The sequence below is a fragment of the Ochotona curzoniae genome, unplaced genomic scaffold (assembly GCF_017591425.1).
Source record: "Ochotona curzoniae isolate NIBS_2020 unplaced genomic scaffold, NIBS_Ocur_1.0 scaffold_1037, whole genome shotgun sequence".
Lineage (NCBI taxonomy): Eukaryota > Metazoa > Chordata > Mammalia > Lagomorpha > Ochotonidae > Ochotona > Ochotona curzoniae.
Genome location: NW_024467083.1, coordinates 31120689 through 31192777, shown reverse-complemented (window position 1 = coordinate 31192777; position 72089 = coordinate 31120689). Strand labels below are relative to the sequence as shown.

Here is a 72089-nt window from a genome sequence, read left to right as displayed (position 1 = left end):
CTCATCTGATTAAAGATACAGACAGCCAAGCACAGACAGACAAGAATGTCTACATGTTACATACTAGACATGACCAGGAAAGATCTTCATTGTGATATAGTCAAATCCTGCAAAGTACAATGCAAAGATTGAAGTCTAAAATCTGCGAGAGAAAATTACCAGACCATTTAAGGGAACTCCCTTCAAAATCACAGATTTTTCGAATGAAACCTTACATGCCAGGAAAGAATGGAATGATATATTCACTTATGACAGAAAACATGCGCCAACCAATATTTTAGCTATTGAGGTTATTAATCATACACGAAGGAGAAATAAAAGCTTTCTAAGACAGGTAAAAGCTGAGGACATCTTAGAAAAGATGCTTAAGGGTTTTTAATGTACAGAGCAAAAGAAAGATTATCAACTATCATGAAAACATTTGAGATATAAAACCACAAGAACCATAAAATGGATATCCAAAATAGAAAAACAAATTTTAATACATGACTTAGTCATGACTTACAAATACTAACATTGAGCACTAATGAACTAAATCACCCAATTAAAAAATGAAAATTGGATTAAAAAACAGGATCCAAATATATGCTACCTACAAGAATCTCACTTCACCAGTAAAAATACATGCAGACTGAAAATAAAAGGATGAAAAAAGATATCCTACCCACAAAGAATCCAAAAGTGAGCAAAAGTGGCTACATTTGTATCATAGAAAATAGAATATAAGACAAAAACTATAAAGAAGAAAAAGAAGAGACAGTAAGGACAGTATATAATGATAAAGGCATCAATTCAATGTGAAAATATGATTAACAGTAAATATATATGCAGCTAATACCAGCACACCCAATACCCAATTCTATAAAACAAACATTATGAGATGTCCAGGGAGAGACAGCTTCTAATATAGCAATAATACGGACAGCACTACACTTTTTTCCATGTCCAATAATTTAGAGAAAGGAAAAAAATTAACACAGGAAAGGGGGCAGGTGGTTAAGATGCCTGAATTTTATATTGTTAAGTATCTGCATTCAATTCTCAGCTCTGGCTGGATTCCAGCTTCCCACTAATGTAGATGCTGAGAGGCAGCACTGATGGCACAAATAATGGCTTTCTGCCACCCGTATGGGAGACCTGAATTACATTCTCAATTCCCAGTCACTATGGGCATTTAGAAAATGAATTATCTAATAGAAACTCGCTCTCTCTTTCTCTCTCTTCTTTTTTCCCTCTCTCTCCCTCCCTGCATCTAGTATTACAGATGAAATAGAATTTACTTTGGTTCCTGACTATCCTTTGTGCCAAAAATCAATAAAAAGTTTCCCTAGGGCATAATTTCATTCCATTCTCACTCAGATCATAAGTTTGTGAGCACTGCTGAAATAGATGCCATCATTTCCCATTCTAAGACCGCTAGCACAGATGAAAATAAAAAGCTCCAGAACCAGACAAGCAGGCCCACTCTCATCACTGTTATTTACTGTCATCCTGGAAGCTATAGCCAGAGACATCAGGCAGCAAAAGGTATCAAAGGGATACAAACTGAAAACCGGAAACTCAAACTATCCCTGTTTGCAAATGACATGATCTTCTAAATAGAGGAAACAAGATGCTACTAAGAGAATATTGTTCTGAAGGACACAAAATCAGCACATAAAAATCAACACCTTTTGTATACACAAGCAGTTCCACGGCTGAGAAAAAAACTTTGAATTCAGTCTCAACCACAATACTTTCAAAAAAAACGTCAAAACCTTGGAATAAATTTAACCAAGAATGTGAGAGATCTCTACAATAAAAATTAGAAACATTAAAGAAAGAAAAAGACACCAAAACATGAGAAATCTTTCCATGCTCATGGATTGGTAAAATTAATATCATCAAAAGCTCCACAGCACCAAAAGCAATTTACAAATTTAAAATCAAAATTCAAAGCTGAATTTTACCATTTCTAGTCCAACTGATTTTAAAATAGACAGCTGTTCTCCAACAAGTCAACAATATTTTAAACATAAACTATAAAGGTATACATAAAGGCAGGAGGAATACACAAATAAGAGTCAAGATGAAAATTAGTGAAGAAATCAGTATGGGAAGTCAAACATTTATTTGAATATTTCTCACATAAAACGCATCATACAACACTATTACATTTTCCAACAAACAAAGCTTGCAACAGTCCATAAAAACACAATCACACATGCAAACTATATTTTTTGGTTTTTTTTCCAAAGGATTTAAGACAAAGTTATAAAGCACAGTAATAATTTCATGTGATAATACATCTTATGTCTATTATTGGGTCTGGATCTAGAATAAATGGCATTAAAGTTCATATGGAAACACAAGAGACTCCATATAGTTAGGGAAAAAAGTTAAATCACAAAAACAAAATAATAACCCACTTCAAGACATACTATAGGAAACTGTGATCAAAATAGCCTGGTACCAGCAATAAAATAGACATGTAAATCAAAGGAACAGAATAAAAATCCCAGAAAGGAACTCATACATCTACAGCCAATTAATTTTTGGCAAGCAAATGGAAATCAATATAGGGAAAAAGGACAACCTCTTTCAAATGGTTGTGGGAAAGTTAGATCTACTCTTGCAGACGTATGAAGCAAGACTCCTACCTTACATTCTATACAAAAATCAACTCCAAATGGACCGAAGGTCTAAATCTATGAGCTGATAGCATTAGAGAATCTCTGTAAGACACAGGTGTAGGCAAAGACTTCTTGGAAAAGACCCCATCAGGCAGACAATTAAAAAAAAAGAATACACAAAAAGGATTCTATCAAGCTAAGAAGCTTTCGCATTGCAAAGAAAACTGTCAACAAAATGAAGACGCAGCCAACAGAATGGGAGAAAATACTTGCAAACTATGCAACTGATAGAGGGTTAATATCCAGCATCCACAAAGATCTCAAAAAAGTCAACAGCAATACAATAAACAATCCAGTTAAGATATGGGCAAAGGACATGAACAAAGATGAAACTGAAATAGCCAACAAATCTTTAAAAATGCTCAGGTTCACTAGCCATCAGAGAATCGTAAATATAAACCACAAGGAAGTTTCACCTCAACCCTGTGAGAATGGCTATGATGCAAAAACCAGAAAACAATAAATACTGGCAATGATATGGAGGAAAAGGTGGGAATATAAACTAGGGCAACCTTTACAGAACTCAGAAGGAGATTCTTCAGAAATCTCCAAATATATGACCCAGACATCCCACTTCTGGGAATTTATTCAAATGAAATTTAATCAGTATATTAGAGAGTTATTCTGGTGTTTATAGCAGCCAATTCAAACTAGCCAAAGGATGGAATCAACTCATATTTCCATCTGATGGCTAGATAAAGAAAACATAGTAAATATATACAGTTCGGAATACCAGTCAAAAAATAATGAAATTTTTCTTTTGCTACTAAATGGATGCAATTGGAAACCATGATGCTTAGGAAAATATGCCATTCCCAAAAGGATAAACATCATATATGCTTTTCCTGATCTCTGAGAACCAATACACAGAGTACAAAAATGCAATTCATGTAAGTGATATTTATGTTCTGGGGCATGATTATTATTTACAGCCTTTGTCTATACTGCTGAGGAATAGCAAGGGCTTTTTCAGTCACTTATTTTCTACTTATAGTGTTTTGAAATTGCCACCTAAAGCAGCATTAAGCCTGAGATAATAAACTGAAACGAAAGTATGCCATTGTAAAAACTAGAAAAAAGAAAGGAAGGAGAAAGGAGAGTAGGTGGGAAATGTGGGAAGAAGGTAAGGCTGTGTGAGAAATATCACAATGCTCCTAAATCTGTATTGTGAAATATATGACATTTGTTCACTTTATATAAATAAATAGGCTTTTTCGAAGCAAACAAAACACACCCAATGAATAACATTATTAAGGAAGCTAATCCTACCACCTCGTCTGGTAAAGTCATCCTCTGAGGAGAGTTGACCCAACACAGACACAGTACCAAGGAATGACTGAGATCATGAAGGAGGGGGATATGAGGGTGAGGCTCATCCATGTGGCATAGTTGTGGTGGCCAACAAAGACAACTGCCTGTAAGAAGGGGTGAGTGTCAAGTTGCACGTAACACCGCTCCTGACATCACCCACTTGTTTACATCCACAGAGAACTATATGAAGAAATGGGTTCAGCTTCATTAACAATAAAATAGAACATAGCAAAAAGCATCTTTTAAAAGACTGGTTTTTTTTTTATTTGAAAGGCAGAGTTACAGAAAAAAAAAAAGGAAACATAGACACAGAGATCTTGTACTTGCTGGTTCACATCTCCAAAAACTACAATGGCCACAGTTGAATTGGTCTTTAGCCAGGAACCAGGAGTTACTTCTAGCCAGGAGCCAGTGGCCCTGGTATTTGAGCCATCTTCCACTGCTTTTCCAGGCACTCCAGCAGGAAACTAGTTCAGAGGTAGAATATCCAAGACTCAAACCGGCACCCACATGAGATACTGGTGCTGCAGATAGTGGCTTTACTTACGACACCACAGTCCCAGCCTTGGCAGTGATTCTTAATCAACAAACTGCCAAGTGCAGCACGTGCTATGCCTACAGAGTCTGCCAAGGCCACTGCAACTCCTTGATCTGATTGCTTAGTCAATCATTAGAAGATTATCACCATGGATAATGCTAGTGCTCTGACGTAATGGTTCATCAGTCAAGGGAACCAGGTACCTCAAACATATTTGGGGAAGAAAAATATGCCAATCTGGTGTCATTGAATAACCACAAATGTAAGCACAATAATCCACTATGGGAAGATTCTGGTGAAGGGCTTGAGAATGTGTTGTCTGACCTGTATTTTTAAAATGGTGAGAGCAATAAAAAATTTATTCTATTGGCTATTTTGGAATAAACATTATTATAAGCTTTGGTCACTACACAATGGAAAAGATTACTTAAACATATGCTTTTAGTGTAACTGAAACTTTGTACCTTTTTGATGAACATCAGCCTTTTCACCCTTACTCCAACTGCCTCTATATTCAATGGTAATCAAGTTTCTATTCTGAAAGATTGGCTTTTTAAAAGTCCCCAGGAACAGGCACTGTGGCATACTGAATGACACTGCTGTCAGTGACACCCACATCCCATATGTGTATAGCTCGTATCCCAGGTACTTCACTCACGCTCCGTACTAATGGCCTATTCAGGAAAACCTGAATGATGCCCCCGGCTCCCGGCTTTGGCCTGGTCTAGCAATGGCCTTTACGGTTGTGTAAGGAGTAAGCCAGTGGATGGAAGATCTCCCTCTCTCTCTTTCTCCCTATCACTCCCCGCCCACATCTCTCTCCCTCTCTCCCTCTCTGTCTCTGGAATCCAAGCTCTATAATTATTCCAAAATTAAATACTTCTTTTTTTAAAATTTTCACACAAAATGAGATTCTTCAGAATCAAATTTCTATGCCCGGATTATTTTACATATCATAATGCCCTACAGTTCCATGTTGTTATGAATCTTTATAAAACGTAGAGTATTTCATGATCTACTTACCCTATATTTTCTTTTTTCACTCCTCCATTGATGAACAGATAAAGTTGCTCCCATATCTTGGCTATTGCAAAGTGCACAGGAAAATATAGATATATATTCAAAACCCTTATATCAACATATTCCTTTGAATGTATTAGATTTCCTTTGAATATATTAGATTTCTGGACATAAACTATCTTTAGTTGCTTGACAAACCTGAATACCATATTTCAAACTGACCATAATAATGCAGTCATCTTATATGCTACATTTTCTTATTTAGTCACATGTTCATTCTTCTGGGTTTTTTTTTTTTTATACAGGACTTTCTTCATTTTTAGCTGAATAATCCACACACACTCCATTTTATTATACCTAGCTTTGCAGTATGTTTGATATCTAATTTGAACACTTTGTTGACACTTCTTTTGTAACCTAGTAAGTAGCCAACTTTTGCTTATCTTGTATGCATTATGAAAAAGAATGTGGGGTCCAGTGCAATGGATTTAGGGGTTAAATCCTCACCGTGCAAGTGTCAGGATTCCACATGGGTGCCAGTTTGTGTCTCAGTTGTTCCACATCAAATCCAGCTCCCTGCTTGTGGCCTAGGAAAGCAGTAGAAGATGGCCCAAAGCCGTGGGACCCTGCACCTACCTGAGAGACTCAGAAGAAGCTCCTGGCTCCTGGCTTTGGATAGGCTCAGCTCCAGCCACAGCGGCTATTTGGGGGATGAATCAAGTGGATGGAAGACCTCTTTCTCTGTATCTCCTTCTCTGTAAATCTGCTTTTCCAATAAAAATAAATAAATCTTTTAAAAAGAATGTGTATTCCCTGTTAAGCAGCAGTGATATATATTTATTTATACTTTTTTGCTGTATTATCACTTAAAATTTTACTTGTCAAAGTGCTGTTATTATAGGTTTGCCCTCTTTTCCTTTGTTTCTATTAATTCTTCTATTAATTCTTCATTAATATCAAGATAAACATGAAGTGATGCAAGTTATTCACAGATAATTATTTGCAAGTTCTTCCTTTAACCAATGATATGACCTTAATTACAAGTATTGCTTGAGCTTTAATTTTATTGGTAGGTATTAAGTAATACCTTCATGGCAAAAAGTTCTAAATCTAAAAAAGAACACAGGACATCCAAGTTAATGCAGAGACACTTCACTTCTTAGTTTGAATGAGTTAATGTTTTTTGTTTTTAAGATTTATTTATTTATTTTTCATGGAAAAATATCTCAAAATATTTTTGTCAAATTGTTTTATAGAATTTTTTATGGAAGAACAAAGATGATAAGTAAGTCAACATTTCAAGGAAAAGGCAGGAGGGAGACTTGTCCTACTTGGTCTTAAAACTTACTACACAAAGTAATTAACAATTGATATTGTTACATTAAAAATAAAAAAAGAGCTATGAAATATACCCATGTCTACACGGTTACATCTAACCAAATCTATATACATGGCATATTATTCAGTAACATGGGCACCACGTATCAATGGAAAAATGGACAGATGGCTTAGCAGAGTCACACACCTAGCTTACAGCACAGATTAAAACAATATTGCATCTTTACCTAAAACCTTATGCAAAGATAGATTCCAAACAGAATAGCCACCTAAATGTGAAGCTTAAAATAACAAAGTAAAAAGAGAAAAATATCTTAGCTATCTTAGGCCAAGAGCATTGAAGACAGAACTTCATATATAAACATAAGAGAAAAATAATGATGATTTTTATTACATCATAATTAATTTTTTGTTCAGGGCCAGGCACCATAAAGAAAGTTAACAGTCAGAAGACAGATTGGGGAAAATTATTTGTGGTGTCTAAAACCAATAACGTACTAATATCTAGAACACACATGGAACAACCAATTTTCAGAGCGGGTAATCAGAGTGACTTAAAATATGTATAAAATGTCAAACTCATTAATCAGGAAGCACAAATTGAAATAGCAGTGAAACAGACTAAACAAAAATAGGAAACTAGATAACTGCTGGTATTTACAGAGATGTGAGTTTAGGAAGCATCATACACACTTTTCAGGAAAGTAAAGTGATTCTGGAAGATGATCTGTTAGCATCTAGATCTTCTATATTCAGATCTCAAGGCGTGAGAGGCCAGAAGTGGGTGTTGGAGGAAATACAGGCAAGCAATACTGTCTTTTTTTTTTAAAGATTTATTTTTATTATTTTTGTATTGGAAAGGCGGATATACAGAGAGGAGAGACAGAGAGGAAGATCTTCCGTCCAATGATTCACTCCCCAAGTGAGCACAACGGCCGATGCAATGCCGATCCAAAGCCAGGAGACTCTTCCGGGTCTCCCACGTGGGTGCAGGGTCCCAGGCGGGGAGCTGGAAGGGAAGCGGGGCTACCGGGATAGAACCGGCGCCCATATGGGATCCCGGGTGTGCAAGGCGAGGACCTTAACCACTGCGCCACCGCGCCGGCCCCAATACTGTCTTTTTATAGATGGTTTCCACAAGAGTCCTGAGGTCCACTCCTCCTTCAACATCATGGGTCACATGCCCACTGATATCCAGACAACATTCTTCACCCTCAGAATCCAAAATACCTCCTCATCCTACCCTAAACACATACAGTCACAATGAGCAACAGGTGGGTTTCCCCATGAAAAGTGGGAACATCTTCTAGAATAAAGTGGACTGTACAATGGGGTCAACATTAGCATAATTACCAATAACACATAACACTAGTTGTATTATTCTTGTAAAGATTCTTTCATGTAGGCATATGAAAAACTTCCTATCTTCCAGGGTTAGTAAAAGAATCCAACAAATCATACTATCACTCAAAAGGCCTTCAAATGCTTTCATAATCTTAAAGGGAATCAACTCTTTCAACAGTCCTTTAAAAGATTCTCATGTTTCTTGCTTTCCTATCTTGATGGGAACACACACATATATGCCAAAAAAACATTCAAAATATAATGTCTCATCCTAGGTTTACCAATTCTGTAAGACCTCATAGTTATGCAATAGTAATAATTACCATTTACTGAACACCTGCTACAATGCCAGGCAAAGTGCCAGGCCACTGACATACAATTCATTTAACACACTCAAGAACCATGCAAAGTAGGTATTATTATCCTCACTTTAAAGATGAGGAAACAGAATTAGGGAGGTGAAGAAACCCGTCCAAAGTTACTGGTAATTGGAGAAGCCAGTAGCTATAGACAGGTCCAGTAGGCTCACGAGATGGGTTGTCAATTCGATTCCATTTAGGGCTTTTTAAAAATATATTATATATATTTATTTATTTGAAAGGTGGCAGGGAAATAGAACTGAGAGACAGAAGGAGAGATTCTCCCTCTGCTAGTCCTCTCCCCAAATGGCCATAATTACCAAGACTAGGAGTCTGAAAGCGACACCCGGGTCTCCCACATGAGGGGCAGGATCCCAAGTACTTGAGCCTTCTTCCACTGCTTTTCCTTGTGCATTAGCAGTTAGCTGGATCAGAATCTGAGCATCTGGGACTTGAAGCAGCACTCTGATATGGGATTGCAAACATCAGTTTATCTCCCAGTACCACAATGCTGTCACCCTACCCCTAAGGAGATATTTTTTATCTTGACACTAATTAGGGGGCTAATATTGTGAGCACAGTGTTTTCTGCATTCAAATATTCCATGTTCCTCATCTAAAAAAATTCAGTATAGCAAGGAGTTTCATGAGAAAGATAAAACAGATGTTGAGGACTATTAAACCTATATTGTGAAAAGAAATACAAACGGTTTCTATCCATGACTTTGAGCATAAATATACATGAATACTATCAGTGTATACTTTTCCAAGAGTAACTAACCAATGGACGGGTTAGAAAAATGATAGAATGAGTTAAAGCATATTTTGAGACACATTTAACAATTTATTTAAATTATTGAACAAATTGAGGACAAGAATGACCTCAAACGTTCAAGTCCTGCCAAAAAAACAGCAGAAAAGTCATCTTGGAAAACGTCACACAATATTCACGGGCTCCAAATTAGTACACTGGTTTGATAAGCCATCCTACACAGTATATCTCCAGATTTTATCTAGTCCTAGGAGGGAGCGAGGGGAGGGGTCCTTGTCCTAAGTTGCCTGAATGTCCTAAAACAAGATAAATGCTTTGAAATAAATATTCCAAAAGATGAGGGAAATCATACCTTAGGAAAAATTAACAAAATGAGAATTATTGATTCAATGAATCCATTTGTATCAACACTGATGTGAGAATCTGTGAGGTTAATCAAAAGGGCATCAATGGTTTCATGAAGTCCCACTTCAAGGACTTTGGAGTCTTGAGTCTCAGTGTTTCTTCTGAACATATGGTATACTGGAGTCCTAAATGACTTTTTGAATTTTGCTATAAGCAGAAACTGCAAACAATGTGCCAAAGTAACTCCAGAGTGGTCCAGACATTCACCTTCTGAACCTGTCCAGTTCCCAGACCAACAGACTACGCAATCCTTCTGGCCCCACAGGTAAGCCACGTGCACTATTCTGTGACCTTCCCTGACTACACCTGGGTGAGAGGGGTGTGGTTCAGTCAGAGTCGACTGCTGAGCTATGGCAATAATCATACAGAATATCAATCAAAAATCTGCCTCATCTACAGGGTGTAGGTGGTCAATTATGATGGGTGAGTAACCAGGAGACTGACAAAGGGGGAATAATAAAGTCCAGCTTGACAACAAAAGTAGTTAAGAGCTGAACAGAGAGAGAAGTCATTGGGTATTAAAGTTGAATGAAGGTGTCTACAATCTAAAACCAGGTAGTGACCTACAGCAGGAGAAATTTAAAAACACAAGTTTACTAAAACTTAGAATTATCATCAGAGCACCTAAACCACTAACATGACTTTGATCCCCCTCAGTTATAGTACTAAAATCTGTCTGGTTCCTTATAATTGAGTAAATCGTCATGAGCACTCTTCTTTATTATTCAATTTTCTCTACATGCAAAATCAGAGTCCTGGGACCAACATTGTGGCATAGTAACCTAAGCCTCTACCTGTGGCGCCAGAATCTCATATGGGTGCGAACTCATGTCCTGGCTAACTCCATTTCTGATCCGGCTCCTTTGTTATGCCCTGGGAAAGCAGCTAAGGATGGACCAATGCTTGGACCTCTGTATCCATGTGGAGGATGTGGAAGTAGCTTCTGGCCCATAGCTTCAGCTATGATTGTTCCAGCCATTTAAGGAATGAGCCAGTCGATAAAAGTGCACTCTCTCTCTCTCTCTCTCTCTCTCTCTGTATGTGTTTCAAATAAAAATAAAATAAATCTTTAAAAGATTAAAGCCTTGGTCTGAAAGATTAGTGCTAGTCATGCTCCCCACTGATGCGATGTTGTTAATACCAACTTCCCATTAGTTTCCCATCCAAAATCTCCTGTTCTCCCCATCAATTGCTCATTCAAATCTCTGTCACTTTCTGTTCCACTTCTTTATTGGGTTGTCCCCCTAACTTGTGTAACACCAGGTCCTTCACAGGACTAACCATTAGCAAGTCCTATTTCTCCAAATATTTCTTCCTTTCAATGCCAATGCTAATACCTTAGATTGAATCTTTACTATCCCCTCTCTTTCATGTAAATTGCCAATATTCAACTCAATCCACTTTTCATACCCCTAGTAGCTATTCTTTTTAAAATAAAAACCTGACTGAGTCACTCTTTCAATTAAAACCTCTGAGAATGAGTTGCTTCTTTATCTGTTTTATAACTTACAAATACCTTCCTTATCATACATAGTGCATTGCTTGCATATCTGCTTTCCTCATTAGATTATGTGTTCTCTGAGGACTGGCAGCATGCCTTCTTCATTTATAGCCCTATTACAAGCATGGTGACTAGGAGGTAGTCAGCTAACAACAATTTTTGTTGAATGGATGAATGATCCCTGCATACTGAGATTTGTCTCTTAATTTGCATTTCTCCCAGTCACCTGCAGAATTTTCCCCTCCAGAATGTATTTTTTCTATCTATAATATCTCCATATATAAAGGGAAACGGTGAGAAACGAAAGTAGGAACTTATTCCGCCTCTCCTGATCTTCCACATTCTCCTGTAATCACTGGCGTAGGCTGCCCCATCTCTGAACACATAACATCAGTAGAGTCTTTGGTCAGCCTTTGGATAGTTATGTTTCCATCCTGTCTTATGCCTGAATTTTGTTTTTTATTTTTTCCAGTTTTCTATGCTGCCATCACTTCTTCAACAATTCTCACTGCTGCTCCAGTCAGATATGAAATGGTAAAATGCCCATCCCTTTCTGCTATCAGTTGTTACAGCTGGTATGGCTCACAATCTCGCAATTAAAACCACTCAAGAGTCAAATCACAAGGCTTTCCCCTCAACTAAGTAGATAATGTCGTTTATTATTTTTTTTATGTTCTTACTCCTGTCCTCAAACATTAGACAAAACATTCATACATGCATCTTTCTGCACACTCTCCAGCCATTCCTGCAATTGTGCTTGAGATTGAGAGGTTTATTAGATCATAATGATTCTTGGGGGGAAAAAAAACCTCATATTGATACAAACACTTCCTAGAGAATATTTCCCTAATTACTTAAAAATACTTAGATCAGCTTTCTCTACATGTATCTCTACCACACACATTCTCTCTGTGTGTGTCCCTATCTCCAATGACTTTCTAAGCTTTAGTGGCTGAAATAATAAAATCTGTGTGTGTCTCTCATCTATATATACCTTTCTGACACACATTTCCTCCAATCTGATCACTAATGCTCAGCTTTTATAGCCATTCTGTTTTTCTCTTCTTAATACCTCATTCAGACTGTTTGTGAAAACCTGAAGATAAATATGTTGAGCACATTAAAAAACTGAGAGAAAAATCCATATTGGTATTATATCCAGCCTCGTCCCCACACTCTCTTTCACTCTTTATATAAACAAAAGAGGAGGGAGAGGAACAGAGGAAGAGAGACAGAGAAAGAAGCAAAAGAAAGGTTAGAGGACAGTGACAGCAACTTGAAAATTTTGCTTATAATCACCATTATTTTCCTTTTCCATTGTTCTTACAAATGCAAGTTTTACATATAGGTGTTTCTGTCAATGCTATTCCACCACTGTATGGATAAGCAGCTTCAACTATGCTAAGAAATCAAGAGAATATTCAACCTGGAAAAGTTCCAACAACAAAACAGCACCTCCCAAGAGATGACTACAACTCTCGTAGGAAATCATTCAACCACAAATTCCAACTCCCCTTCACTCCTACAGCCTCAGTCACACATCTCAAAGGGCTGATCCCTTGAATCGTGACAACCTGACCCACATCAGTAGCCCAGAGGCCATATGGCAACACAATGCTTTTCCATCCCACTGGTTTGGAAAAGGGAGGGACAACCAATTGAATGATCATCATTGAAATCCCACAATTTGTGATTTGTCAATAACTCGTGCCTTTGGGGGTAGTCCCCGACCCTTAACAAATCCTAAGAGCCACAATATGTAAGTACAGAAACCCAAAACACCTTTGAAACTATTGTGCTAATAATAAGATGAAGAATAAGGTCCATTTAGGGTAGGAAAGAAATCTCCTATCACAAAGTTCACTATTCCAAGTTCAAAATTTTTAAAGGCTTGAGAGGAAAAGTTTTTGAATTTTGAGGGTAAAGTGTTAGTATGTAAGTGCAATCAGCTATACTGCCAGAAAGTATGACATGGAGAAGCATGTAGTATCCTCCTGTTCATTCCATAAAGTGGAATCAATAGTCCTGTAGTTACTAAGCTCCATCAAATAGTGGTCTAAATTGACCAAAGAAATTTACTTGAATCATAGAATAATAATGGAGAGAAAATACCTGGGTCCTGACTTTTAGTTTGCTAGCTATGCAACATGACCTCCTGGTCTACAACTACATTGTGACAGTATACTAATTGATTGTATTAGTACACAAATTCACAAAAGCAATAAGGAAATTGACTATCTCCAAAGGCAACTATGTTCATATTTGGAGAAACTTGACTATCAAAATATTATTCATTACACAGAGCCCAATATGCTTTCATTAATGTATCTGTTTCAACCCACTTTGGGATTATACAATCTCAGCATAGTCCTTCTCTATATAAATTTTTCATATAACTGAAGAGAAGTATTGTATCTCTCATCCATTTCCCATCTATTCATCTCTCCTGATTCCATTTACCTTCATCTAGCCAATCATTCTATTTACTTTACTCAGAATACAAGTAATCCATATACTGTTTTAAATGTGGTTATCAGAACTGAACAAACAGATGCAGAAACAATTTGATCAATGTCAAGTGAAAAACACTAGTCCTTATATGCTTCTTTTAGAATGGCCTGGAATATGACTACCATTTGGTTATGACATCACTCTACTACCACCATAAAACTATCTCTTTTACTCATGTTTCTTCTTTGTGAAATTTAATAAAGTTCAAGTCAGAATTTTATTTTTGTTTCAGCAAAGTTAATTTTATTAGAGTTGAGTCCTGATGTGGCATACAAAAATTCCCTTGTATCCCCAGTATACTTACAAAATATGACATTTGTCCATATACTCACATAAATTAATGATAAATATAATGATAATATGGTCAAGAATACAGTTCAAACATCCAAACCTTCATATTGACATAATTTGCAAAGTCTTGGGTGGGTCTTCCATCTATTAACAGGTTACAGTGTCCTCTTCTCTAGCCATTCCCTAGATTTAATCTTCCTCAGCTTGCTCTTAATCCACATTCTAATATTTTGTTCTGCTCCTGCAATTATGACCACATTTAAACTCACTCAGTACTTGGAGCACTTTGAGAAAAGCCAATATGTAAGACATTAAAACATAAACTAAGCTATTTTAAGAAAAGGGATAAAAAGTTGATAGCAACAGGCTATAGCAGAAATAATGTAAGAATTAAGAGTCTAAATGAACTGGAATTAAATCTTTGTTCTGTAACTTATTTGCTAAATGGCATTGGGCAACTTGCCAATATAAGTTCCTGTATCTATAAAATATAAATAACAATAATGACCTCACAGAGTAGTCCTAAGGATTAGTTCAAAATCTTGGCACATAATTGCTACACAATACAGATGACCATCATTATCACAGCACAGTAAGAGACAGAAACACTTCTGTAACTTCTGGAACACAAACTCAAGAAGGTAAGGGGATATAAAGTGATATTTCACCAATTTTTTAAGTTAATTGCTTAATAAGATTAGAAATGAGAACAATAAATGAAGTTTTCTAACCTCAGGCATATTTGTAATTCTTTGAATCTAATCAACAAGATCAACAATCCTCTTTCATTTCTTGTTTTGTCATGTCCCAGATATTGTTATAGGGCCCAAGGATACTAATTCAGATGCAGTCAACAGAGTGAGAATAAACACAAGATTGAGGGGCAGGGGACAAACACAGAAACAAATATCATCAATTATATAAAAAAAAGAGATACAGAGTATATTGGGGAATAGCAATCCATCTGAAGATCTTGGACAAAGCTTTACACAGGTGGAGATAATTGCACAGGGTGTTAAAGGATAAACAGGAGTTAAGGCTAAGAAGTTAAGGGACTCTCTAGGTAGTGCAGGTGGCATGGTAAGATTCTGAATAGTGGCTGATCATCATGGGAGTATCTAAGAAACAGCAATCAGTCTGTCTGCAGTGACATTACCATCAAATGAAGCTAGTGAACAAGAACGTTGGGAAAATACAGATTCAAATCGACTGGAGAAGGGAATAAAGGAATTTGGAATTCTCCATGAAAGGAGGAATTAGCAAGGAAATGACATGACAAGACTGGAAAATGAATCCAGCAACTTAATACTAGAAAGAAAGCCTAGTTATGACACTTTTCACAAATATCCAATTGAAAGATGGTGATGTGTAATTAAAATTTTACCACTGGAGACTGACAGTAGGTTCTAGAATTACAAATCTAAGTAGAATTGACATGACATGATATGACACAACATGATATGAATGTGAGGAATAAAGAAGAGGGAGAAATGAAAAATGTTGGTGGAGACTATTTGTGAATAGAAATGTCATTAATCAATATATGGACTTCCAAAGAATGGTACATTTTGGGAAGGAGTATGATAATAAGTTCAGTTTTGAACAGTATGGGCTGAGGTATCTAAAACACATCTATGTGGAGGTGCACTCTGTTAACTTGAACAAACAAAATACAAAAACAGAACGCATATGGGAGTCTTCTATGTATTTGGCGGGAATAAATGAGAACATCCATAGTTTAAGAACAGTCGATAGAACATGCCTTTGATGCTAAAATGTAATAACCATGAAAACAAATGAATGATTCTTGCCTTAAAAACCCCTTCAGCTAGTGATCATTATTTCTCACTCAAGAGCTCGCATTCTTGCTCTGGTTTAAAAAGCTACCATTAAATTAGCCTGTCTTCTTTTTGTTCCTCTTAACTCCTCTTTTTAAAGATCTATTTGTTTTATTTGAAAACCAGAGTTACAGGCAGAGAGGGGAACAGAGAGAGAAATCTTCCATCTGCTGGTTCACTCCCCCAAATGGCCACAATAGCCAGAGACAGGAGCCACATGATTACAGGGTCCCAAGCATGAGGTCCACCTGCCACTGCTTTCCCAGGCCACAAGCAGGGAGCTGGATGGGAAGTGGAACAGTCGACACTCTTATCAGCACCCATATGAGATGTCAGCATAGCTGTTAGAGGATTTCCTTGCAATACCACCAGTCTGGCCCGTATTCACCCTAATTTCTAGAAAATCAAGATTTACTTCAACAAAAACTCCTTCCATCACAGATGAAATGCATAGAAAAAAAAGGACATGAAGTAGGTGATTTGTGATTTTTTTATAGCACAAATCAAATTATAGTTTCTTAAAAATGTGTATTCTGCCGTTCTAGATAGAAGGATCAGAAAGCAAATTTATTGATAAATATTTATTGAGTACTTACCAAGTTAAAGTGGGAGGTATAAAAAAATGTGTGCAGGCATGATTATAAAGGATCTGTAATAGCCAAAGGAAGTTTTCTGTAAGATCCCCAATATATTGGATTTATGTAAACCCCAAGTTTGGAACTTGCTAAAGCAAGTCTAGATGAGTACGTGAGGAATTGGGGGAAGTAAACACATGTGGTTAGAGAAATACAGGTGGAGATACGGGTGGATCTGGATTTGGTTAGGAATGAATCAGAGCATCCTCCGAGATGGCTCCACCCAATTGGACGATATATAAAGGCCATCAACTGAAGCTTCAGTACCCAGCAAGCTCCTTCAGCCTGCATTCTCCTTGCTCTTCTGGTGAACAAGGTAAGAGAGAACACATATAAGGTTGTCTGTTTAACATTAAGCAAGAAAGACATCTAGATGAATGTGTACTCTAAGGCAAAGAGTTCTGGCTGCTTAATGATTTTCGTCTTTATTTTTAGTGGCACTATTACCAAAAGTTTATTTCAATATAGCAAGAAAATAAGTATACATTTGTTTGCCATGAAGACACTCAGAATTCTCTTTCATTTTCACAATATACATTTATTTATTCATTTGGCATATCTGTATTAACCACCTTCTATTTGTTAAGTGCTGTTCTTAGCTTTGATTTTGTAGTACTGAACTAAAACTCTCTACCCTTGGAAAGTGACATTTAGTATGGCAAGATACTCAATACCAATCATTTCAAATGGTCATCAGAATTTAGAGGAGTAGAGTATGTTAGATGTAAAATGACCAGAGAAGACTGGTCTAAGGATTTATTCTTTTTTCAACTGACACATAACAATTATGCATATTTGTAAGGCATAGTGTGGTACTGTCACACATGTTTACAATGTGTAATGATCGAGTAAGGGTATTTAGCATATGCACACCTCGAACATTCAGAATTTCTTTGTGGTGGAAGCATTCAAAATCCTTTCATCAACCTGCTATTGCGACCTACAGGTATTCCACTATGCTGCAAAATGTACTTGTTCTGTTTAGACTTGATAACCAGCCTCTCCCCATCCACTTCTACCCACTATTCTTCCCACTCTCTGATAACTACAACTCTTTCCTCCTACTTTTATAATACTAGTTTACTTCCCACTTAATAAGTGAGAACATCCGTGCTTGTCTTTTTGTGTCTGGCTTATTTCAGTTAGCATAATGCCCTCCAGGCTTGTCCACATTGCCATAAATTATAGTGTTTCGTTCTTTATTATGGCTGAGTAAATATTCCACTGTGTGTCACATTTTATTGTCTAGTCTCTCACTGATAGACTCCTAGTTTAATTTTGGCCATTGTGAATAGCGCTGAAATAAACCTCTATCTCTTCAACATACTGACTTCTTTTCTTTGAATATACATGAGTAGCATCACTGCTGAATCATATAATTCTATCTATACTTTTTTGAGGCTCCTCTATACAGCTTCCCATAATGGTTGTACAAATTTATGTTCCCAAGAACAATGGATAGGAATTCCCCCTTCTCTGCATCCTTACTGGTATTTGTTCTTTTTTAACTGAGAATATTCATTTTAACTGATGAGGATATCTCATTGAGCTGAGATTAAATAACAAAAGGAATTAGCCAAGGCAAAGGACAGAACTGTAAAGCAGGAGCAAAGTTGGTTCAAACAATAACAAGAAATGATTGTGCCTAGAGCAAATTTAGAAAGACATACAGTGGTGTATGGTGATGCCGGGGATCTTGTACAGAGGGGACACAGTAGTCTCTATCCATTATTTTAAATACACAAGCAATCACTGGAGGGTATTAGGCAGTGAATGTTGTTAACAGACACTCTGAACTACTATGCAGACAACAGATTATGGGAAGGCAGGCACAGGGAGACAGACAGCAGGTTAGGTGAGACATAACATAAAGGGGAAGAAATAGCTGTGCTGCCCAAGCCAAATCTAGAAGCTGTACCAACTCATATCCATGTTCAATCAACGCAGCTTACAAAACACCCAAAACCATCCACTTGTCTCCCTCTCCACTGTTATCATCCTGATCCAGGGTCCACTCATTGCCCACCTTTCACTCTGTCATTTTATGAAAATATCAAACTTATTTTCTGTTTTCTTATGGCTAGACTTTTGGGGTGTTTCCATCAGAGGAGGGTTATGAGCATTTTCACATAGGATTTTCAGCTATATATTTATATGCATAAATATGTATGTGTTTCCATTGAAAGTAATTCTGAAAGTCAGTAGCTGGGTCTTAGATCCAGCCAAAGGATCAGCTTATCTGCTAATTCAGCAAAATCAAATAACAGTTCATCCATCAAAGTGATTAAGGCAAAACGAAAACAGAAATTTGACAATATGAAATATTTTTTCTTTCTTAGTTTCTATTAACATATATATTTCTAATTGTCACTTTTCCTGTAAAATGGTGTAGAATGATAAAACTTTTCTTTTAGTGGATATCCAAAAACTTATTAAATTCCTTTTCCCTCTTATCAAATAATCCTGTTCTATCTGCTGTAGTTCCAACTACTATAGCAACATTTTCATGTTATTTTTCCCAATAGTATTTTAGTCTCACTTGATTTTATCAGTCATAAAGTGCTCATTAACTTTATTTTATATAATAAATGCTTGTTTAAATGTGATGATATGCTTATTAACAACTCAGTTTACAATAAGGTAAACTAGAAAATCTGCTAAAGGCAAAATGAAAGCCAATTGTCTTCACCCCCCTCCAAAAAAAAAAGCCACTAAAAAAAATAAGAAGCTATAAATTGTAACTATCCAATTAAAAATGGCACAATATGAATTTTTTAAAAAGAAGATTTAGTGAAGAATTGTTCAGACTTTTGCCATTTGGCAAACTGGTTTTCAAATATCTGAGCAAAGCAATCATTTATAAGATTAGTTTTTTGATAACTGATTTTCAGCACATTCATAGGGGCAAAATTCCCTGCTTCTGCAATTGTTGATCGGAATGGCTTCATCAGGCTTTTGCTTACTTAAATACACAAGAGTCTGAAAGAAAACTTAAATCCTACTATAAATGGATGTGGCCAAGAAACAGCCAATTTCAGGATGTCAATTCAACACTGGGGTCGACACTGTACCATTTTCACCAGGTAGATGGTAAAGAAGATTTTGCTGCCTGTCTTCCATTTTCAATATGGATTACTTAGGAGGGGAAATAGGTTCAAACTGTGGAAATTCATTACAATAATGAGTATTATCTAAAACAATGAGAAAGTCACAGGTAAATTTTTATTTCTTTTTTGTTAGGTTCACATATATTGCCAAAAGATGTCTACTCTCCTGGAAAACATCACTGCCATCATTGAACTTTTCCATCAATATTCACAAAAAGATAAAGACACCGACACACTAAGCAAACAAGAGCTGAAGGAACTGCTGGAGACGGAGTTTCGGACAATTCTAAAGGTAGGACTAGTTTCACTAAAAGTGGGAGGGTTTCTTTGTCAATAATTTGGCCAAAAACAACTCCATACATCTTGAATAATGTATGGAATAGAAACTCAGTCTCTTCCACAAGAGGAAGAATTTGAGTTCATACTTAACCGCTTTGTGTATATATATATACTAGCTTTAAAAAACAAATATTAACTATTAATATGTAATGACAAACAAAAGAACACGAGCTAGACAATTCTTCATCATATTCTTCTCAATATAAAGTTTAAGAGAATATATTTAAAAGGTTACCAAATTGTGGATCCTATTAACGTTTTGTTTCAAACAAATGCAGCTAACAAAAAAGGCATAACATGGGATCAAAACTGTAGAATCATAGTGGGAAAGAAGTAGCAAAAGAGACCGCAAAAAAAAAAAATGATTCTTTTTGGCAACAATGTTGACAAACCAGAGTTAACGCTAAGCTAATGCATGATGAAGTAGGTGCATCTGATTCAATCTCTATTTGTGCAGAACCCAGATGACCCAGATACCGCTGATGTATTCATGGAAATCCTGGACATAGACCACAATGAAAAAATAGATTTCACAGAGTTTTTACTGATGATATTCAAGTTGGCGCAAGCTTATTACCAGTCCACCAAGAGACAGAACTTCCACACATCAGGGCGAAAGCACAGAAAGCACAGTCAGAGAAGTGAAGGAAAAGGGCATGAGACGGAGGAAGAAGAACAGAAGAGATCCACAAAGGATCACGGAAGAGTTGGGGGGAAAAAGAAGAGGGAAAGATCCAACACCTCAACAGAAAGTGGAAAAAAGAGACATGGCTCAACCTCAAGAGGACGAGAGAAAGGAAATGACACGACGAAACATTGGGAAGAGGAAGGAAACAGAAAAAAGCATCATGATGAAATAGAAAAGCAAAAACAGCCACCTACATCCACAGAAAATAAGGGAAAGAAACACAAAACAAACACAAAAGTACATAAAAAACGAGAAACAGCAGAAGATGAAATCTACTTGGACCGAGAAATAGAATATTATTCAAATTGCCAGGAAAATCAGTATTATAATAGATACTATGCAATGGAAAACAATGAACCCTCAGTAACACGAGGAGAAAAAAGCAGCAAAAGACATCAAAATCACCACGACGAGTCAGCAGATGAAGTTACACATTCAGGAAAGAGGGAACATCAATCTGAAAGAGAAAGAGAGAGACACCAGAGACCCAGCTCTGGTCAGGCCAGCGACAGCGAGGGCCATTCTGAAGACTCGGCCAGGCACACCACAGCCACCCAGGGCCGCCCTGCGTCCGGCTCCCGCAGCCAGCAGGGCCAGGGGCACGGCCACTCGGCTGACAGCTCCCGGCACCAGGGGCACCAGGGGCAGCAGGGGCAGCAGCAGCACCAGCAGCACCAGCAGCAGGGACAGGAGTCCAGACACAGGCAGACCGACGCAGCCCACGGACAGGAAGGGTCCAGCAGGAGCCAAAGGCACCAGCAGTCGGCAGACAGCTCCCGGCACTCAGCCACTGCACAAAGGCAACCCACTAGGCAGCCCAGTGCACACAGGCAGCGCGACTCCAGTGTCAGCCAGGCCAGCGACAGAGAGGGCCAGTCCGTAGACTCGGGCAGCGAGGCAGGCTCGGCCCACGCACAAGGCCACTCTTCCTCTGCACACAGGGAGCAGCAAGGACAGGCACAGCGAGCCGGAGGCTCCCGCTACTACCACCTCTACCAGGTCTCCCAGCACCAGCAGCCCGAGGCAGCCCACGAGCGCCAGCGATCCGGCACCAGGACCGATCAGGGAGCCCACCACCAACAGCAACAGCAGGGCTCCCGGCACACGCAGACCCACGAGGCTCAGGATTCTGCTCGTGGACAGCACGAGACCAGCCAGGGGCGCTCCGGCTCCAGAGGAAGACAGGGCACCCGCCACCAGCAGGCCCAGGACAGCGCCAGGCACTCCGAGTCCCCCGAGGCCCACACCTCCTCTCAGGGACACTCAGCAGCCAGCAGAGGAGGCAGGCAGGGCCAGCGCCACGAGCAGTCACCAGACACCTCTGCTCGCTCCGGGTCTCACCAACGGGAAGGCTCCAGCCACACCCGGTCCCAGTCCCAGTCGGCCCATGGCCACTCTGATGCCGCAGGCCGCGGCAGACAAGGGTCCAGCCACGGACAGCACACAGACAGCTCCAGACACTCAGGCTCGCGTCGTGCCCAGCCTGAAGCCTCCCACGGGCAGTCAAGACACAGCCAGAGGGGAAGGCACGAGCAGTCTCCCGACAGCGCCACACACTCGGACGCCGAACACGGACACTCCACCTCCAGGACACAGAGACACCAGAGACCCAGCTCTGGTCAGGCCAACGACAGCGAGGGCCATTCTGAAGACTCGGCCAGGCACACCGCAGCCACCCAGGGCCGCCCTGCGTCCGGCTCCCGCAGCCAGCAGGGCCAGGGGCATGGCCACTCGGCTGACAGCTCCCGGCACCAGGGGCACCAGGGGCAGCAGGGGCGGCAGCAGCACCAGCAGCACCAGCAGCAGGGACAGGAGTCCAGACACAGGCAGACCGACGCAGCCCACGGACAGGAAGGGTCCAGCAGGAGCCAAAGGCACCAGCAGTCGGCAGACAGCTCCCGGCACTCAGCCACCGCACAAAGGCAACCCACTAGGCAGCCCAGTGCACACAGGCAGCGCGACTCCAGTGTCAGCCAGGCCAGCGACAGCGAGGGCCAGTCCGTAGACTCGGGCAGCGAGGCAGGCTCGGCCCACGCACAAGGCCACTCTTCCTCTGCACACAGGGAGCAGCAAGGACAGGCACAGCGAGCCGGAGGCTCCCGCTACTACCACCTCTACCAGGTCTCCCAGCACCAGCAGCCCGAGGCAGCCCACGAGCGCCAGCGATCCGGCACCAGGACCGATCAGGGAGCCCACCACCAACAGCAACAGCAGGGCTCCCGGCACACGCAGACCCACGAGGCTCAGGATTCTGCTCGTGGACAGCACGAGACCAGCCAGGGGCGCTCCGGCTCCAGAGGAAGACAGGGCACCCGCCACCAGCAGGCCCAGGACAGCGCCAGGCACTCCGAGTCCCCCGAGGCCCACACCTCCTCTCAGGGACACTCAGCAGCCAGCAGAGGAGGCAGGCAGGGCCAGCGCCACGAGCAGTCACCAGACACCTCTGCTCGCTCCGGGTCTCACCAACGGGAAGGCTCCAGCCACACCCGGTCCCAGTCCCAGTCGGCCCATGGCCACTCTGATGCCGCAGGCCGCGGCAGACAAGGGTCCAGCCACGGACAGCACACAGACAGCTCCAGACACTCAGGCTCGCGTCGTGCCCAGCCTGAAGCCTCCCACGGGCAGTCAAGACACAGCCAGAGGGGAAGGCACGAGCAGTCTCCCGACAGCGCCACACACTCGGACGCCGAACACGGACACTCCACCTCCAGGACACAGAGACACCAGAGACCCAGCTCTGGTCAGGCCAGCGACAGCGAGGGCCATTCTGAAGACTCGACCAGGCACACCGCAGCCACCCAGGGCCGCCCTGCGTCCGGCTCCCGCAGCCAGCAGGGCCAGGGGCACGGCCACTCGGCTGACAGCTCCCGGCACCAGGGGCACCAGGGGCAGCAGGGGCAGCAGCAGCACCAGCAGCAGGGACAGGAGTCCAGACACAGGCAGACCGACGCAGCCCACGGACAGGAAGGGTCCAGCAGGAGCCAAAGGCACCAGCAGTCGGCAGACAGCTCCCGGCACTCAGCCACCGCACAAAGGCAACCCACTAGGCAGCCCAGTGCACACAGGCAGCGCGACTCCAGTGTCAGCCAGGCCAGCGACAGCGAGGGCCAGTCCGTAGACTCGGGCAGCGAGGCAGGCTCGGCCCACGCACAAGGCCACTCTTCCTCTGCACACAGGGAGCAGCAAGGACAGGCACAGCGAGCCGGAGGCTCCCGCTACTACTACCTCTACCAGGTCTCCCAGCACCAGCAGCCCGAGGCAGCCCACGAGCGCCAGCGATCCGGCACCAGGACCGATCAGGGAGCCCACCACCAACAGCAACAGCAGGGCTCCCGGCACACGCAGACCCACGAGGCTCAGGATTCTGCTCGTGGACAGCACGAGACCAGCCAGGGGCGCTCCGGCTCCAGAGGAAGACAGGGCACCCGCCACCAGCAGGCCCAGGACAGCGCCAGGCACTCCGAGTCCCCCGAGGCCCACACCTCCTCTCAGGGACACTCAGCAGCCAGCAGAGGAGGCAGGCAGGGCCAGCGCCACGAGCAGTCACCAGACACCTCTGCTCGCTCCGGGTCTCACCAACGGGAAGGCTCCAGCCACACCCGGTCCCAGTCCCAGTCGGCCCATGGCCACTCTGATGCCGCAGGCCGCGGCAGACAAGGGTCCAGCCACGGACAGCACACAGACAGCTCCAGACACTCAGGCTCGCGTCGTGCCCAGCCTGAAGCCTCCCACGGGCAGTCAAGACACAGCCAGAGGGGAAGGCACGAGCAGTCTCCCGACAGCGCCACACACTCGGACGCCGAACACGGACACTCCACCTCCAGGACACAGAGACACCAGAGACCCAGCTCTGGTCAGGCCAGCGACAGCGAGGGCCATTCTGAAGACTCGGCCAGGCACACCGCAGCCACCCAGGGCCGCCCTGCGTCCGGCTCCCGCAGCCAGCAGGGCCAGGGGCACGGCCACTCGGCTGACAGCTCCCGGCACCAGGGGCACCAGGGGCAGCAGGGGCAGCAGCAGCACCAGCAGCACCAGCAGCAGGGACAGGAGTCCAGACACAGGCAGACCGACGCAGCCCACGGACAGGAAGGGTCCAGCAGGAGCCAAAGGCACCAGCAGTCGGCAGACAGCTCCCGGCACTCAGCCACCGCACAAAGGCAACCCACTAGGCAGCCCAGTGCACACAGGCAGCGCGACTCCAGTGTCAGCCAGGCCAGCGACAGCGAGGGCCAGTCCGTAGACTCGGGCAGCGAGGCAGGCTCGGCCCACGCACAAGGCCACTCTTCCTCTGCACACAGGGAGCAGCAAGGACAGGCACAGCGAGCCGGAGGCTCCTGCTACTACTACCTCTACCAGGTCTCCCAGCACCAGCAGCCCGAGGCAGCCCACGAGCGCCAGCGATCCGGCACCAGGACCGATCAGGGAGCCCACCACCAACAGCAACAGCAGGGCTCCCGGCACACGCAGACCCACGAGGCTCAGGATTCTGCTCGTGGACAGCACGAGACCAGCCAGGGGCGCTCCGGCTCCAGAGGAAGACAGGGCACCCGCCACCAGCAGGCCCAGGACAGCGCCAGGCACTCCGAGTCCCCCGAGGCCCACACCTCCTCTCAGGGACACTCAGCAGCCAGCAGAGGAGGCAGGCAGGGCCAGCGCCACGAGCAGTCACCAGACACCTCTGCTCGCTCCGGGTCTCACCAACGGGAAGGCTCCAGCCACACCCGGTCCCAGTCCCAGTCGGCCCATGGCCACTCTGATGCCGCAGGCCGCGGCAGACAAGGGTCCAGCCACGGACAGCACACAGACAGCTCCAGACACTCAGGCTCGCGTCGTGCCCAGCCTGAAGCCTCCCACGGGCAGTCAAGACACAGCCAGAGGGGAAGGCACGAGCAGTCTCCCGACAGCGCCACACACTCGGACGCCGAACACGGACACTCCACCTCCAGGACACAGAGACACCAGAGACCCAGCTCTGGTCAGGCCAGCGACAGCGAGGGCCATTCTGAAGACTCGGCCAGGCACACCGCAGCCACCCAGGGCCGCCCTGCGTCCGGCTCCCGCAGCCAGCAGGGCCAGGGGCACGGCCACTCGGCTGACAGCTCCCGGCACCAGGGGCACCAGGGGCAGCAGGGGCGGCAGCAGCACCAGCAGCACCAGCAGCAGGGACAGGAGTCCAGACACAGGCAGACCGACGCAGCCCACGGACAGGAAGGGTCCAGCAGGAGCCAAAGGCACCAGCAGTCGGCAGACAGCTCCCGGCACTCAGCCACTGCACAAAGGCAACCCACTAGGCAGCCCAGTGCACACAGGCAGCGCGACTCCAGTGTCAGCCAGGCCAGCGACAGCGAGGGCCAGTCCGTAGACTCGGGCAGCGAGGCAGGCTCGGCCCACGCACAAGGCCACTCTTCCTCTGCACACAGGGAGCAGCAAGGACAGGCACAGCGAGCCGGAGGCTCCTGCTACTACTACCTCTACCAGGTCTCCCAGCACCAGCAGCCCGAGGCAGCCCACGAGCGCCAGCGATCCGGCACCAGGACCGATCAGGGAGCCCACCACCAACAGCAACAGCAGGGCTCCCGGCACACGCAGACCCACGAGGCTCAGGATTCTGCTCGTGGACAGCACGAGACCAGCCAGGGGCACTCCGGCTCCAGAGGAAGACAGGGCACCCGCCACCAGCAGGCCCAGGACAGCGCCAGGCACTCCGAGTCCCCCGAGGCCCACACCTCCTCTCAGGGACACTCAGCAGCCAGCAGAGGAGGCAGGCAGGGCCAGCGCCACGAGCAGTCACCAGACACCTCTGCTCGCTCCGGGTCTCACCAACGGGAAGGCTCCAGCCACACCCGGTCCCAGTCCCAGTCGGCCCATGGCCACTCTGATGCCGCAGGCCGCGGCAGACAAGGGTCCAGCCACGGACAGCACACAGACAGCTCCAGACACTCAGGCTCGCGTCGTGCCCAGCCTGAAGCCTCCCACGGGCAGTCAAGACACAGCCAGAGGGGAAGGCACGAGCAGTCTCCCGACAGCGCCACACACTCGGACGCCGAACACGGACACTCCACCTCCAGGACACAGAGACACCAGAGACCCAGCTCTGGTCAGGCCAGCGACAGCGAGGGCCATTCTGAAGACTCGGCCAGGCACACCGCAGCCACCCAGGGCCGCCCTGCGTCCGGCTCCCGCAGCCAGCAGGGCCAGGGGCACGGCCACTCGGCTGACAGCTCCCGGCACCAGGGGCACCAGGGGCAGCAGGGGCAGCAGCAGCACCAGCAGCACCAGCAGCAGGGACAGGAGTCCAGACACAGGCAGACCGACGCAGCCCACGGACAGGAAGGGTCCAGCAGGAGCCAAAGGCACCAGCAGTCGGCAGACAGCTCCCGGCACTCAGCCACCGCACAAAGGCAACCCACTAGGCAGCCCAGTGCACACAGGCAGCGCGACTCCAGTGTCAGCCAGGCCAGCGACAGCGAGGGCCAGTCCGTAGACTCGGGCAGCGAGGCAGGCTCGGCCCACGCACAAGGCCACTCTTCCTCTGCACACAGGGAGCAGCAAGGACAGGCACAGCAAGCCGGAGGCTCCCGCTACTACCACCTCTACCAGGTCTCCCAGCACCAGCAGCCCGAGGCAGCCCACGAGCGCCAGCGATCCGGCACCAGGACCGATCAGGGAGCCCACCACCAACAGCAACAGCAGGGCTCCCGGCACACGCAGACCCACGAGGCTCAGGATTCTGCTCGTGGACAGCACGAGACCAGCCAGGGGCGCTCCGGCTCCAGAGGAAGACAGGGCACCCGCCACCAGCAGGCCCAGGACAGCGCCAGGCACTCCGAGTCCCCCGAGGCCCACACCTCCTCTCAGGGACACTCAGCAGCCAGCAGAGGAGGCAGGCAGGGCCAGCGCCACGAGCAGTCACCAGACACCTCTGCTCGCTCCGGGTCTCACCAACGGGAAGGCTCCAGCCACACCCGGTCCCAGTCCCAGTCGGCCCATGGCCACTCTGATGCCGCAGGCCGCGGCAGACAAGGGTCCAGCCACGGACAGCACACAGACAGCTCCAGACACTCAGGCTCGCGTCGTGCCCAGCCTGAAGCCTCCCACGGGCAGTCAAGACACAGCCAGAGGGGAAGGCACGAGCAGTCTCCCGACAGCGCCACACACTCGGACGCCGAACACGGACACTCCACCTCCAGGACACAGAGACACCAGAGACCCAGCTCTGGTCAGGCCAGCGACAGCGAGGGCCATTCTGAAGACTCGACCAGGCACACCGCAGCCACCCAGGGCCGCCCTGCGTCCGGCTCCCGCAGCCAGCAGGGCCAGGGGCACGGCCACTCGGCTGACAGCTCCCGGCACCAGGGGCACCAGGGGCAGCAGGGGCAGCAGCAGCACCAGCAGCACCAGCAGCAGGGACAGGAGTCCAGACACAGGCAGACCGACGCAGCCCACGGACAGGAAGGGTCCAGCAGGAGCCAAAGGCACCAGCAGTCGGCAGACAGCTCCCGGCACTCAGCCACCGCACAAAGGCAACCCACTAGGCAGCCCAGTGCACACAGGCAGCGCGACTCCAGTGTCAGCCAGGCCAGCGACAGCGAGGGCCAGTCCGTAGACTCGGGCAGCGAGGCAGGCTCGGCCCACGCACAAGGCCACTCTTCCTCTGCACACAGGGAGCAGCAAGGACAGGCACAGCGAGCCGGAGGCTCCTGCTACTACTACCTCTACCATGTCTCCCAGCACCAGCAGCCCGAGGCAGCCCACGAGCGCCAGCGATCCGGCACCAGGACCGATCAGGGAGCCCACCACCAACAGCAACAGCAGGGCTCCCGGCACACGCAGACCCACGAGGCTCAGGATTCTGCTCGTGGACAGCACGAGACCAGCCAGGGGCGCTCCGGCTCCAGAGGAAGACAGGGCACCCGCCACCAGCAGGCCCAGGACAGCGCCAGGCACTCCGAGTCCCCCGAGGCCCACACCTCCTCTCAGGGACACTCAGCAGCCAGCAGAGGAGGCAGGCAGGGCCAGCGCCACGAGCAGTCACCAGACACCTCTGCTCGCTCTGGATCCCGTCAACCTCATACATCTCCCCATGGAAGCTCAGATTCTGCCCACCACAGGTCAGAATCCAGAGGTGAGCACACTCCTGGTTATCATCTATCCCGTTCAGGAAATGACCCTAGGCAGTCAGGAGCTCGTCACCCACCAAAACCCACCGGTACTGACAGTTCTAGTCTGTCACAATCTCATTCACGGGGACATTCCTCCGCAACCAGCGGGAACAGACAGCAAGGATCTAGCGTGCATCAAGACAGCGAGAGTGAGGCACACTTAGAAGGCTCAGGGAGACATTCCAGGCCCACTTCCCTGGATAAGCACGCACCTACTCCTGATTCCGCAAGTGATGCCTCAGGAAACTCCAGTTCTCGTCATGGTGACGTGGCTCATCACACACAGCCTGACTCCCATTCTGGTAGCCGTCATCCCCATGAGGGTTCTCATTCTCCTCTTCGTGATTCTAAATATTCCTCCAGTGTCCAGTCATCCAGAAATCACCAATCTTCCGGTGTTAACACTTTTCATTCTGTGATTTCTGAAAGGCCCATGTATGGATCCAGTCTTGGTTGGAGACATGGAAGCTATGGGAGTGCGGATTATGAATATGGTCAGTCATGGTTAGGTCATTCTCCACACGGAAGTGTCATTCAGAATGCCAGGCCAGTGGCAATTAGTACTAGGTCTGCGCATAGAGTAGCATCTGGATTTGCAGGAGAGTGTGGGAGATACAATAACATTAGCAGTAATAGGCACTCAGGAATATATGGTCAATCTGGGAACATACCAAAACAGTTAGGGTTTGGGGAGTCACAAAGATACTATTACTAGCAGTGAGAAACTAATGGGAAAAAAAATTAATCCAAGGAGCAGCTGAACTAATCAAGAATACAGCTTTAAGTGCTCACAGTCTGCATAGTTCTTTTTGGAAGGTTGCCTCTATCACTTAATTATAATCTTTCATTGGTTTGGTGTTAGTTTCTTTTTTCTTTCTCTTGTGATCTTTGAACTTTATTCTGGAAACATTAAAGGGAAGTAAGAAATCTCATTAACGTCTAAATTTGGAATGCTCTGAGAGATTGGGGTTCGTATTAGGATTTTCTTTTTCAGGGTTTAAATTTTAGATCTATTGTGAAAGATGTTATTGGAGTCAAAAAAGATAAGATCATTCTTCTGTAGGACACATCTGCTGTATTAAGCATATCTGCCTCTTTTATCTTGGCACTAAATCTGTATTATTCTGAATTCATTAATAATCACTTTGGGCATTCAAATTTGAAAAATGCATACTGTATGAAAAATTTAAAATAAACAACTCATCATATAACATAGTTTGTCTCTTCTCTACTTATTTCTCATAGACTCTAAGACTATTTTCTCAATTGCCAGAATTAAACCTTTTTTGTGCACCAGTGGAATGATACTGATTATATAGAAATGTGTCACATTTAAATGTAATAAATGATAAGTGAAAAAAAATTAGCCAAATCCTATATATTTATCCAAAACAATCTCTGTCCCACATACTCACCTTTAGCAGTTAAAGGTCTTTTTTCATTCATATATGTCACCATCATTATTGTAATGTTAAAAATACCAACCTCACTGGCTATTAGCCATATGAAGTCAAAATCAGGTAGCAAAACTTTACCTCTGCTAAAGACATGAGGAGATGCCTTCCAACAGAGAATAAGGAAATGGGAAAGTTGTTTGAAATACGCTGCCAGAGGAAAAGCCTTAATGAAAAATGCCCTTGTTCCCTGAAAGAAAAATATATGTACCCTTATGCTTTTGGTAAGTACATAAAGGGCAGAGGTCATGCAAATAGTAAGAATATCAGCATAGTTCTTCCATTAAAAGGAATACCCTTCTGTGAGAATCATACCCAATGCTTCCTCTCCTAAGTATTTTCATTTTCAGATGGGTCTATCATAAAAAGAATACAGCCTAAAACTGCAATTAGCTTTCAGTTCTCCAAACTCTGAACAGTTTGATGGTTTTATAAAAGCTGCCTTTGTTGAACTTTCTCTTATTTTTAAGCTAACATGAAATTGATTGCCAAAATTTAAAAGATTCCCCCATAGAAACAGTGAGTGAAAAGATACAGGCAAGCTTATCTGTCTAATTATCCCAAACAACATAATGTGTACACATGTGCTCTATTCAAGTCACTTGAGAGGGATACTTTCCTCCAATCTCCCCTCCTTCTCAAAGTAATTCTCAAAGCACTATCTCCAAAAACCCCTACCAAGCTTCTAACTCCATCAGGTTCCAGACCTGCATCTCGCTGAACTACTGAAGACAATCACATGAGAAGGCCTCTGTCCACTTCCGTGACAAGCTTCGCCACCGTGTCCCTAGTCTCATAATCTGCTCATGTCATTCACTATCACTGCTTGTCTCTAAAGGAGCTGGATCATACTAACAGGATAAAGAGTAAGAATCCATAATGAAGAAATAGTACACTTGAGAAATAGAGATAGTGACAGAAAAATATTGACAGACATTACAATAGAGGTAGCCAGAAATGTGTACTCTATAACTGGTGGAAAATTATGAGTAGAAGCGTAAATGACTAAAATTGTTTTCTCTTGTGTTCCTGCTTGCTCAAGGGCAGAATTATCAGACACTCTTTTTTATTAGTTGACAATAAATTGGTTTACCCAAAAAAGATACAAACAAGACTTATGGTAACATATCTTTTTCTCTGTTCATTCCTACACACACACACACACACACACACACACACACACACACACAAATTGTTTTTGTTCCCAATTCAAACAACACTCCTGAAAGGAAATCAACAATTTTAAAATATAATAAATAATTATTTCTAAGTTTATCCTTAGCTGGAGCACAACTAAGGGATAGATTCTGTCACTCCTTCTCTCCCTTCATTACACACAAGTGTTCTCCAACATGTACCAGCCCATATCAACTTCAGTGGGAAAGGAATATACGACAGTGGGCTAGAGAGATGAGGAAGATCAGCTCAAGTGCGTCATTCACAACCAGGCTGTGCCCACATCTTTGTAGTCTCCTGTGGCATAGCTTCTGTTAGTCCACAGCCATTTGCATAGCTGATCTGCAAACTTTTATCACTAGTGCATGCACAGCAACATAAACACAGACATTAAGGGTAAGGATTTAGAAACATTTTACCACGATTTGGCACTGATACAATATCCAAATGTGTGATAATTTTTCAAAACTGTATAAAAGTGATCATTCTGACGGACTGGAAACTTACACCCTTTACTTACCGCAAACAAATATGCAAAACACTTTTCTATGGCTCTCACTACCACTAGTGGTTTATATTTTGTACAGCCATGTAAACAGAGAGTCCCTCAACCAAACGTCAACCTTAAGTAGTCCAAACTTGTCTAGAGAAAGCAGATGTGATGACCAACTTGTAAGAAGGCAGTAGTTCAAAGGAAAGATAAAATGAGAATTGGAAGTATGTCAGTGGAAGTGAAATACTTAATATGACAAGGTCAATTTAACTTGGTAACTGATAAAAATTTAAAGAGTAATAAAAAAGAAAGAACCCAGAATTATTTCTATCTTAGGGAAATGAGTAAGGTATGAGATAAAGAAGATTATAAGATAAAAAATATTACAAGATCAGTTTTGAACATCATGAGCTTGAGAGTCCCAAGAGAGACTAAGGTAGGCAGACCCATGAACAGAAACAAATATATCAAAAATACATGAGAACATGAGACATCAGTATACGGGTAGTTTAAAGAGCTTTTGTAAGTACAGACTCCAGAGCCAGATTCTGTCTAGACAGAATGTCAGCTCTTCTGTTGATTTACTATGTGCATTAAGAAACTCTATGTTCCAGCTTAAAGACCAAACCTACTTAGAGTGGTTCCTAGCATATACTAATCACTCAATAAATGTTTGCCATTATGGATGAAACTATAGGTACACCTGAAATGAGAAGGTGCAGAATGGGAGCTAGGAAGAAACTCCACCACTGCAAGTTCAGACACAAAACAAATAGGAACAAAAGCTGAAATCTGATACAGTCTGCCAAGTTCACGCTTTGTCACTGAAAAGAAGGGAATGCTGACAAAGTCCAAGTATCCCAGAATAGTCAAGTAAAGAAACATGAAATGTGTTCACTGGTTTGGTAGCCTGGCCTTTGTTATCTGGTAAACAGTCATTGCTGTGGAGAGGGGGTGATGGAAAAGAACTGTTGGAAAGCTGGGATGCTCATATGAATTTTTTAAGAAACAGGATACAATAAAGACAAATGACTACCATGAGATGGCAAAAATCACTTTCTAACAAAGCTCTTTTGATTTTTCTGACCCTTAAGTACTCTGGAGTGTGTGGAATTCTGAGGTTGAGATCGTGAACAGTTTCCAGGAGATAATTAAACAGAGACCAAATCATGTACCATCTTGGGAGCCACAGTAAGGAAGCTAGACTTTTTCCCTCAGTTGATTAAGGAATGCCTGGCAAAAACTGCATATGTTCAAAGTACATAGTGTGATTTTTTTAAAAGATTTATTTTGGGCCTCAGCATGAGAGCCTAGTGGCTTAATGCTTGCTTTGCATGTGCCAGAATCCCATTTGGGTACTGGTTCATGTCCTCACTACCCCACTTCCCAATCAGCTCCCTGCTTGTGGTCTGGGAAAGGAGTCGAGGATGGCTCAAAGCCTTGGGACCCTGCATCCATGTGGGAGACCTGGAAGAAGTTCCTGGCTCCTGACTTTGGATGGACTCAGCTCAAGTCTCTGTGGCCAATTGGGGAGTTAATCAGTGCACAAAAGCTCTTTATCTATATCTCCTTCTCTCTGTAGATCTGACTTTGCAGTAAAAATAAACTTTTATAAAAGATTTATTTTTGTATTTGAAAAGCAGAATTACAGACACAAGGCAAGACAGAGAGAGGGATATCTTCCATCTGACTGATTCACTCCCCTATTAGCTGCAACAACTAGAACTGAGTTGATCCAAAGCCAGGAGCTTATTCTGGATCTCCCATGTGGGTACAGGGGTCCAAGGACTTGATCCATCCTCAATTGCTCTCCCAGACCATAAGCAGCCGCCTGGATCAGATGTGGAGCAGCCAGGACATGAATTAGTACCATATAGGATGGGTTTGTAGCTTCTGGTTAGTATCTCTCCTTTCCCAATCCCTAATCCTCTGACAAGCTTAACTCCAAGCTCTGCTTTAATAAAATTTTCAGATCCCAAACATAAATGAGATCATGAAGCATTTATCTTTACTTGTCTGGCTTATTTCATTTAGCATCAAGTGGCAGGATTTCTTTATTTTTAAAGACTAAATAATACTCCCTCAATACTCCCTTATGTGTATGTTTGCACACACACATTTCTTTCTAAAACTTTTATTTACACATTTAAGAGGTGCAACATGGTGTTTTGATACATTTAGTGAAAACAGAAGATCAAAGGAGTGTAAGTACAGAACTCAAGGAGATTTTACTGAGGGCTTGACGATTGGTTGTCAGCTTAAGGTCAGGATTTCAAGATTCAGTAAGAATGTACAACTTTGTTGACAGCAATTATTTATAATTTGATCTTATTTAAAAATGCCTTGTAACTACTTTTTTTCACCATCAGAAACAAAGAAAATAAACATGTATTGACTTCTTCCTATGCATCATGTTACTCAAAATAGGATAATGCAAAACTATCATCTTCCTTCAAATAATATCAAACTGATGAGCAGAGATGTTGGCAATAAGTTACCTAAGTGGATAAACTAAGAGGTAAAGCTGAAATTTAATTCATACACTCTCCCTTCAAAGCCATTGTCCTTTTGATTACAACATATTGCCTTGTTTGGTTTCTGACACAAAATAGATTCATTTTAAGCAACTGTCTCTTTTCCTGTCTTCCTCTAGATATAAGTTTATAACTCCACTTTACCAAAAAAAAAAAATTGAAGATAAAACCTTCCTTATACTTACTCAGATAGGTCTCTTTCCTTCCTGTCAGCAACAGGTTGAAAGAATGTCAGTCGAATATAAAATTTTCAATGTAAAAGTCTGTTATAATCTGAGCTGAGATTTTGCCATGTTTCTCAGGCATAGGTAGCTTCAGAAAGTTGATCTAGTTCCTAAATAGTATTAAAATGTACAACATTCACCATTACCTAATGTTGTGATTTCAGGATTGAAGAATGGAAACTATATCATCAAGATGACCACTTACTGCTGAAATGTATATATCTGAGGGACTGAGGAATATGAGCAAATTACATTTAGCATTACCATATGCTTAATTATTTTTTAAGATTTTATTTATTTTTATTGGAAAGTTAGATACATAGAGAGGAAGAGAGACAGAGAGAAAGATCTTCCATCCATTGATTCACTCCCAAAGCGGCCGCAATAGCTGGAGCTGTGCCAATCCGAAGCCAGGAACCTGGAGCCTCCCCCAAGTGTTCCACACGGATGCTGGGTCGCAAGGCTATGGGCCATCCCTGACTGCTTTCCCAGGCCACAAGCAGAGAGCTGTGATGGGAAGCCAGGCCACCGGGATTAGAACCAGTGCCCATATGGGATACTAGAGGTGTGCAAAGCAAGGACTTTAGCTGCTAAGCTTCTGTGTTGGGCCCCTACATATGCTTTTACTAAAGTAAATCATGTAGTGGCTGTAAGATTGTGCCTTAAAATTAAAGAAAAAAAAACACTTCACCCATATAGTCTCATATGAAAATGAACAAAACAGTCCTTATCTCTTTCTTAGATTATACTGCCACTCATTTTTATTGTTCTCTTTCAAAAACTTGTTCTATTCTTCTCAGCACCTTTCCCAACCTATCATGCTAGGAATAACTCAGCCAGACACAGTAATAAATGACCAGGCCATAGCTCTGTGCCAAACTCAATGCCATACATCATCTTCAAACACAAAGCTAAGAATGAGGGTTAGACTGATGACTACATCATGTGCTTGGTGTCTCGCTTTTGGTGCAACATTACTTTATTCTTTCATTACAAGGAAAGCAGTAATCCTTTAATTTTAAGACTCTAAGCAAGAATAGAGGTGGAAAAAAAACAGATATTTCAGAAATTTATTGACTAAGGAGGAAAGATACAATAGTGTGAGAAAAAAGATATTAAGATACAATGGTGTGCACATCTAACCATGGTTAGTAAAAAGGAAGAAATGCTTCAGTTGAACCTGAATTCCAGAGAGTTATGCACTAAAGCTCTTACAAACAGCCGAGAATATACCAAGTTACCTTTCAAAGACTTCAAGTATCCCAGGAGGATTAACTACCTCACGCAAAATCCTAAAGACTGACTGAAGAAACTGATAGTTCGAGTATAACCGAGACATACAACATGTATGCAGGAAATGGCACAAATGATTCTGGAAACATAGAAACTACATCAGATGAAGCCTTCTAGGCCATGCCAAGGTTGGTTTCTGTTACCTGAGAGAGAAAACAATAAATAATTTCAAGCAGAAAAGTCACATTATTAGATTTGTGTTTTTAAAAGATAATTTTAGTAGCAAGATTGGAAGAGAACAAGACCTATGGCAAGAACACTGGCTACACAATTATTGCACTATATATACAAACTTATGTTAGAAAGTAAATGCAATAACAAGTGTCAAAGACAGAACTGAGAAAATGGATGTGATTTGGGTATAGACTGAATGTGGTGATTACACAAGAAAGAAGAATCTTGGACGATATTTCAGGTTTCTGAATTGGATTTCAAGTTACACACAGCACATCTGAGGTGGGGAATTCCCATTTACCTACAGTTCCACTTTTCATAGTTTCAGTTACCTATGCTCAACAAAGGTCCAAAAACAATAAATGGAAAAGTCTAGAAATAAGCAACACAATGGCTTAAATTGTGCAACGTTTTTAATAGTGTGATGATCTCACACTGACTCTCGGCATGACTCACCCACGCTATGTGTAGTGTGTATACATATATATACAGTACCACTGACTAATCACTCAGTAGCCTTTTATCATCTCTCAGTTACCAGATCATGGTAGTGACATCATAGTGCTTCTGTTCTAGTACCTCTTATTTTACTTAATAGTGGCCCAAAGCCCAAGAGTAGCAATGCTAGCAATACAGTTAGGCCAAAGAGAAGCTATAAAGCAAAAAGTGCAGCAAGACATTCTGAAAGACTACATTCACATAACTTTTATTACATAATACCTTCATAATTATTGTTGTTAATCTCTTGTGCCTAATTCATAAATTCAAAATCACATAATATAGAGTTTGACAATATCCAAAATTGCAGGCATCCACTAGGGTCTTTGCATGCATCCCCTTTGGATAAAAAGGGATTTCTGTATCTTACCAGGTTAATTTAGCTAACTGAACTCTTTAACAGTTTTAAAAGTATCATCTGTTGTGCACACATTTCAACCAACAGTTCATAAAATTGACGGCAAAAATGTAACATATAGATGTTAATCACTTGACTTGCACCTTGTTACCTTAATTGTAATGAATCTATTTAGTTGAATGACTCCACATAAAAACATGGAGAGCTGACTTCTAATTACAAGATAGGGCTTCACTAGACTACTCGCTCCTGTTGAAAACAAACAGCAGAACTTGGGAAGAAGTAAGACTGCCATCTACTGGCTGGAAACGGGACTGTTCATATAGAACTTAGTGTCCTCGCCACTGAAAGCTTCCTTACTTGATAAGCTCATCAATTTGCCTGGCTCTGTCAGATGTATTGAGCATCTCTCTTTCTAGAACAAAAACCCTAAAGTGCCAACTGTGTGGGAATTAAATACATTTTCATATTACATTTGTTATGAAGAATTCTAGAAGGCAATAAGATTTAGAAAATAACTACACAAAAGAGACCTTTACAAAGTTCATGGAAATGTGTATTATGAAAAACCAACTCATGAATTTCAAAAAGACTTTGCACCAACATACACTTACCTTTTAATTACATTTTCAACAGGCATTTTTAAGTATCCTAATTGTCCAGGGGGGAACTGTATGTTCCCTGTGATATATTTTGGTTTGTTGACAGCCCCACATCGAGAAGCAGAGTGGATGGGTGTTTTGGTACAGTGGGATGAGCTAGCACTTGAGACATCTGCATCACATCTTGGAGTACCTGATTTGAGTTCCAGATACTCCCAGGCCTGATCCAGCTTCCTGCTGGTGACCCTTGGGAGGCAGCTAATGTTGGCTCAACTACGTGGGTCCCTGCCAGTCATTTGGGAGACCAGAATAGAGTTCTTGGCTTTTGTCTTTGGCATGGCCCAACCCTAGCTATTGCAGACATGTAGGGAGTGAAGTGGTAAATGAAAGAGTTTCTCTTTATCTTTGAGTCTCTCCGCTGCTCTGTTCTTCGAATGAAAAATCAATAAATAAATCTTTAAGTGAATACAAAGTGGGGTTTTACTTTCTCTGTCTGAATCCAGTCTGCCATGTGACTGCTTTGACCAACAGAGTGAAAGTAACTTATAATACTTCCAGGTCTAGGTTTATGAACGGCAGTTTCTGCCTTACCTCTGATGACATGAATACACAAATAAACAATGGTCAGATAATTTATAAAAATCAGAACTCTGGGGGCCAGCATTCAGCTCAATGGGTTAAGCCTCTACTCACACAAAATCCCATATGGGCACTGGTTCAAATCAGCTGCTTCACTTCCAATCCAATTCCCTGCTAATAATGTGTCCAGGGAGGCAGTGGAAGATGATCCAAGTTTTGGGGCTCTGCAAACTAAAAGAAATTCCTGTCTTCATTTGGGAAAGTAAACCAGTGGATGAAAGACCTCTCTGTCTCTCTCTCTCTCTCTCTCTCTCTCTGTCTCTCTCTCTCTAGCTCTCTCTTGCACGCTCTCTCCATAACTCTGCCTTTCATATATAAATAAAATAAATCTTAGAAAAAAATCAGAACTCTGATCCTCAACCTGTGACAGATATTTGTCCAGGAAATTTACTCTACATCTACAATAAACAGTCTAGGAAGTCAGTCAGACACAGAGAATGTCAGATTGTTATCTCTAGCAAGAGTCTAAGAAACTAAACAATAACTTTGGCAACAATCTATATAAAATGGCCAGGACTTGATGAATGACTGCCAGTTTCCCCAATTTGTGTTCCTATCTTCAACTTAGAACCAATCACAGAAAACCAAATATGCATATCTAATCAATCACACTGGGTACTCCACTTCTACAGGCCTATCTACAGATTCTTTGTACCAAGTGCCTCCACTCAGGGCATACATGAAGCTTTTCCTTTTTTCCTACCATAAAGCTTCCCTGTTCTTGTCTTCCTTTGAGTCTCTGCTGACATATAACTGACAGTACAGTAATCTGACTCTCAAATTCCTTATCCACAGAAGTCCTAAAATATAATAAAATTATCAGCATTTCAAACCATTATTTTTAGAAGTTAATGATGATAATATGGTTTTAATATTTAATTCTAATGATGCAGCATATAACATGGATTGATACGCTTTTGGTAAATCATTCTCACATGGTAGGCATAAACAGTACTGCCCTTAGGGAGACAAGAGGAAACTTGAGAGTGGGAGAACTACACAGGACATTGCTAGACTTTTCTGACCATACTAGATAAGTGTAAAATGGTCAGGAAGCTGAGGCAGAAGTTTCAACATCTTCTAGTGGAAAATATGTTTCTTTACTGAAGGAAAGAAAAAAGATACACAGTGTCCCTAATAGAAGACTCATCAATCTCAACTCTAGCTATGGACAGGAAAGCAGCCTTAAAATCTAGCCCAACTCTACCAGAACCCAACGCCCTGCCTGCACATGGATCAGGCAAGAGCCACATCTACTGTTACTGCCACTGATATCAGACCTCCTGCAAACCCTGAAATAGCCGTATGCCTGCCAGGCTCTACTACATCTGGAGATAGTACTGTCCACCCTGGGTTCTGATAGGAGTAAGTCTTTACCTGCCTAAACCTATTTGTAAAAAGCTGGTAGAGATGTTTGCACCTTCATAGACACCAACAGAATTCTGTACAGATCATGGGCAAGTCAGGCAACCATGTATCATCACCAAAAGAAACTACTGAAGTTCTACTAACTAACTTTAAATACATGGAAATTATTAATTGCCAGACAAAGCTAGCAAACCAAATTCAATAGCATACCAAAAGGAATGATCTCCTAGAATTTATCCCTACTACATGAGAATGATTTACCAAATGTATATCAATCAATTGTAATGATCATTGTGATGTAAAATTTCAATATCCAACTGTGATTAAAAACTCGGCAAACTAGGAATATAATAGATAACCATATATAGAATAACCAAAGCCCATGTACGAGAAGGTATATGGCGGTACTATTTTAACAGTGAAAAATTGGAAGCTACCAAATAGCCATCCACAGTAGAAAGATTATGTAATATTACATAATGCAATATAATAGAACAGTGAGAACGAATGTCCAATAACTATGTTAGATTTTAAAAATTTTAAATTAAAAAGTTCTGTGATTCACTGTATAAATTATATAAATAAGTAAAACTAGTCGATAGTGTTAAAAGTCAGGGTAATATTACTCTTTTGAGGGCTTCTAGGAGTGCTGGTCATATTATTATTTTTTTTTTGAGTTGGGTAGTGGTTACATGAACAGTTCAGTTTGAGAAAATTCATCAATGCATACATACATAATTTGTGTTTTCATGAATATATTATGCTTCAATCAAAAATCACCAAAAAAAAAAATTGGGAGATTTAGAAAATTCAGAAGTAAAGCTACTTGAGCTTCATACCTACTATCCATCAGCTCCAAAGGTTAATTTGTCATATTCCTCCCATGTTCCTTCTCCTACAGCCTCTAGCCATTTGAAGACTTCTCAAGGATTATTTCTGTCTTCAACTTTAGACTTCAGTGTCCTAAATGCTGAAGAATTCCAGATACTATAAAGTTTAGAGCTTGATATAAAGAAGGTTAACACAGCAGTGATGAAGTAATCTCAGGAATGAATGGGGAATAGTCTAGCATTGTAGGAAAAAAAATTGGTCTCGGATTCTGGAGACTTGATAGCCTCAAACTAGGAAGAGATACAGTGGACCATAAACACACAATACTCTCTGCTCCAAAGTTCCTATAAGGAAAGATTCCAAAGCCCAGCCAAACCTATAATGTCTCTTGAATTCAAGCTAGATATTTACAATGTGACTTTCACTAAATTTCATTTAACTTGAGGAAGGTACAGCACAGTACACAGCAAACCTAAGTCAGCCAGGAACAAGAAGAAAAAAGAACAAATACAATTCTTTGGTTTTAAACATGATAACATGATCTTCCTCCACTCTATGTTCCTGGCTTTTCTGCTGTTTTTCTAGGAAAGTTCTCATTTCCAGGATCCGCAAACACAGAGGAAATCAAAAAACAAGAGTATTTGATGAAAATCCACACAGATAATAACAAATCTAAAGGCCCCTCATCATCCTTCAAGAGATCTCCAGAGGAACAAAGAGGAAAAATCCTTGAAACATAAAGGCATTTACATTCACAGATTCACAGATCCTCTTCTACTACAAAGACATGCAAGTGAAGAATTTCACTCAATTGAGACAGCCAATATTAGGATAACAACTAAAATCTGGTAATGATATAATAATAATAATAATAGCTGTTACATTAAATATAAAATGGTAGGCAATGTGCCAGGTATGTGACATAATCAGCTTTTCATATTTCAGCAGCCCTTTAAAATAGGCATGATTATTCCCATTTTAAGGATGAGGGAGCAGACTCGAAGGCTAGGGGACTCGTCTGGGTTCACACAAGAGTAGATATAAAAGCAAACCCAAGAGGGTCAGATTCCAAAGTCTTCGCAGCTGACATTATTCCAAGATGGCTTATGGTATAGTCTACTCAAGTAGGGCACCAATATAAAAGCAACCAAGTGATTAAGTCAACCGTGTTACACAAACTTACCTCAACAAGTTTTATTTTCATAATTGCAAGAAATTGAAACATTGAAATACACCCACACTATGAATGAATTATGTATAACTCAGTGATAGCTATTCTGAGTAATGAAGACACCTTGTGTGAAGACTAATGGGTTCCAACAAAAGCTGGGTAAAAAGTAGGAAAGGCGTTAGATCCCAGGGCATGTGGGTGACAGGTTTTGAACAAAGTGAGGAGAACGAAGACTTGTCCAGAAGCTTCCTAAGGAGCAGCCCAGGAGAAAAAGGAATGCACTCTGAAGTAGTCAGTCTGTCTACACTGACTGGTCTGCTTACCCTGACAGGGGACTTTACTACAGTGTCTGATCTAACTTCGAGAGATTCTGATGTAAATTATGGGAAATTTAAAATCAGAGATGAATCCTTGGGAAACTATGAAAGCAAGTCAGCACTGAGGGACATAGATAAAGCCATTGAAATGCTGATGGAGAAACTAGGCCAGCATTCATCACCATAAGATTAGTATTAATAGAAGAATCTAGAACTTCCATATAAAAGTACATCATGGCTGACATACAACCGTACCTGAAGGACCTCTGGAACTGTATTCCATGATTATACTAACAATGCACAACAATACTATAGTTATCTCTGCTACGGGAGATCACCCCTGTATTTCTGCCTGCTTGCCTATGTGGAAGGTCATAGGCATATAGCACACCATGTCCCCAAGGGAACACCTGACAGTGGTTTTGGCTAATCAAGACCTCAGCCTGGCCTATTCACTGTTCATACAAGCAAAAGTGATGGACTGCACTCTCTCTTCTCTATCCTTGGACATCCTATGTTGGGACTTCCTTGATAAGCAGGTGTGGCCCACGTGACCTGTCAGCCTACCTGGTTTACGTGACCCACAGACTACCTGCCACCCATAAATGTTGTACCCGACCTATGACATGACTGGAGGGTCTAGAGAGATAGACGTGCCTTCTAGACAAGTACAATGCCCCTGCCTTCCCCTTTCTTTGTCACATAAGCTTGTGCTTTCATTACAGGAAGGTGAATCTGATAGCGATGGGGAAGGACTGATGTGGAGATAACTTGATAGCAGACAAAAATTTTAAAATTTAGAAACAATACACATGAAAGGAAACAAGAGCCAAAATAAAGCTAACAATGCTGAGGAACATGCTTGGCCCAAGAGAGAAATTGGAGATGGGACTGATACGATGTGGCAGTCCTTTGAGTGACAAGATGAAAAAAAAGAGAGAGAGAAATAAAGAATGACTGAGGGATCACTAGTTTGAAACACCCATAAAGATGGTAATGTCACTAACATAAGAGACAGAGAATGGACACTTCTGGGGATACCTGACAATGGCCAAAACTTTAAAAATAAAACAAAACAAATTAGAATCACCCAGATCATGCTTCCCAACACTGCTGGCATGTCTAAATTTCCAAGGGTACTTTATACTAAAGACTCTATAACATCTATCCCAGTATACATAAGAAAATTGGTTTTTCAGTTTTTTGCTTACAAAAAGGAAACAAGTTTTATATATATTTAAACATACAATTTTAAGAAGATAATGATAGTTCCCTCCCTCATTCCCACCCTCTTCCCCCTTTCATCACTGTGTTAAAATTTTTACGTCATACTTTGAATTACCTTATAATCAGAAGTTTAACAAAAAATTAGTCCTCTGACATGCCATCAGCAAGGCTACAGGGCAGACGCCTAGTTGGGATAGTGTGACAATCAGAAGAACAGCTGATATATACCCATAATAAATATGATCTTCAGTAATAGGCTCTACAACAAGAGGAAACTGAAACTTCAGCAGTGGTTAAACAGGAAGGAGTTCCTGAGACAAGAGACAGCTGTGGACATTCACAACCTACACATATATAATAATCATTTACACAGACCGTATCCAGTAAAAGCAGACAAGAAGGACCCAGAGAAGAGTGAAGGACAATCAGAATGCAATCTTTTCCTTCCCATGATAAGTCATCTTAAGATTCTTGAGTATTAAAAGGAGTCAGATCTAGCGCAAGAATAATAGGTGACTCCTGTTGTTCCTGTCGTGGGCAATCAGGAGACAATCCAAATTCTATCAAAGTTGGACATCTACTCACAAACTGAGTCTACTTGAGAATCTCTTGTGTCCAACACAAAAGAAAAATGAATCTAAATACATGAGCAATCTGGGTCATCTCACATCTCGCATTTCATCATCCATACAGACTGAAGAAGCACCCAAAAAAGAAAAAAAAATCAGGGATTAAGTATGGTCATGCCATTGGCAGTGAAGGACAATCAGAAAATCAGAGAGATGTTCAGAATCAAGTCACAGATGGTCTCCCTTCAGTTCAAGAAGCCCACTTGAACTTACTTATGGCTATTTTGTGGGTAGTGATTTTTATTGACTCCTCAGTACCAGGGAGTTACTAATATACAACGTTTAAGTCCAACACAGAAACCCAGGACTCAGCCTGGAGAAAATCCTCCTGACATGAGGGTCTCTTCTCTTCTCTTCTCTTCTCTTCTCTTCTCTTCTCTTCTCTTCTCTTCTCTTCTCTTCTCTTCTCAGTCTAGTCTTCAATACAGTTTTATTTTCCATAATATTTCTTATGCCTTTTTGAGGGTTCCTCTTTCATGGCCTGTACTTACACATTTCTGTGTTCCAAAGCTCCACCCTTAGTTCTCTACCTTTTGAATCAGTTTGCAATCTTACCATTTATAATGCAGGGTAATAGAACAAAAAAGAAGATATAGGGGCACGGCGCAATGACCTAGCAGCTAAAGTCCTCATCTTGAATGCGCCAGGATCCCATATAAGTGCCGGTTCTAGTCCCAACAGCTCCACTTTCCATCCAGCTCCCTGCTTGTGGCCTGGGAAAGCAGTAGAGGATGGACCAAAGCGTTGGGACCCTGCACCCGTGTGGGAGACCTCAAGGAAGTTCCTGGCTCCTGGCTTCAGACTGGCACTGCACCAGCCATTGCGGTCACTTGGGGAGTGAGTCATCGGACGAAAGATCTTCCTGTCTGTCTCTCCTCCTCTCTGTATACGTGACTTTAAGCTTTTATCAAACATTTTTATGAAATTTCTTTTTCTGAAATCAACTCCTTAGATACTTTCTATCAACTCAAGGGAATTGCAGTCAGTCACATTGATCAGATTTGATGCTGTAAGATTCTCTACCAGAGTCATGTGTAATATTTAATTAGGCAGAAACCTCACAACTTAAGCTTTCATATTTAATCCTCTAATTAAACCCAAAACAAGATGTTTATATAAAATTATGTAAATTCATAGCATATATATATTTATACACTGAAGAAGACAAATATTTGGGTCATTTTTAGATAGTAAGCTACAAAAACTACCATAAATGGACAGAAAGGGCAAGGAAAAAAAAGGACTTTCTAGGAAATTTCCTTAAGACCCAGCAGACGGTGCTACAGGCACACCCCTCTACCTTCCAGAGTCAAAGGTAAGTTTGAACAGGGATCCTATGAGAATATCATTGGGCATCCTCACCAGCTTATTTATTTCAACTTTTGAAAGGCAAAGAGACAGAGACACAGATCTTTCATCCTCTGGTTCACTCCCCAAGTGCCTACAAAGGCCTCGAGCCAACACCAGAAGCAGAAAGCTCAATCCAGGTCTCCCACATTAGTGGCAAGGACTCAACTACTGACTTACCACCTGTTGCCTTCCAAAGTGTGCATCAACAGGAAGCTACAGTTGAAAGCAGAGCCAGAACTCAAATCACTCTGCTATGGGTAGCAGGCAATCCGATGGATGTCTTAACAGCTACACCAAACACCTGCCCCTATTTTGTTTTAAAGACAAGTATTACATTCCTCAAAAATTATCTCCAAAATCCTGCTTTTCCAAGACATGAACAGGCCCTTCCATGTAACAGCAAATGATTTGAAATGAGTTACTAGCACATTTTCTTTGCGATTCAGTTTTCTCATCTACAAAGCAGAGATAATAACAATACCTACTTGTCAGGGAGTAGTGGAGATTAAGGAAATTACACACCTCGGCATGTACAGCACTCCACTGCAAGCAGAATGCATTTCATTTCTTCTGCTAATAGAGAATAGCACTAAAAAACCCAGAACTCTGCACATCCCATTACAAATAGTTTCTCCTAAATTGTATTGTCTCCAAGACGAAAAACCACTAGTCAAACTTATAATGAGAGAATATGGATAGCTCTGTTAGTGCTGTTAGTGTGGAGTACACACTCCAGTAAAATCATGATGTCAGCTTTAGGAAGGAATTTTATAATAATGTGTGCATACTCTTACATTAGTAATTCTCAACAGAAAGAGAAGTCAAATGTATATTCAATGTGCTCTCATTTTCATAACACAAATCAAGGAATAAATCTTGAGTCAGATATTCAAAAAATAAAGCACTAAAAGGATTTTTAAAGATTTACTCATCTTTACTTAAAAGGCAGATTTACAGAGAGAAGGAGAGACAGAGAGCGAGGGAGCTCAGCTGGTTCACTTCCCAAGTGGCCGAACCAATCCAAAGCCAGAAGCCAGCAGCCAGGAGCTTCTGGGTCTCTCATGTGGATACAGGGGCCCAAAGATCCGAGCCATCCTCTGCTGCTTTCCCAGTCCACAAGCAAGGAGCTGGATAGGGAATGGAGCGGTGGAGACCCAAACTATTACCCATATAGGATGCCAGCACTGCAAAGTGCATGATTAGCACTAGAATTAGTTTTTATAATAGTATAATATTGTTTGAATAGTCTTAGTAATATCTTTAATACATGAAAAGTACATGTATCAAAATACATGAAAATACCTTCAATAATGAAGAGTTACTTCACAAAGAACTTACTGTATTTTCCATAAATGCAGATGTCACAAACATCTTCCTCACATGAAGCCAAAGGTCCTTTGTTTTGTCCTTCCCCTGTCTCCCCACACATGATGAGATTCACATGTCCATGTGCACTTTTTCCTCACACATGAATTAGTGGTTCTGATGTCCCATGCTTTCCAACCCTTTCCTTATCTTTAGATTCTCCTCTGCTGGAGATACTTCCTAAAAAGCAAATGCAGACGAGGAGCAGAGGATACTAAGCTACAACTCACAGGCCGTATCTAGCTCATGATCAATTACTAATGAATTTTTTATGTTTGCAAGTGATTGAAAAAAATATGACATTATGTGAATTTTAAAGGCTCATGCCTTTAACTATGTTATTCAAAGAGTCTTACTCATTTCTTCTCATGTCATCTATGACCTATTTCAAGTTACAACAACAGAGGTGTTGCATGTATATCTAGGAACTCCTGGCACGCAGAGCCTGTAATATTTACTATCCAGTGAAGTTCACTGCTCTGATTTTGGCAGAACACTGGCCTCACAAGCATGTCCAACAGGAACAGTCTTCATCTGCAACTGTGTCCTCCCTCTGTGGCAGCAGCTGACTCCTGCAGGAAACCAGTCTTCACTCAGCAAGTTCCACCTCTCCTTCATTCCGAGTCTCAGTCACACCTTTTAGAAGATCATTGTTCTGATGAAGCCTGGTAACCTGGCCCAAATCAGGCATTCAGAACACCATCATTAAGTGAATAGTGACCTATGGGCCTCTGGGTAGTTCTTGGAAGAAAGCACGTAGTCTAGCAATGGTTGAATTTTTAAACATGTAATATATCATTTGCCAATAGTTGCGGCTACTCCTTCTGATGGCCATATTACAGAAGTGTTAAATCTATACAACTTCACAGATTTCCAATGAAACCTGTGATATACGTGTGCGATGCATGGCACCAGAGCAGGGTCCTAAAAGGGCCACTCACTGAGTCTCAATGCAAAGATTTCACTCATATTCTGGTGAAATCATGTCCCCTGAGCCACAGAGAGTGAAAGGACAGACCCCAGCCCCACTGTGGATAAAAAAAAAAAAAAAACAGGAATTAGTTGAATACAAAGGACTGCAGTCATGACCTCTGCTCCTCTTCCAGTTCACTTCAAACTGACAAGCATTTATTGGAGACCTTTACATATCAAACAATATACTAGATTTCCAAGGGACAAACAAATAAATATGGGATGCCCATTCCTACTCCCCAACGAGCTCATAGTGTAGAAATGGTACACACAGAGACACACATATCTACATGTGTATATGAAGGATATACATCAAATAACTAATAGTAGTTATCTTGGGCTAGTGGGTTTACAGGTATTTTGATTTTCGTTTCTTTGTCTATCAATATTTCCTAATTTTCATATTAAACATTAATTTCATAATGAACTAATTTTAAAAATCTAATAAAATAAACAAAGTAAACAAATGAGCGCACCTGAGTAATTCAAGAAACATTTTCTACATGAGGGACAATGTAGATTGCTTTTTTAAAAAGCTGTATTTGTGTATATTGAAAGGCAGATTTAAAGAAAAAAAGGAGAGTTAGAAAGATCTTCCATCCCCTGGTCATTTCACAAACGACCGCAATGGCCGGAGCTGACCCAATCCAACGCGAGGAGCCTCTTCCAGGTTTCCCGCATGGGTGCAGGATCCCAAGGCATTGGGCCATCCTCGACTGCCTTCCCAGGCCACAAGCAGGGAGCTGGATGGGAAGTGGACACAAACTGGCACTCATGTGGGATTCTGACTCTAGGAGGTGGAAGATTTGCCAGTTGAGTCAATGTGCAGCCTCCAAAAAATGTGGATTTTAAAGAAAGAGAAATTTACTAAGCAGATAATGAGGGAAAATATTTTCAGAAAAACATGAAATAGTATATTTTAGTATTCAGGAATACTAAAAGTTTCCATGGAACATAAAGGGGTTTACAGAAAAAATAAGTGGAACCAGACAGAGATAAGCCAGCTCAGACCATGAGGCACTTTGGACAATATTAAAGAGCATGCATTTTAGGATCAACATAATGGCTCAAATGGCTAATTCTCCCCCTTAAAGTACCGGATTCCATATGGGCACTGATTTGTGTCCCAGCTGTTCTATTTCTCTTCCAGCTCCCTGCTTGTGGCCTGGGAAAGCAGTGGAAGATGGTCCAAAGCTTTGGAATCCTGTACCATGTGGAAGACCTGGAAGAGGTTCCTGGCTCCTGGCTTCAGATACGTTCAGCTCCATCTGTTGTGGTCACTTGGGAAATGAACCAGCAGATGGACGATTTTTCTTTCAGTCTCTCCTTCTCTCTGGAAATCTTTCAAATAAAAACAATAAAATAGATTTTTTAAAAAGCAGGCATTTCTTCCTAAGGTTATAGTGTGGCTGAAATGAAAGCTATTCTGACAAACAGCCACTTAGTTCTGATAAAGAGTAGGTACAGGGGTGATTCTGTAGCTTTTATTCATCCCAAAATGAAATAACACTACATTAGATAACACCTTGGTTGGTATTGTAGACAAGAAAACTTAACTTAGAATAAGAGCACTTGACTAGATAACTTTTTAAGTTCTTTCTAAACACTATCAAAATTCTCTGACATCTGTGTCATGATATACCTGCACACATTTCATTTGATATCTATCGAAGTCCACGCAATTTATTACCAATACATTGTACTAGAAGATAGTTTGGCCAGCACGTGAAGAGGCCTCTCTGTGAAGTGTCCTGAGACTCGGGCAGGTGGGGCTGATACTAGCCCAGATTTGGGAACTGCTAATGCAATCTCAGGTGAACATGTGAGGAAGTGAGGAGGTAAACACCTGGGAGGTGGAGATGGAGAAGGAGCCGGACTTGTTTAGGAGTGAATTGGGACATCTCCACAACAACTCCTCCCTAAGACAGACCATTATGTTCTCTATAAAAAGGCCACTCTCCCCAACTAGCAACACCCTGCAAGCTGCTTCAGACTGCCCTCCTGTTCCTCTGGTGAACTAGGTGAGTAAACTGGGGTTCAGCTCCACTCCATGAGAACCGAATGAGAGCAATGAGGAAGGTCCAAGATGCGACCTGAGGCAAAGAGGCACTAAAACCAGGCTTATTTGTAGTCTACTTTGGGGGACTTCATTGTAATCATTAATTTGAGGAAGAAAATGAAGTAACAGTTGAACTACGGATAGTACCTCCTTTCTTTAGGATACTTCCTTAAGATAATGGGAATCTAATGATCCACTAGGCAGATTGTCTCCTTTAGTACAGAGCTTTTTGTCTCAGTTTTTAACCTGTATGACCTGAGAGTCAGTCCCTGCCTGAAGAATGGAAACAGAAGCTGAATGTGAAAGCAGATGCCTCGCAGCTTTATATCATCTAAGCTTATTGCTGGTTTTACTCACTTTGTCTATATTCTCAAGCCTAGAAGTCTGGAAGGTCCAGGTTAGTTACCACTGCTCCTTAGCTGGAGTCACACATGCAATGTAGATAATAGACTATCCTCCACAATGGAATTTCTAAAAACTTGGGAGGAACAGAGGAAATGAAAGGTCTGGCACACTCCAGATTTCCATGGCTCCTAAATACAATATCCTTGTTAGAGACCAACAGCTCAAAACACAAAGTCATTGCTTCTGTGTTTATTCAGAAATGGAAATTAGCAATATGCATTGTTCCTAATTTCATCACTCTCTTACTACAGGGCTTGAACAAGTCATTCAACTTTGAATAAGTCAATTACAATAGGATAATCATGCTGATTAATCTGAACAATTATCACAAATGATGGAGTTATGCATGTATTTAAGAAAGAAAGAAAAAAAATTCAGAGGCAGGTCTCTTTTCCTCCCCTTCAGGTTAACTTTGTGAAACGATGTCTAAGCTCCTACAAAGTATTATCACTACCATCGATGTTTTCTACCAATATGCCATCCAGAATGGGGAGTGTGACATGTTGAACAAGACAGAGCTGAAAGAACTTTTGGAAAATGAGTTTCACCAAATTCTGAAGGTAAGAACTTGACACCAGGACTAATTCTACAGAAATTCTATTTTCTACCCCTCCTATCTTTTTGTTGTATATGTCTAACACACTGAAGAATTCTACCTACTTGGTCAGATAGAACCGGGCTTGTTAAATACATTTAAAAAAAAAACTAACTAGCCCACAAGAGTTTCCATAACATGATCAAGGTAAATGATCCTACTAAGTAAAAGAATCCACGGATTTTAAAATGTCCTATCTATAGAAACAATTCTATGGAACAGAAATGACAGGCCTCAGAAAAATTACAAACTATATAAAATGCATCTTTCTTTTGTCTTTATTCAATTCTGAATTCTACCCCCCACAAGTGCCCATTTCTGAAATTACAGCACTGTAAGGCCTATGAATTCAGGAAATTGACTCTTATTCCCTCCCCCCAACACACACACCCAATCACAAAAGAAGGTGGTTACCAAATTAAACTTGTTGGCTTTGGAAAGAAGATTTGGGAACTTATCTAGCTCTTTAGCTTCAATTCCTTACATTCAACTGCCAACTGAATACTACTCAGATTCCTATGGATATCTTACAAGAGTCATGAATGAATCTCATCATCTTCTGCTCTAAACCTTTTTATCCTTTTTGCCCAAGGCAAAACCATGGGCCATTACTGATGTCTTCTGTCTTGGCAGGTACCACCACCTCCCAATTTTCATCTAGTTCATCAATTGACTCTTAAAATAGCCACCACCTTTTCCAATCTCAATATTAGATGTTCAAAAGCCTTTAACAGCTTCCATCTGTTCCTAAGTTTAATGTTTCTTAGAATGACTTAAAATCATTTTCTGGCATCTGATTATCTTTCTAGTAATATCTCTTAACTCCTTAGTGTCTAGATCTAGCAATCCTGACTTTTTTCAGTTCCTAAGAAAAGCCATGCCTTCTCTCACTTTTGCCCTTTGTTTCTATCATTTCCTCTATGTGGAACAATTCTATTTCCCTTCTTGATTCTTCCATTTCACTAATCTTAACCCATCCTTCAAAAGAAATCACATCCTCTTATTAACACTTCTTTGATCCTCAGTGATTCCTTTCTGATGTACTTATAGAAACTTTATCAATAAATTAAGATTTTGTCTCTAACTCAATAAACTTTCAATTTCATTTTGTTATGAACAAAACTTGTTCACTGCTTTGCTCTATCATAAAATACAATGTAAGGAAGATGCCTGATTCAAATAAAGCTTTTTGATTAATTGCCTACTTACACTAGAAAAATAAATAAGTCATACATAATGAATATAGTCAAATTATTAAATAATTCATACCTCAGATTTTTACGCCCCTCCCAAAAAATCCCTTTATTTGCTTTTAACCTTTAGGTGCTCATAGAAATGGCTCATAGCTATTTCTCACTGAATTATTAAGTTCGTATTCCTTTCTCTCTACTCAGGATAGGACAAGTCAGCCTAAAGAACTATGCAATTGGCCTCCACTTAAATATGGCAAACATTCATATTACTATATCCTTCAATTGACTATCTGGGTGTGTAGTCCAGACTGACAAAGGTCTCCTGTCTTTTCACCCTTGTTTTATGCAGAATCCAGATGATCCAGATACTGTAGATGTCATCATGCAAAGTCTGGATCGAGACCATAACAAGAAAGTGAGTTTTACTGAGTATCTTCTGATGATATACAGGTTAGCTCATGCTTGTAATAAAATCATTGGCAAGGATTACTGCCAAGCTTCAGGGTCAAAGCAAAGAGATCACAGCCACCAGCACCAAGAGGAACAGAGTGAAACAGAGGACAGAGAAGAAAATAAGCAAGAATCCTCTTCTAGATATTCAAGTTCAAGTGCAGGAGAGAAGGACTCCTATTTCAGGGGCTCCAGAGGAAAAAACAGAAACAAACTGAGGTCCAGCTCTAGAAAACTGGGACATGAAAGAGGCTTGTCTAGATCTGGACATAGGCAAAGCTCTGAAGAAAGGACAGATTCAAGTTTGGACCACTTCAAGAATAGTGAGAAAAACAAGCATGGCTCTCAACAGCAAGATGAATCTGAGAGGCACACGTGCTGCACTCATGAATCTGGTTCAGGTCAGAACTATCAAAACAGAAGGCATGAAACAAACACTACATATCAATCTGGACACTGTGAAAAAGAGGGATATTGTTCTACTTCAAGTGAGCACTCTGGTTATGGAAAACATAGGTCTCCCTCAGGCCAGTCTTCCAGTCAAAGAACACAGGAATCCAACTCAAGCGGTACATCCAGAAACTGGGGACAGCAAAAACACAGATCTGGGTCAGGAAGATCCTCAAGTTTTGAAGAATATGGGTCTGGCTTAGGTCAATCCACAAGTAATGGACAAAACAGTTCTACATCAAGACAGTCATCCTGCTGTGGCCAACATGGATCCAGCTCAGGACAATCTTCAGGCTGTGGTCAACAAGGATCTGGCTTAGGCCAATCATCTAGTTATGGACATCACAGTTCAACATCAGGACAGTCGTGCTGTGGCCAACATGGATCCAGCTCAGGACAGTCTTTCAGCTATGGTCAGCATGGGTCTGGGTCAAGTCAATCTTCTAGTTATGGCCAACATGGATCTAGTTCCAGGCAGTCTTCTAGCCACAGACAACAGGGCTTTGAATCAGGTCAACCCTCTGGCTTTGGGCAACAAGCATCCAGATCAAGACAATCTTCTGGCTCTAGTCAACAAGGATCTGGTTTAAGCCAATCCTCCAGTTATGGACAACATGGTTCAACAACAGGACAGTCGTGCTGTGGTCAACATGGGTCCAGCTCAGGACAGTCTTCCAACTATGGTCAGCAAGGATCTGGCTTCAACCAGTCATCTAGCTATGACCAACATGGGTCTGCTTCAGGCCAGTTTCCCAGCCACAGGAGACATGGTTCCGGCACAAGAGAATCCTCTGGTTTTAGCCAGCATGAATCCAGCTTAGGACAGTCTGGCTCTGGATCAGGTCAGTCTTTCAGGTATGGCCAACATGGGTCTGGATCAAGCCAGTCTTCTAGCCACAGCCAACAAGGGTCAGGTCTAGGTCAATCTTCCAGATATGGACAACATGTGTCTGGATCAAGCCAGTCTTCTAGCCACAGCCAACAAGGGTCAGGTCTAGGTCAGTCTTCCAGGTATGGCCAACATGGGTCTGGATCAAGCCAGTCTTCTAGCCACAGCCAACAAGGGTCAGGTCTAGGTCAGTCTTCCAGGTATGGACGACATGGGTCTGGATCAAGCCAGTCTTCTAGCCACAGCCAACAAGGGTCAGGTCTAGGTCAATCTTCCAGGTATGGACGACATGGGTCTGGATCAAGCCAGTCTTCTAGCCACAGCCAACAAGGGTCAGGTCTAGGTCAGTCTTCCAGGTATGGACGACATGGGTCTGGATCAAGCCAGTCTTCTAGCCACAGCCAACAAGGGTCAGGTCTAGGTCAGTCTTCCAGGTATGGACGACATAGCTCTGGCTCAAGTCAATCATCTAGCCATAGTCAACAAGGGTCAGGTCTAGGTCAGTCTTCAAGATATGGCCAACATGGGTCTGGATCAAGCCAGTCTTCTGGCTTTGGGCAAAATCAGTCTGGCTTAGGTCAATCCTCTGGCCATGGTCAGCTGGGATCTGGCTCAAGTCAATCTAGTACTCACTGGCAACAGTCTCAATCACAACAATCTTCTGGGTTCAGCCCACAAAGGTCAGGATCAGGTCAGTCTTCTGGTTATGGGCAACAAGGATCTGGCTTTAGCCAGTCTTCTAGTTATGGACAACATGGTTCAACAACAGGACAGTCATCATGTTGTGGCCAACATGGATCTAGCTCAGGGGAGACTCCTAGCTACGACCAACATGGGTCTGCTTCAGGCCAGCTTCACAGCCACATGAGACATAGGTCTAGCTCAAGAGAATCCTCTAGCTTTAGTCAGCATGAATCTGGCTTAGGTCAGTCTGCCAGGCATGGTCAGCAAGGGTATGGCTCTAATCAATCTTCTAACCACAGCCAACAAGGGTCAGGACTAGGTCAGTCTTCCAGATATGGTCAGCATGGGTCTGGATCAAGCCAGTCTTCTGGCTTTGGGCAAAATCAGCATGGCTTAGGTCAATCCTCTGGCCATGGTCAGCTGGGATCTGGTTCCAATCAATCTTCTTGCCACAGCCGACAAGAGTCTCAATCACAACAATCTTCTGGGTTCAGCCCACAAAGGTCAGGATCAGGTCAGTCTTCTGGTTATGGGCAACAAGGATCTGGTTTAAGCCAATCCTCCAGTTATGGACAACATGGTTCAACAACAGGTCATTCGTGCTGTGGTCAACATGGGTCCAGTTCAGGACAGTCTTCCAACTATGGTCAGCAAGGATCTGGCTTCAATCAGTCATCTAACTACGACCAACATGGGTCTGCTTCAAGCCAGTTTTCCAGCCACAGGAGACATGGTTCTGGCACAAGAGAATCCTCTGGTTTTAGCCAGCATGAATCCAGTTTAGGTCAGTCTGGCTCTGGATCAGGCCGGTCTTCCAGGTATGACCGACATGGGTCTGGATCAAGTCAATCCTCTAGCCATAGTCAACAAGGGTCAGGTCTAGGTCAGTCTTCCAGATATGGCCAGCGTGGGCCTGGCTCCGGTCATTCTTCTGGCTTTGGGCAAAATCAGTCTGGCTTAGGTCAATCCTCTGGCCATGGTCAGCTGGGATCTGGTTCCAATCAATCTTCTTGCCACAGCCGACAAGAGTCTCAATCACAACAATCTTCTGGGTTCAGCCCACAAAGGTCAGGATCAGGTCAGTCTTCTGGTTATGGGCAGCAAGGTTCTGGTTTAAGCCAATCATCTAGTTATGGACATCACAGTTCAACATCAGGACAGTCGTGCTGTGGCCAACATGGATCCAGCTCAGGACAGTCTTTCAGCTATGGTCAGCATGGGTCTGGGTCAAGTCAATCTTCTAGTTATGGCCAACATGGATCTAGTTCCAGGCAGTCTTCTAGCCACAGACAACAGGGCTTTGAATCAGGTCAGCCCTCTGGCTTTGGGCAACAAGCATCCAGATCAAGACAATCTTCTGGCTCTAGTCAACAAGGATCTGGTTTAAGCCAATCCTCCAGTTATGGACAACATGGTTCAACAACAGGACAGTCGTGCTGTGGTCAACATGGGTCCAGCTCAGGACAGTCTTCCAACTATGGTCAGCAAGGATCTGGCTTCAACCAGTCATCTAGCTATGACCAACATGGGTCTGCTTCAGGCCAGTTTCCCAGCCACAGGAGACATGGTTCCGGCACAAGAGAATCCTCTGGTTTTAGCCAGCATGAATCCAGCTTAGGACAGTCTGGCTCTGGATCAGGTCAGTCTTTCAGGTATGGCCAACATGGGTCTGGATCAAGCCAGTCTTCTAGCCACAGCCAACAAGGGTCAGGTCTAGGTCAATCTTCCAGATATGGACAACATGGGTCTGGATCAAGCCAGTCTTCTAGCCACAGCCAACAAGGGTCAGGTCTAGGTCAGTCTTCCAGGTATGGACGACATGGGTCTGGATCAAGCCAGTCTTCTAGCCACAGCCAACAAGGGTCAGGTCTAGGTCAGTCTTCCAGGTATGGCCAACATGGGTCTGGATCAAGCCAGTCTTTTAGCCACAGCCAACAAGGGTCAGGTCTAGGTCAATCTTCCAGGTATGGCCAACATGGGTCTGGATCAAGCCAGTCTTCTAGCCACAGCCAACAAGGGTCAGGTCTAGGTCAGTCTTCCAGGTATGGACGACATGGGTCTGGATCAAGCCAGTCTTCTAGCCACAGCCAACAAGGGTCAGGTCTAGGTCAGTCTTCCAGGTATGGACGACATGGGTCTGGATCAAGCCAGTCTTCTAGCCACAGCCAACAAGGGTCAGGTCTAGGTCAGTCTTCCAGATATGGCCAACATGGGTCTGGATCAAGCCAGTCTTCTGGCTTTGGGCAAAATCAGTCTGGCTTAGGTCAATCCTCTGGCCATGGTCAGCTGGGATCTGGCTCAAGTCAATCTTGCCACAGCCGACAACAGTCTCAGTCACAACAATCTTCTGGGTTCAGCCCACAAAGGTCAGGATCAGGTCAGTCTTCTGGTTATGGGCAACAAGGATCTGGCTCAGGCCAATCTTCTCATTCTAGTCAACATGGATCTGGCTTCAGCCAGTCTTCTAGTTATGGACAACGTGGTTCAACAACAGGACAGCCGTGCTGTGGCCAGTCTTCCAGCTATGGTCAACATGAATATGGTTCAAGTAAGCCTTCTAGTTATGGTGGATGTAGTTCAGGATCAGGTAATTCTTCCTGCCACAGTGAACAGGGCACTACTTCAGGTCAGTCTACAGGTTATGGTCAACCTGGATCTTTTTCAGGTCATTATTCTAGCCACAGCCAACATGTATCTGGGTCACATCAGTGTCCTAACTATGAGCAATGTGGATCCGGCCCATGTTCATCATCAAGTTCTGAACAATATGGTTCTGGTTATGGTCAGTGTTCTAGTTCTGAACAATATGCACCCTGTTCATATTCCTCAAGCTCAGGACAGTATAGTTCCGGATCTGGTCAGTGTTCTGGCTCTGAACAATGTGGAGCTGCTTCTTGCCCCTCATCAAGTTCCAGACAATATGGATCTGGCTCATGTCCCTCAAGCTCAGGACAGTATATTTCTGGATCCAGTCAGTGTTCTAGCTCTCAACAATATATGTCTGGCTCAAGAGGAAGATGGGAATCTAGATGTAGACATTCAAACTGTAGTGAAGGGCAACCAAAACACAATTATAGAGAAGTAGAGTGGTCTTCAGGGTGTGGCTTTGAATAAATCATACCTTATGAATAATCTAAATCCCATACTATCAATAAAGTGTCAGTTTGCAATGAGGACAACAGACAAGGTAGCTATTGTTATCAGAGAAGAGGGAGAAGTTATTGTGAAGGGGAAAGTAAAGATTTGTTAGTAGGACTCCATTCTATGAATATGTCCAAGAGCTGAGGACTTAATTCTAAGAACAAATGATAAACACAACTAAAATTAAGTGAAGAAATAATTTTAAAAATAACAAACTGTTACTTTTAAATAATCAATTAATCATGAAAGTTCTTCCTCTCTTTTTCTTTTATCCTTACAGTCCTTTCATTGCTATTGGGTTTCTTCCAAATCTAGGGTGTTTGGGCTACTTGTTAGGAAATATTCAGCTGAATAAATAATTAGTGTGGAGTAATACATTTTGGAGAGTAATACAAAACACTTAAAGAACTCGGGTTTCAATTAAAGTATCTTTTAATAGCTTGTTGTCCAATTAGCAGTGATGTCAAGGCTAAGTTTGCACTTCTAAAAACAAAATATTATGTATGCATTGTCAATTATGGAACTTAGGATTACTCGTACAGCAAAATACAATCTAATTATCAGTGCATTCTGTGTTAGCAGTAGCAGAAGGTAGAATGTCATAAAAGCAAAATGTAGCACTAATACTTAATTTTCTTTTCAAACTTTGGTACATCTTTAACCGGCTAGTGGCATTAAAACATATTTCAGTTGCTCCTCCCTAGCCAGTGAAAAGGAACATAATTTCTTAAAGAGCAGAAATGAATTGGTTTAGAATCAATGAATCTAAATTGATTTATGGTCAATTTAGTTACATCAAGAAAGAGCTTATCCTCTATTTCCAATAAACTGCCCTATATTCAAAATCTTTAGAGGAGCTATACCACAGGAAAGCAACATCTCAAATCCACTTTTCTAGTTAATTAGCCATTTCATCTAGAGAAATACCATCCAAATCCGAATGGAAAGGAACACTATCTGCCACTGCTAAACAGAATTCAACAGGTTAACTAAAATATATGCTTCAAGTGATTGGATTTGAACAATTGTATTACATTAAAATTAAAAACAAATAAATGATAATCAAACATTGACATCTGTCTCAATCTGCTTCATAATACTTCTCAACATGTGGTCAAGTCAAAACAAACCATCTATTTCACAAAATCCTCTACTTCATAACAACTCAAATGTATTTTTAAAAATTTTAAACTCAGTAAGACAAACTGCTAGACTTAAAAATAGCTGAAATTCTATAATTGTCTTAATAATGACTTTTTGGATATGACACTAAGAACACAAGCAAAAAAAGCAAACTAATTGAGACATCAGATTGAAAAGATTCTGCCCAGCACAAGGAATTTAAAATAATAATAATAATAAAGCAGCCTACAGAATGGGAAAAATGCTTACATAAAGACCTCAAGAAGCTCAATAGCAAACATACACACACACACACAATACAATATAAAAATGGGCAAAGAGACAAAGAAAACATACAGGCAACAGGTACATGAAAAAGTACTCAATATCAATATCCATTAGAAATATTCACAACAACTAGAATGAAATGTCACCTTGAAGATGCTAGGAGGACTATTATCAAAAAATCAAAAGATAACAGCATTAGTGAAAGTGTGGTAAAAAGAGAACTCTTACATTACTGTTGGTGAGAATTTAAATTGTTATAGCTACTACAGAAAGAGGTACAGAGGTTCCTCAAAACATAGAACTAACATACATATGACCCAACAATCCCACTTCCAGGAAAATAAATAAAATCACTTTCCTGAAAAGGTATTTTTACTTCTGTGCTCAATAAAGCATTATTTACATTAATGAAGAATCTGAAACCAATTTAAGTATTCTTCAACAGGTGGCTAGATAAGGAAAATGTGACATAGTAGATAAATACAAACATTGTAATATTATTTATCTTTGAAAAGAAGGAAACCCTTTAATTTCCAACATGGATGAACCTGAAGGACATTAAGATAAATGAAACAAGCTAAAAAGTATCAAGACAAATACTACTTGATCTCATTTATACATGGAATCTTTAAAAAATCCAATATACAGAAGCAGAAAGTAGGAGGCTTATGATCAGATGTTGGGAAGAGAGAAAAGAAAATATTGATCAAAGTATATAAACTTCCAGGGGTTCAGGTCTTGGGGTTGGGGGCAACTACAGCTCCCTGCAGTGTGGCAGCTGTGGGGGGTGCCCCCGCCAGGCTGGACCCAATGCTGGGGATTTAAGTTAAAGCCGCTGCCACCAGGCAGTGTCTGAGTCCTAGGTTTAGGTGGCCAGCACATCAAGTGGTGCTTGCTCTGCTGGGCACCCGGTGGCAAACTCTAGGGTTTTTAGGACATGTAATTGTTGCCTAGGGACACCCATGAATAAGGCCAGTTTTAGTGTGAGAGATGAAGGGACCTGATGGTTTGGAGGGAAGTATCCATAAGATCTATTTCGGCCAGACTGATTCACCAGCCCAATTAGGAATCCTGAGATGGGCTGTTAGCATAGAGCATCACTGACTGCCACACACCTGCCTGTCTGACAGGGCTAGGTACCATTATCTGACTGGGTGGTGGAATAGTGGACTGGTCACATTTGGCAAGGTCAAGACACTAACCAGCACATGAAAGAACTTGGTCCGGGGGTAGAGTATGTGAGGAAAGTGTGGGCCCAACCCTGTGGAAATACAAGTCACCCAGGTTAGCTCATGAGCCGGGGTGGCAATGGACTAAGCTAGGAGTGACCATGGCACCTGCCATCACTTACGGGTAAAGGAACCGATGGCAATCTTGGCACATCAAGGCAGCACCACCCAAAGGTGCATCCTAAAATAGGATGTGCAACTGGAAGGGGATGGACTAGGCAGGAAACTTCAACTCACAAAAAAGAACAGAAATCAGATGGAGCACATGTCATTCCGGCCCAGGCTCTTACACCAACTGGTCTGCATGAGGCAGGGATACTATGCCACAGCATCAAAGTCAAAGGCTGAGACAGGGGAGGGGCTAAGCCAACTGGGTCAGAGCAACCACTGGTACGCACATAATCTAGGGCTGGGAATAGACTTGGTTGGGGAGCTGTGAGAGTACACCCTTGCTGGATTGGGATTCCCACGGGAGGGTGCGGGGGCTAGAGTGGAAGTTGCGTTCTGGTCTGGATATGGCTGCAATCTCCCTAGGCACAAGTGTGGACTGGGGCTAGGCGCACCAAGCTGGGCTAGACACCAGCACCATCTGGCACTCTGGAGAACCTGGGTAGATGTAGGATGGACTAGGCTGGGTCTCTGTGCATGATTACAAATGGATATATATTTTTCTCAAAATATAGAACTGTATATCTAAAATCAGTGCATTTTATCAAATAAAAATTATACTTCAATAAAGTTGGTTGTTTAAAGGCTTTTTGTGACACACTAATTCAAAAATTACATACAAGAGCAAAGGTTCAACAAATGGCTAGGACAGGTGATCACCAAGCTAGTTAAAACACTGGTTAGCATACCCATATCCCATGTTAGAGTACCGAAGTTCAATCCTCAGCTTCACTCCTGATTCTAGCTAATGAAGCTAATGAAGACTTTGGGAGGCAACAGATGACATTCGATAGATCAAATTATCAGATTCTTACCACCCATATGTGAGACCTGGATTGAATTCTCATTTCTCAGCTTCAGCCCCTTGATTCTGCAGGCATTTAGGAAGTAAATCAGCAAATGGAAGCTCTCCCCGTGTGTATCTACCTCTCTCTCTCTCTCAAGGGAGATAGTGTCATCTCACCTGAGCTCAAAACATATCACAAAGTGATAATTCTTAAAACAAAGTGGAATTGTTAGAGACAGATAGTCAAAGCAATAGAATAACCAAAAATAGACCCATGAACACTTGGTATGTGATAGCACTGGCAATGGGACATGGAGAAACTTTTTTTAAAAGGTTTATTTATTTTTATTGGAAAGTCAGATATACAGAGAGGAGAGACAGAGAGAAAGATCATCAGCCTGATGATTCACTCACCAAGTAACTGCAACAGCCGGAGTTGAGCCAATCTGAAGCCAGGAGCCAGGAACTTCCTCCTGCTCTCTAACATAGGTGCAGAACCCCAAGGCTTCTGGCCGTCCTCAACTGCTCTCCCAGGCCACAAGCAGGGAGCTGGATGGGAAGCACGGCTACTGGGATTAGAACCGGCACCCATATGGGATCCTGAAGCATTCAAGGTGAGGACTTCAGTCGCTAGACCACCACGCTGGGCCCCATGATGAAACGTTTAATTAATGAAGCCAAGATAATTAGCTTCCCACATATATATCTTTATTTCATACCATATGCCAAAAACTCTATCAAGTGAATTAAAGACTTAACTATGCAAAAATGTAAAGAAAATATGTAACAACTTTATGATGGTCACTAAAGCAAGGAAACCATAGGGCCAGTGCTATAGTACAATGAGTTAAGCCACGGAGAGCTTAGATGGTTACCAAAATAATCATTTAAGAAGCAATCTGGCAACCATACAAGTTTGTAAAAGCAAAAAAAAAAAAAAAAAAAATTACTAACAACCTAAAAGTTCAATGAAAGAACAGTTAAACTATGATCTATCTGTATACTGAAATGCCAAATAACAATTAAAATTAATGACCCACAGGCATATACTCACTGAGAAATTTCAAAAGTATACCATTGAAAGAAAAGTTATAAAATATGTACACATGGTATGATAGATACCACTTACATAGTCTTACAATATACATAACAGTCTCAGAGAGGGCAGCTAAAACATATTTGATAAATCTGAGCATCTTTATAAGACTGATAAACTCACAACCAGGATAGTGGGCACCTCTAAAGAGGAGAAAATGAGACACAGAAAGAGTAACAAACAAACCACAAGGCTTCTTAAACAAGACAGAATTCATTTTATTGTTTCCTAATCTTCTGTCTAAACCTCAAATTATTTCACAGGAAAAGGAGGACGCAGAGACCAGGTTAGAATGTCCATGAAGGATTTCTCTGGTGTATCTAGTCCAACACGTCCCAGTTTTAAAACAAATGTATCAGTACATGATGCCTAATATACATCAGATGAATCACACAACGATCTGTCTCAGACTGGAAACTTAATAGGAAAATTCCTGAAACACTCACTTAACTGCTCACAATTTTCCCAAAAGAAAAAATCATTCACTCACCAGTATTTCAAACAGCGCATTTCTAACTATAAATTTAAAAACTGTCATTCTGTTCCTCTTATTTTGGTACCTAGCAGGGACGCGAAACGTCTGACTCATGGGAATATACAACCCACTGGTCTGGCCCTGAAGACCAAATTTCAACAAATTCAATAAATCGGTACCAGGCTAGATTTTAGGTTGATAATTTTGAATGGCCTTTTATAAATATTGTGATGGCACTTGGTAGAAAAAAAAGTTCCCCATTCCTGTTAAGGAATTAAGTTATAATCGCACAGCTTTCCTAAATCTGATCAACCGTGGGACACTGGTATGAGTATATTTCTGGATCTACAAAGATGAGTACAAAAGTCTTCTTTTGGGCACCCCTAACCTTACTTTTTAAATTTTAAATTTATTTATTTGAAACACAAGAGAAACAGATAGAGCACCTATCTGCTGATTCACTCCATAAATGTCCACAACAGCCATAACTGTGCCAAGCCTTCATATATATATCTGACTCCAAACACATTTGTTACTATGATATTGCTCCAATTCGGTTAAATTTCTCTCTGAACAACAACAGCCAGACACCCATCATTAGAGTAGTCCCTTCTCCTGCACAATGATGAAGACACACCTAATAATATTCACTCCTTTCCCTACCCTTAGCAGCACAGGTCATAGCAGTTTCTAAGGGTGGATCACTGTTGCACCTAACTCATGTCCTCACACTGTGTTTATCTCATCACGGTCAATGGTCCTCATTAGCTTCAATTTCAGAAGTGGCATTTTTTGACACTTTACGTGAAGTTCAGTTTGAACTAATAATAAACAACCACACACAGCACTGTATTCATTAAAAGACATAGATCCTATAACCAATTCTCCCAACAACCCAAATTTCCAGTTCGATTCTCCGACCTATTCCCATGCTCCCAAGAATCTCCCACTTCAATTGCTTTATCCCAAATATAAAGGATTCCTTGGCAGCAGCCTTCACCCCAACTTGGCCTTCATATATAAATTCTAGCTAGAACATTCCAAATGTGAAAGCTCTTAAGTCAGCAAGTTCCCTAGAGTACAGACAGCCATAACAACTCAGTCCCATTCCTAGCAGTCACACAGAGGAGAAATAACAGATGTCTTTAGCTGAAGGATACAGGGAAGAGTATCAGAAAGACAGAGAAGAAAAGCAAAGGACACAGATAAAAGTGGTATTCTACAAGCCAAGCAAAGAAAATTCTTGCTAGAAATGAACAAGATAATAAAATATATTTTGTAACAAATAAAACCACAGTATACTGGCAGAAGAGTAGACAACACAAACCAATATAAGCGTATAGACAGCCCTGAAATAGTTCCTTAAATGTATTTGTAATTATGTGTATATGCAATTATGGATTGCCTGCTGCATGCATAATATGGAAAGCACCTAGAAAAGTTATCTAGGAGCCTACGCTGTAGCACAGCACATAAAGCCACTATTTGTGACAACATCTCATATGGGAACACCAGTTCAAATTCCAGCTGTTCTGCTTCTGATCCAGCTCCCTCATAATGAGCTTGAGAATGCAATGGATGATGGCTCAAGGACCTGGGCCCTGCTACCCAGGTGGAAGACCCAGATGGAATTTCTGGCTCCTGTCTCAGCCTGGCCTCGTCACAATCATTATGGCCATTTGGAGAATGAATCAATGGATGGAAAATCTTTCCTTGCCTTCCTCTCTCTGTCACTCTAACTTTCAAATAAATAAAAGAAATCTTTAAAAATAAAAGAAGAAAAAGTATATCTAGTGTAGTAATAAATGTTAGTGGCTATCTTTATTATAACTTACTGAAGTTGTTATATAATCATGACATATAATCATGGAAAGGAAGGATAGTTTAAGAAGTTTGTAGTAAAGAGAAAATAATAGACAAGGTAAAAAAAGGCTTTTACAAAGAAGAAAATTAAAGTATGTGCTAGAAACATAGCAAGCATGCAATAACAAAATACGAACTAGTGATAATGCTTATAAACCAGAGAAAGAAAACTGTAGACGAGATTGTTATGTTAATATCGCAGAAAGGAAGCATTGCTAGCTCAAGGACCCAGAAGAAATGACAGAGACAAATGAAGTTAGGAGAATTCACAACTGTTACCCTTACAGAAAAAACAAAATTAGTGTCCTGCCCAACAGCCATGATGACTAAATACACCAGAGGGGGAAAAATCCTTATACCCCAGATAAGTTAAAAACAAGAAAGAACACTTAACCTAGCATCAGCCTTCCAATTCAACACAAAGCCCTTAACCATTTGCTGTAAATTGCTTACTCTGTAAGGTAAAACACTTTATCCCAACTTTCATAAGGCTGGTATCTACTAGTATGATACTCATACAAGGAAATTATTGGGATTTTAATTGAGAGGCCGGTGTTGTGATGAAGCAGGAATTCCAGATTAACTCATGGCTGATCTGCTTCTGATCCATGTTCCTACTAACATGCCTGGAAAAGCAGAAGATGATGGCTCAAATGCTTGGTTCTTGTAACTCACACGGAGAGACCCACATGGAGTTCCTAGCTCCTGGCTTCCATTTGAACCAGCTCTGGTTGTTAAGATCATTTAAGACCATTTCAGGAGTAAACCAGCAGATGGAAGATCAGTTTTCTCTCTCTATCCTTATCCTTCTCTTTTCAAATAAGCGCTTTTAAAACATAAAATTAAAGTTTTATAAAAACTAACTATAACCTTGATAACTTAGTCATTGTTTTCTTTTTAAGATTCAATGTATCATTTATTCAAGGAAATATTCTTCTCAAAACTAGAAGGTTTAAGATCAATCTCCCATCTCAATCAAGGAGATGAAGTACAGAAAGGAAGATGAAGAGGGAGGAAGAAAGAAGGCTTGAACAGAGTGAGAAAGAGTTGAAAAACCTGCCAAGATATCCAGAAAAGGGACAGAGAGATTGCCGGCAGTATTCAGAGATTTGGTGAGGTCAAATGACATATATGTGTAAACTGACAAAAACCACCATGTATTATAACATGACTGAGGCCCACAATTTCTCAAGTATAATTATGATGAAATCCAGGATATACATGAAAGAAGGACTGCATTTCGGTGACTAGCAGACAAACAAAAGCAACCAGGACCCATCATACTAGAAATAAAAGTGCCCACTATTCCAAGGTACAACAAACCCTGAAGGAGATTATCTCGAAGCCAAGGGCCAAACTAGAAATAAAATATGCAACCTGGAGAATCACTTCAGTAAAGAGAAAGGATAAAGAATAGGTATATTTATAAGCTACCTAACAGTAGTGCTAATACTTAGAGGAATTTTCCCTTTCATGACAATACTAGTATTTAATGGTTACGTAAAATTGACTATGCTCCAAGCATTCCTAAGTACATCACTGTCAATTACCCTGCAAGATAGATCAGTCCATGCCCCGATTTTACTAACCAGAAAATGAGGCATGAAAGTTATATAATTGACTGGGATCACATAATTTGCATTCTAAACAAAGCAAATTGTCTCAAAAGTTTTGTTCTTACCCAGAATACCACATAAAACTGTGCAATTTGTCCACTACCCAGAGATGCCCAGAGGGAGCAAACTGGCACAGAAATCAACCAATGTACCACGTAATAATGCATGTATTCCTAGTTAGGAGCTACATTCAGTTGACTACATTTGTCTTTGTTCTAGGCACCTTCCATTTGCCAACCTGTATCCTCCAAGGACTGTATTCATGCAAACAGGAAGACTTTCTAACTCACACAAAAGCATTATGTAATCTAACTGTGCAGCCACAACATTATACTGATCTATTTTGTGTGGGAATAAATTTATAAAGCTGTTGAATACAGCATTGTTTGCAACAACTAAGGAAAATGGATAAAATACACTACATTATATCAGGATGATAGGAGCACTTAAAAGGAATTAACTATTATGTGAACATGAATTTTCAGAAAAACCAAAGTGAAAAAAGATGAAAATTACATAGACCACTACGCAAATTTTAAAAGACATTTTAGAATATTGGATTACCCATATTACTTATTTTCTTATATATGTAATTAGTTATTATGCACATGTGTGCACATACACACACACATATATACCAAACTTTGATAGCAAAACTTGCAGGTGAAAATACATGAGATTTAAATGTATCTGTAAAGTCTCAATTACTTTATAAGATGTGAAGCAAATACGGCAAAACATTTACTGTTTTCAACTCTGGGTAGCAAATACACAATTACCTAAGAGAAAAAAACAAAGGTAGTTTCATGGAGTATTTAATTCTTTGAAAGCCTAAGTTACAGAGAGAGATGAAGAGACAGAGATCTTTCAACCACTGGTTTATTCCCCAAATGACCATAACAGATGAAGCTAGGCTAGTCTGTAGCCAGGAGCCAGGAGCTTCTTCTGGATCTCACTCATGGGCTCTCTTTCACCGCTTTCCCAGGCACATAAGCAGAGAGCTGGATGGGAAATGAAGGAGGCAAGACTCGATCCAGCACCCAGAAGGGATGTGGCGCAGGAGGTAGTGGCTTTACCTGTTGTACCATAGCACCAGGTCCCCAAATTATTTTTTAAAAGCAGATTTAGGAAGGACCCAAGAGTGAAAGAGTTAGAAGGCTATGTCACATGATCAATGAGTGGAATTTTAAGGTCCAAGTCTTCAGAAGTGGGGCAGTTAAGGGTGAAGAAAACGGTCTTGGGGTGTAACCATTTGAATGAGTGACTGAAGCAGAGTGGAGATGGAAATCAAAGGAGTGTAAAACATAAAGGTCGCAGATGTGGCACTTGCGTGGTTGTTGAAGTTTTCCAGAATGATGACAGTAGACAAGGCGGAAAAAAAGAAACAGTTGCCAAATCACTGAGTATGATTCTAGGGCATAATTAATCCAGGTAAAAATTGTGAAAGGAAGGTGGAGTATATGTGTATCAGTGCAGGAGTGGCTGTTGAAAGAAACCGTGGTGGTGAATAAACACTATGTTGTGCCCATCTCCAGGACACAAAACAATGGAGGGAGAACGAATGCCCTGCACCGTACCTGGGGAAAAGTAATGTGCATCCAGGAAAAGTGTGACTTCAGTTAAAGTAAGGAGGTAATTACCTCAAATTCCTATTGAAACTCATTTAACTTATTAACTCAGACCTATGGACTCAATGCAAGAAGAGCAGTACATTTTACCAACACACAAGCCAAAAGAACTTGGGTCCTATTACATTGCAACTAAAGCCACCAACTGTTTCACAGAGAAGGGAAAGCTGAAGAAGAGTGCCACACAGCCAAAGACCAAACAGTGGCTAAAATATTCAATCTTAGGAAATCAAGTTGGCACAGAATAAAAGAACTTGAGGGAAAAATTTTAATTTTTTCTAAATATTTTGAATAAAGTAATGACAGGAAATTACTTTTATCCTGGAAACGGCTCTGCAAAAGAAAGCATCAATGAATGAATAAACAGAGACAGGGACTAATTAAAGAAGAGACCTGAGGGGCCCGGCACGATGGTGCAGTGGTTAAGGTCCTCGCCTTGCACACCCGGGATCCCATATGGGAGCCGGTTCTAATCCCAGCGGCCCCACTTCCCATCCAGCTCCCTGCCTGTGGCCCCGGGAAAGCAGTGGAGGTTGGCCCAAAGTCTTGGGACCCTGCACCCATGTGGGAGACCCAGAAGAGGCTCCTGGCTTCGGATCGGCATAGCATTGGCTATTGCGCTCACTTGGGGAGTGAATCATTGGATGGAAGATCTTCCTCTCCGTCTCTCTTCTCTGTATATCCGCCTTTCCAATAAAAATAAAAATAGATCTTTAAAAAAAAAAGAAGAGACCTGAGGTTTAGAATCCAAAATGAAATATATCATATGATGGGTGAAACAATATACTGAGACCTAGAATCTCTTGAATCAAGACAATTACAAAAGTGCCTGGACCAGAGTGATGAAGAGGAGGATGGATAAGAATCCAGGAAGGCAACAGCAATAACTATTTTCAGATGTCCTCTCACATCTCTGACAGACATTCAGAGGGTGAGTTGCTCCAACACTCATGCCAAGACGTGCCAAACCACATTTTTCACTCCCCAACATGAGAGGTGCTCTCTACAAGGTTTCCAATCAATCTTGGTGACACTAGAAAAAGGAGGCCTGTGTCCTTGCAGCTCTGGGATCTCCATACATAAAGTCTGGCCTACATTCACTCACTACTTCCTCAACCTCATCTGGGAATGGATAATTACATATACCCAGCCTACACTCCAGATCCTACTCCAAACATACTTTTTCTCTAAATTCTATTCCACTCTAGTTCAGGTGATCTTTTTTTATATACTCTGGATATGGGTGACACAGGGAAAAAAAAAGTGTTCTGTTCAATAGCATCTTCTTTCTAATTTTAATGTATCATATTTGCAACTTGGCTTCAGAATATAGAAGATGTTGATGTCTTTGTCTTTGGGCCCTTTCAGTTTGGACTAATGAAGGCTCAGAATACACCTGCGTGAAATCCAAGGGGTGGTTGGAAGGGAGACCTCATAAATACTGCACATATCTGGCCATAGTTGTTTTTGTTCTTCTAAAATAGTTCACTTAAAAGAATCTTGAACTTCAACAAAATAAACTCACTCTAAAATACGAAATAAATTATGTCAACTTCATATTTGTTTTCTCGTCAGGAAAAATACCAGATTTCTGAGATGGTGGGACATGGGAACATGGGGATAAAACACGACTGTTTTATGGTTGATCAATTAGATAAAATTTCCAAAACCTCCTATTCCACGTCAATAACATAACACTCTTAAAATGGAAAGTTCCATTGTGTTTGCAGAGGAAGAAGGAAGAAAATATATAAATGGAAGACAGGAAAATGGAGAAGGATTTTGTTGAGACCCTAACAACAATGTCACAATTTTTTTTTGTAGCTTTAAACTTGGTCACCTTCCCCTCCCTACAAAACAAAAGCACAGTAATTCAGCTGCTTTAGTTTTCTGTGAACCTCTGCACGTGATAACTAAGTAATAATGCTTCCTTAGTTATGTCAGAAAATTCATGCACACATTCCACATTCCAGAAACAATCACATCGGATAGCTGCCTCTGTTGTGACTTCCATCTCCTGCAGAAATTCAGTCCTCACTCTACAAATTCCAGCTTCCCTTCAATTCCACATCCTGAATCACACCTTGCAAAAGTCATTCCCTAAAGATGTCTGCCTATCTGATAGCAACCCAAAAGGACAACAGAACACGTTGTCTCAATTACCTATTAAGTATTAACAGCTAATAATAGAAATACTGGTTGAGATTTATTTTGTGCTAACACTGTTCTAAGAACTCTCTGTATATGAGTGATTTTTATAATATGTCCTGCTTCCAATGACTTCCCACCCCTTTAGTATTTTAATCTTTCTGTCTCCACATCCAAAATGCAATAAGATACATTATGTTATCTTGTATTTTAATTTTGTATTAATTTTAACTTTAATTAATTAATTTTAATTTTGTATTAATTAAAATACAAGATAACATGTTTGTATTTTAATCTTTCACTGTTTGTATTTTAACCTTTTAGTCTCCACATCCAAAATGTAATAAGATACATTATGTTATCTTGACAAAGGCCTCCATAGGAACACCATTCTTGCATAAAGTTCAGAAACAGGTAGAACCTGTGCTACCATCTTCATCCAAATTGATTCTATGTTTCCAACTTAATAGGCCAGACAAACAGTGTCAGCACAAACCAAATTCAAGTACTCAAAAGACAGAGCAGGAGCAAATTTAAAGAAGCTGATAAACTTGGTTTAGGGCATTCAATGAGTTTGAAGCATTGACTATGAATCTGACACTGTGCTGGGTTCTAGACCTATGAATATGACGCTGTGTTGGATTCCATTCTAACAGCATTCATCCTGAAGTATGTAGAGATGGAAAATAAACAAATAAACAATAATGAGAAACAGAATGGTGTGTCAGAGTAACCAAGGGAACATTTTTCATTTGGGGCATCAGGTACTCAAACACAGGCAGATGGATTTACAGATCCTAATGACATGTTGTCATTACGTTTTCATGGTATATTCCCAGGGATTTCCGTGTTTGATATTTCATGATGCTGTAACACAAACTTCCCAACCTGATGCTCCAGGCTCTACTCCAGTCCAGCCCTGCTTTTCTATCATCTTAATACCACCACTCCCAAGCATACCTTCTCCATTCCATGTAGGTTAATCCTCTCACTGGCCCACAGCACATCAAGTGCACCTCCAACCTGTTCTAACCCCTATACCTATTAATTGTACGCCATCCTTAGGGATTAAGTTGGTTCTTCCTCATTCTTATCCACTGAGGCTTATCCTCAATCTCCTAACTCATAAGACAACTGATGACCTATAAATATAATCTTCTGTCCTCCTCTGCTGTTTTACCTATGCTATAAGCCAAAGTTTTAACTTTTAAAATAAGGTACCAGAATCACCTGGTTGCATGTATACATAGCAGGGGACAGGAAGTCAGTACATATCAAGAGTTGTCAGGGACAGAGATAGAAGAAACAAACCCAGGCTCAGACAGACATGTCAACAGGGTGAAGCTTAGTATCCAAGGGGCATGATTCCCAAACAGGGCCACACAGCCTCATCAACTAGAAAGATATCAACAGCTGAGAACACAGGAGATTAAGCAAATACAAAGGGGAACATATCTGACTCTAGACAGCAACGTATAAACCTGGTCGCATAGACTAATACAACAAGTATATGCCTGTACCTGGGATAACCAGAGGTACTACCTAAACAGCAACTGCAAGCAAGATATCTGAGAAAAATTTTGGAACCTAGAAACAAAGGGTAACCATGTATAAGAACCTGATACAAAGGGCCAGCTTTATGGCCTATGAATTAAGCCACCACTTGTGATGCCAGTATCTCATCCGTGCTGGTTTGAGTCCCAGCTGTTCTCCTCACACAGCTCCCTGCTAACGGCCTGGGGAAAGCAGCAGATGACCCCTGCCACCCTCATGGGAAACTTGGGAAATCTCCTGGTTCCTACTCCAGGTTTTGGCCTGAACCAGCCCCATCCATTGCAGCCATCTGAATGAACCAGTGGACAGAAGAGCTGTTTGTTTCTAACTCTTTTAAATAATTTTTTCTTTGACTTAATTATAAGCTACAAAAAGAGATCATTAGTGGATTTACTTGGGTGAAGTCAAGGAAAGCAGCTAAAAATGTTTATTATAAATTACGTCTTTTCAAAACAGAGGCATTTCTTTTGCCTCATCTCTACCTCCAAGGCATTTGACAAAATAAATATTTGATTAGACACAGCAAATAAAGATCAAAGACAGTTTGCATATTAATCAACGGGGAAAAGGAGGCCAGGATAACCTGAGTCATCATCGGAGCCAGCTATGGATTATGTAAGGTTACAAGAAGGTTCCAGCACCTTAACAAACACAAAAGTAATCTGGTAAATGAATACAGGACCTGAAATAAAGGGGTAAATCCAGACCATTTTTGCCAGAGACCGCTTGTACGGACTTCAATAA

The 72089-nt window shown here is 41.8% G+C and overlaps 1 protein-coding gene across 1 annotated transcript; it reads left to right on the top strand.

Annotated features, from left to right (window-relative positions):
• The first annotated feature begins 19795 nt into the window (after positions 1-19795).
• Positions 19796-57315, top strand: FLG (filaggrin). The gene is made up of 13 exons (XM_040999071.1): positions 19796-19933; positions 20438-20598; positions 21610-22425; positions 22603-23547; positions 23716-24660; positions 24838-25782; positions 25960-26904; positions 27082-28026; positions 28204-28793; positions 29260-29324; positions 50401-50529; positions 52107-57012; positions 57062-57315. The coding sequence occupies exons 1-13, from the start codon at positions 19796-19798 to the stop codon at positions 57313-57315; spliced, it is 11784 nt and encodes a 3927-aa protein (XP_040855005.1).
• Positions 57316-72089: the final 14774 nt, after the last annotated feature.

Bases quoted from the DNA above. Each gene is read 5' to 3' on its own strand.
- FLG (XM_040999071.1), top strand. From the start codon at position 19,796: ATGTCTACTCTCCTGGAAAACATCACTGCCATCATTGAACTTTTCCAT. The intron at 28,794-29,259 runs GTGAGCACACTC...GATTTCTGAAAG, and splicing joins CCACAGGTCAGAATCCAGAG to GCCCATGTATGGATCCAGTC. The intron at 29,325-50,400 runs GTCAGTCATGGT...ACGATGTCTAAG, and splicing joins GAGTGCGGATTATGAATATG to CTCCTACAAAGTATTATCAC.